The following is a 69,931-nucleotide window of genomic DNA, read 5'->3' as shown; positions in this document are numbered from 1 at the left end:
CAACAAATTATCAGCAGTTAGCACAGCTGCAACACATGACAACACCAATGCCAGCCACTTAACCACAGCCCCACTCGTTCAGAGCCGCAACTTTGGCTTGCATTCTGGTGCCATTTAAAAGGCCGTTTGTCTTCAAGTTGATATGAAGGTGTCAGGCTCTCGTGCAGCCATCAATTGGGACAGCTGGCAGTCCGTACTCGTACCCAGAGCCATTTTGGCCCAGTAAAAGTTTAGGTAAACCACATGTTACATTTTTCTTTGCCAATCAACAGCCCTGGGCGCATTTTAATAGCACTCATGCGAATGTGCTGCAGCTCGTATCCTTGCAGCCCGCCACTCAGAGCCGCAAATGTACGCAAAAGTGAAAGAAGACGAAAGAACCGAGAACCAAACCCAACCACAACATCAGCAAGTTGTTAAGGAAAACAAAAACAATGCACAAGAATTGCACAAACTGCAGGCAACATCACAAAATAACAAACACACACCCACTCGCACACACACACACGCACACACTCAGAGCCCGCAACAAGCAACAACATGAATCTAGACAATGACATCTTCTCTGCATTGTATATAAGCCGCCGGCTATTTGTCAAACCAGTTTCCAACGTTCCACGCCCCGAATAAACATCAAAATAACAACAACGCAGCGCTGGCCAGACAAACGCTCAGCTCTGGCATTGACTGGGACCACCTGGCGTATGTGCAATGTTTAAGCTCAAGTGGGAAATGAGGTTAAGGCATCACATGCGAGAAGTTGCCTTGAAATAAGGAAAAATGTAAGCACAAAAATTAGGAAAATTCGTTGACGGTTCGCTTAGCTCATCACATTGGTAATTAAGGAAATCGCATTAGGATTGAAATGAGGTAAGCTTCAATGCATCTAAGCTAATGTAGAAAAGGTTGTTAACTAACTAATTTTTCTAAAAGACTGTATTTAGAGTTGGCTTTTGAAGAACATAATCATATTGTTACCTACTCAGACTAAGGACTGCGTTTAGAGTTTGCTTTTGCTGCTCATGTTTTCTTAATATGTAGGTTTTATAAGAAAATAGTTAGAATATGGCAGTATTTTTTTGAACATGAACTAAGCAATTTTAAAAAAATCCAAATAACTTCATTAATTTACTTTATTTTTGTTTAGCAAAACTATTAGCCCAAGCATATGAATACAACGCTGCAACCTGTCAATGGCAGCACGCAAATTGCATTAATTTGCAACATGGCTGCAAACAGAAGTCCGCCTCGTGCCGCTTGCCTAAATGCAAATTGCATTGCTTGGCCCGCAAGGGACAACCAGCTGCGGAATTCAGAATCGGAATCAGAATCAGAATCAGAGGATGGCTATGACGATGACGCATTGCGTATGTCCCATGGTCTATCTCTCTTTCTGTCTGTCATGTGTATGACAGGGGCGCGTTTAAATAAATTTTACAGCCTGCAAACATTTAAGAAATGCATCAGCACCCGCCACCCGTCAGCCGCAGGATGAGGACGACAGCTTGGGCCTGTTCAGGCCAGTAAATGACAGCGTTGATGGACAGTTTTGTGCAATTGCATTGCATATGGTTAGGCGATGTGCCAGTGACAGCCGCAGAGACATCAACAAATGACTACTGAATGACGCACAGATCCATGGACGAAGCATGGCAGATAGCGCGAATGCGCATAAAACTCCCAGCATAATTATATGCAAATGCAGCGCCCCAAAACTTTGCTACAATTAAAAGCTAAATGCACTGGACGATAGCGTCAACTAGCATTTGTCAATTAACCCACTGAGTGCACGCTGGAAAAAAAGCAAAACGGACACGTGAGTACCAAAAAATGCACTCACCTATAACAAATTATATTTAAAATTTATAAAAAAGGAATTAGAGATAAATATATTTATAATCAAAAATATAATTAATCATAAAATAGGCCAAATTCCTTAAAACAAACATTGGGCTAGAACTGGCAACCTTGGCTTTCTCACATACCTATGCTAGGCTAGCTCCGAAAGTGCCGTTCGTATGAAATCAAGCTCTACAGGAAATAAGATTTCTTAGTTATCTTAAGCAAATCACCGACAGATGAAAAAGTTTTAAAAAAATTGTAAAAAGTCATTAAGCTATTAAGGAGCTATACTGAATAACATTAAATATGCGCAGTTTGCTCTTGGTAAAATAATCTAGTTCTTGCAAATGCTCTTAAAAATGTTGAAGACATTTTTAACAAGATTGAAAGCACTAGCTTCCTATTTATTGTAGAATTAAGGATTTTCCTTTTCTATTTAAATTTCATACCTTTGAAAATCAGATGTCTTTGGGTTAATTTGAGAAGCGCTGAGAAACAGCACAGCGGCAAAACCGCGAGATATCTAGCCAATTTAGTGTTATTGCAGTCACATAACTCCAGAGATTGTCCTGGACGCTGTCGTGCTTAAACAAAGGCAATGGCAACGGCAACGGCCGCACAATTAGCACTCGGAAACAGCTCGCCAACTGGGGAGCTGAAAAACTGGGAAACTGTTAGCTAACGGATAGATGGTAACTGGTTGAGGAGCCAACAAATGCGAAATAATATAGTCGACGCACAGGCGAAACGGAAATGTAACTGGGAATTATTTAATTTGCAAACTACAATGCTCCAAACGGCGCAGGCATTGCTCTGGCATTGTTTTATGTCATTGTTTGAAGTGGTTTCTCGAGCGCATTTGGTGGCATTGTCTCTGCTACATAATTGTTATGATAACTACAGCAGTGCAGAGTGGGTTTGAGTCCTCTCTCAGAGGAGACACTTAAGTAAATGTCAGCCATATGCATTTCGACTTGCGGTTCGTCGAGTAGCAGATATCTCAAAGGCCGTAAATTGAACCCACGTCTGCGCTGAATACTCTGGTGTGCCTGTCTACCTAAAGCATTTATCAGATGCAGACAGTCTCACGAATATTGCAAAAAACAATGCCAGATGAACCTTTTGCTTTGTCTGGCCCGAAAAAAAAAACCGATGTCGCGGCCGTTGTCGTCGTGTGACATTTTTGGCAAGCCCAACTGACAAGTTAATGAAAGTCTGCCAGCGCGTTGATACCCGAGCAAAAAATCACTGAAAGCGATGTCACGAAGGTTCGACAAAGCTGCCAATGCAAGAACCTCACCTATTGAATTTAAGAGAAGCCAAAACGGCCTCCCAATGCGTTTTGGCTTGAGGTGGGTATATTAATAGATCAGTTTTTAATTCTATTAAATAGATTCAAAAAGTGTTTCCTTTCATTTTTGCATAAATAGATAAATAATTATTTAGGTTACATAAAGATCTAAGAGTTGGTGCGTCGGATTGACAAGCTTGCTTCCTTCAAATCCAACAAAAATTTTGAATTTTAATATTAGCTTGTCTCACGAATACCTGTGCAGCAATTCTGGAAATTTCACCCGCAACTGTGGAAATGTGTTTGTATAAATGTATGTATGTATGTACGTACATATGTAAACTGCGCTGCTGCGCGATTCTCATGAATTCAAGTAAGTTTCATAGGCTTCACTCACGGTGGCTTCAAGACGGAGGAGACGGCAACTTAAGCGAAGGAGAAGGTGGCAGTTTCAGCAAAGAAATACTATTTGGAATTGGCTTGTAACTCCTAAATGTCCGCCCAGTTGCCCATTCCTAATTAGCACATTATTAAAGGTACGCATCATCAACCTTAAAATGGCCCACTTGCTGCCTGCTTCGAATACGCTTTAACTGTCATTCATTGTGGGCAGCTGCTTTACATAATTATTGGCCTGCCAAATGAAACGCAAGAGCAATGCCAATGCCAGTGACTGGAGGCGAAATTAAAAGCCATTTGCCATAAAACTGACATGCTAATTAATGTTAAAGGAAATTGTAATTGGAAATGCTTGGCAGCAGGCAGGCCGTGCGGAGTGTCCTGCGAAGCACGCACCAACTCCCCACTGGATATGATTATAACTTTTGGCCACAAATTCAACAAAAGTTGCAGACTAAGTCGCACATAAAACAACACATACATATGTATATATATGAATGGATATTTGTGAAATCGTGTTCTCGTATATCGCAAGTACCGTGTGAGGAGGGTTCCCGTGAAATGTTTGCCCCAAAGTTTTGTGCTCAGTAGATAGTTTATAATTTAGAGCTTACAGTGACAGCATCGTTGGCGTTGGCGTCGGCGTCGATGTCGGCGTCGGCGACGGTGGCGCCGCGTTAAGCACACAAATCATTACAGCCATGATTGCGAGAATCGCAGCCCGCGCTTGGCTTTTAAAAAGGGCCCCAAACGAAACAATACATAACAAACGTTGTGCAACGTTTCTGGCGTGTGGAGAGAGGCCACAAAGTCAAATCCTTTTTAGCGCCATAAATTAAGTTCATTTCCGTGCTAGACGCAACACGACAAGGCAGCAAACGTATGCGGTTTCCATAGCTAGAGGAAGCATGCAACAGAATGAAGCAAGCCACAAGGAAAGCTATGTGAGTGTACGCTGCTGATTGAGCTGTGCATATAGACACGAAATGTGTGTGTTGTGCTAAAAGGAGAGACTGAGCTAATTGAATTTGATGCGATAAACGAAAATATTCAACTGCACTTCAATTCATGCTCTGTGGGCATTAAAAAGTCAATTGTACAATTGTAATAACACAAGTGGACATAAAGTATTTTTACTATTGGTCAGCGAAAACGGTTCGAAAACGGTTCTACCTCTGATCACTCAATCGAAATTTTCAATGACATTTTAAAATACGACTCTTGTGTAGCTTCGGCATTTTCAAAATATTTATAATTTCATTTTTAAAACTTATTCGCAAACGTACAAGATAATTATTAAAATTACATAATTAAAGCACAATATCACATTAAGATCAAAGATTTTCTGGTAAAACCTATCATATAAATATTTGCATCTAATCAATACAACTGGAGTTCGTGGGCTCAAATTCAGAAACTTTTAAGCTCATATCTGGCTATTTTATCGTATTTCACATTCTATTTCCGAGCACTTCATCGAATCCTCAAAATATGCTGCAATATGTTGCCACAAAGGCAACTCGTGTGGCAACTTCGACATCTACGAAATCTTCATAATTGAGTACTGAGAAGAATACTTGATATGCTGCAGAGCTGTCAGCTGCTGCACGCCATCGTCATCGTTAGCCCGCATATTCTTTTTGGTCTTCTTTTCTACAAGCCATTTGGCAGCACAGTTTCGCACTGCCAATTCGAGTGGAGGCAACTGAAATTACCTGAAATAGCCAAAACCCAACACCCAAATACACGGCTCTCAATTTATATGCCTACAAAATGAACGTTATCATTGCGACACGTAAACCGTGTGGATATGGATGTGTGTTGAGGAAGTGGGCGTGGCTTTGCTCAGGTATGCCGCCAGCACAAATCTGAAATTGAGCATGGAATTTGCGTATTTTCTAGTGTGCATGCGTGTGCTTCTCGCATTTATAGCATGCAAATATGTGTGAAGGCATTTCCCTCCTGATCTATCTCTCTTTTCTGTCCGTGTGTCTGTTTCTGTTTGTGTACGTTTGTGTTTGCGCATGCTACGTGCTTTTGCCAAATGTGACGGATATGACATGCTAAAAATTGTTATGTGGAAAGCTTCTAAGAAACAGTGACAGCAAAAACATAGCGATACGTTTTTTCGTCACATTGTGCGTATATTGCTTGGCAAATTTCATTTTGTTATAAGTTAATAATACGTTTTTAGTTAAAGGGTGTACATCATACTTAGGTACTTAGTTAATAACTAAAAAAAATCCAAGTTTGTCGGAACTGGCAACACTGCTAATGAGTGCGACATTAACGCAATCAAAATAGTTTTGTTTGTTTTGTTCATAATAGAAACTTTTAAGCTACCACAGGTGCTACCGGAAGACCTCTATTTCTTTACAGTATAATAGTAACTAAAAGCTATAATTAATAATACGAGAATAACATCTATTAAAATAATCAATTACGAACGTTATATTAATTTATAGTTATATCAACTAAGTATGCCTAAGCCCCAATTTTGTTTAAGTAGCAGCAATCACACGTTTCGTTATCTTATACTTAGGATTACAGCATCTTTGTGGAGCTAATGACAAATACGCGCCGCACACTCATCGAGTGATTTATAGAGCCTGCAAGCACATACATAAGTAGATGACTTACTGTTCAAATTTCTAGGTTGTTGTGTCGGCCATATATCATATTGTAGTGCGGCTTGCATATGCCAGCAGCAGCCACGTTTAAGCACAACTTTCTGTGGCGATGTCTGCGCTTGGCATTGCCACATACCATGCCCTGTGCCTAAACAGCTCCACGACTTTCGCATATGTATGTTTGTATCCATAAGATACCGCAAAAGGCAGCATCAACAGCTTGAACTCGTATCTATCACACTTGTGAAAATAAAAAATATAACTGCAAAACTTTGGTTTTAGCAGGAATCATTCTACATTTTCATAAAAGCACAAAAAATACGTCAATTGACTAAGAAATAAAATAACGTGCTGCAAATTTTCAATAAAGTTTTGCAGCTCGCTGTGTGCACAATAAAATCACACGATTCATTTCAGCATAATACAAATAAATTTGCCATCCATGAAGAAACGTCAATCATACGCTCTGTTGGCAACAGAAAGCTTTTTAGACAGTGAAAGCATTTGAGCTTGAGTTTTCCTAAATGACAGCTACAAACATGAATTGTACAGTATATGATTTTCATCACAATATTTTTGTGCTAACTAATGAAAAGAAAGCAAATTTATCAGATTTATCATGCGAAATCAGCAATAAGTAGAGCGAGTATAAGTCCAAGCACATTCTTGCATACACTTAAAATAATTAAAACAAACATTTCGCAAAATGGCAAGCAAGAGTGTCAGACAAGCACACACGATTTAAATATCACAATCAATATATGGTATTGTAATTATAATCAATTTATTTTTGACCAGCGATGCTTTAAAAGTGCAAATTAAATAAAAACAAAACCGTCGAGTAATATATTCATATATGCATGCGAGTGGGCGTGTGCATGCGTGTGTGGGGGTGTAGAAAAGAAAACATTATGGTTGAAATTTTATATTTATGACTGACACAAAACTCTGACCATTCGCTGTGTGTTGAGCAAGGCGCATTTTATGCTTTATATTTTGTATAAGAGTACTTGAAGATATTTTTATGGAGCAGCTTCTGCTCGACACTTTGTTGCCATTTTATGATGCGCCCGCACTCAGTAAGGGCTTTTGGGTGCGGCTTCTAATCAGAGCGAAGCTTAGATGAACTACTTAAAACTATAGAGATTATTGTTATAAAATAAGTTGGATAAATTGTCTAAAAACAATAAGAATAAAAATGTGATTATGCAGAATTCATATGTATTATTTTATACTTAAATAGCATATGAACATTATAGGTGTGTAGTTGCTCAAAGTTCACCTTATTTATAATATTCACCTTATATATAATATATATCTAAGCAGTGTTTGCATTAAAGTGATGTTTAAGGTGTTGCAAACAACCATCTCATTTCGTCCCAGATAACGCAACTGGTTCCTGATGAACCGAGAACATAAAGCGTATAGGGTGCACATGGCACATCGCATCAAAGTTTTAGCACTCGCCTCGCTCACAGAGTCGTTCGGCACATAAAAAAGTGTTTACATTTCATTCATAAAATATCAATTACGTGCATGTGTGGCAGCTAAGCGACACGCACTCACACACACACACTAGCAGAGTACACATACCAACATATGAGTGCGTGGCTTTTGTGAGTCAAATCGATATTACACAAATACGTGAGGACATCAGAGTTCATTGCTTAAGTTTCGCTCGCTGTGACATTTTGGGCCAATATGGCGCGCCACGCACACTGATGGAAATTTAACGAGTTGCACGCCAACAACAACGGGCATAAAACAGCAGGCCAGGACTATACAAGAGCAGCACATTATAATCAGCTGTCAGTCTGCAAGCGAATACGACGGCGAGAAGAAGAATGATCATAAACAACTCGTTGGAAAGTTGACGTGACAGCTCTTCATTTCAAAGGTCGTAAACTATCAAATATTCAAGAATTAAAAGATGCTAATTACAATTGAAGAATTTTTATTTGTTCTTTTGCTGTCTATAAATAATCGCCTCTCATTGTGATTCTCATTAATACTTGTGATGACAGCTTCTGATGTAGTTTTAGTATCTGGTTGATAATTGACTTCAATATATACCCGACCTAAATAATTGATAATTTATTGAATTGACACCAGGAAGAACAGTTGCCAAAGGAAAATCTGATTATGCACATAAAATTAAATTTGAATGGTGGCCCACTTTTAACTTTCTTGTATCAACTAAAAATGTTCTAAATACAATTTGAAATTGGCTTAAAATAGATTTGGGCAAATGTCCCACGCAATCAATTATTTATGTCCACCGAATCTCTCCAGTCCGGCGAGCATAATTAACAAAATTATTATATTTTCAATGTGAGTAGAGGTAGAAATTACTTTAAAATCGTTCCACAGCTGCATAAACTAATTTCCGATTTATTTGCCATAAATGCAATTAGTGGATTTTACCGGTTACATTAGAGATACATTCATAGAAATGCCGGCCATATGTTTTTTAAAGCCCTTTGCATTAGTTAACAAAAATCATCTGTAATACACAAGTGTTAAGCAAAATGCTAAATGCATTCACTAAAATACGCTCAAATGTTAACACATGGCCAAATACAGCACGTTTAATTGACCCTAAAGCGGAAATGCCTCCTAAATGGGCTTTACAGCAAAGCACGCTTCAATTTATTAATGTCTGTGCGCTTATGCAAAACTAATTTGCTCTACGCTATTTAAAAATTTGTTAAGTATTCTGTGCCCAAACAAATTTGTTATATTTTTGACAACAATGACTTCAACAACATCACAGCTGCCGGCTAAAGTTAGTATTAATGTGGGATTTCCTTTCAAGAAAAGCTGCGCATGCAAACTGCTTATGAATAAAGAAATGTTAAAGCGTTACCACACAACGTGTCACACACACACACACACGCACATACATCTACATACACTAAAAACCCCTAAGGCTCGGAAATTTTAGCATACATTTTGCATGACGACCCACACATGGACCCGGAGCACAAAAAAGGAACACCCAAAACTTGTTGGTTGACAGGCAGCCAGCTAAGCCATTTGGCAGCCAATTGTGTGGCCTAAAGGAGGATGCCACAAGTTGTTGTTGCTGCCGTCGTTGTTGTTGTTGCTATTGCTGACACTACGGAAGGAAGAAATTTTCAGCACATCTGAGCAGCAACGCAATCTTTGCCCGAAAGCTCCCTTTTTTTATGATGCCAATAGTCGAGAAAAAAGGTCGCCGCTACCTGGTACTCGGTATTGTTGTGCCACTCCTGCCATTGTCTGGCCTTTATGAAATATTTATTATAGTGAGGACATTGCATTGCTTTTTATAGCATTGTCCTCCCAGCGCTTCTACTAAAATGCTTAAAATTTATTGTAAAAAATTACTTTTGTTAAAATTTAAATGAAAATGCCCTGTTAATGTCTTACTGTCGTTTGTGCACGGCAAGCTTATGCAATTAGAAATGAAATAATGAAATACTTTAAAAAATAAACTCGTTTTAGCTAAAATAATTTTAACTAACTGAAATGCCTCAATATAGTTATAAATGCTAAATAAACTTTAAAAGTAGGTATTCGTAAATGTTATATATATGCCAGCGATGTGCATATATAGCAAGTGTTACCGAAGCTTGTAAGCCAAAGGCAGCGCCAGCTGCAGCCGCATGTGCAACTTATTGCACAACAATGATTTACAATGCATTGTTAATGCGTTTTTAATGAGTACTGCATGTATAAAGAATAAAAAACACACAAAGTTGCCGCGCCTCAGAAACTTGTCGCCAGAGATTTTTCGGGGCCACATACAACGGCAAAGTTGCAATCCCGATCTTGGCGACGACGTCTTGCCGCAAAGCCGCCTTAAGCGTTCCAAACTTTTGCTGCACTCAGTCATTAACATTAAAGACATTCCTTGTCGGCGTTTAGGGTGGCTGTGGCTATGGCTGTGCCCAAAAACTTTCAAAGTGGGAGACTGCACATGTGCAAATGTGCCGGCGGAGTCTGCTGTGAGCTCAACATGCACCCACCCAGCCACACACTCTCGACTGCCTGCACTGCAGGGGCACATAAATAATTGAGTGGCGCCCCAAAGTAGGCAGCAAAGTGTCGGGCTGCAGGTGCTGCTGGCGAATATGAAAAATGGCATGAATAGATACGCCAGCTGGTTAGTTATGTCAATTCTGTGGGCAGCCCTTAAATGTCTTAAGTGAGAGAACTCTTTTTAACAATTTTATTGTCGAATTTGCTGCCATAATGCACACAAAAAAAAAAAAAAGAACACAGGAAACTATATTAAATTTGGCTACAAATGCTTGGCTTCAGGTATTTTTGCAAAAATAGCAATACATTTTTTGGTAATATAAATATTTGAATATACCAATGTATAAAACGAAATTTTACTTAAAAGAAATATTTATAAAATAAATACGTGCAGTAATTATTTAAAATAGGTAAATGCAAAATTTCCGAAAAAAAAATCAACAAACTTGCCGTGAAAATGTAGACAAAATTTATACAAAATTGTACACAAATTATTAAATGCATAGTTTCCTATTAATTGCTTGATAAAACTATACAAAATTGAAGAATCAAAAAAAAAGTGTATACGACATCTTTTTGCTACTTATAAAAAAGGTATCAAAATTTTAATCGGAAAATTGTTGGCAAAAAAATTTAATCATCAACGAATGAAATGCTTTTGATACTTAATTTGATTCTTAATAAAAAAAATGATGACGTAGTTAAAATTAAGTGCAGTTTTTAGCTTACAATTTAATAAAAACTGTCACAAACGCAGAAATGATACACAAGTGACCCACAAAGAGGTTACAAAAGCCAGCAGCAGACATTAACAATAACATTTAAGCGATAAAAATAACAAGAGGCGTCAATTTTGAGCAAAACGCAGTCAGCGCTTATGTTGAAAGCGAGTAATAGCAAAAATAAATATATATATTAGATACTTAATTTTCAGCAGCGTTTAGATTGGCGCCTATAAAGGCGCTCCTTTATGTTATTTTTGTTCTTATTGATGCCACTCAAACTTGCCGCCTGGGAAATTTCATGCGAAACACCATGTTGAGAAATTGAAGTTGAGCGAATGGATCTTGGAATTCTGTGGAAAGCCAATTCGTTTAATTTTATTTTAATTTAAAATATTTTTGTTTTATCAACTTGCTTTCAATTCAATTACAGTTGCCATGGCAAGCATTGCCTTAGCAACCATAGAGTTTGTTGACTGAAAGAGGAGAAAATATTTGGCAGAACAGAAGAAGACACAAATATCAAAATGAATATTAGCTCAACGATTTGGTAAGGCATTGCTATAAATAAAGTATTAACATTAATTAATCAAATTTGTTAACTTAGCTGGTGCAACTCCTACGCAAGCGAGAGCATCACAAATGTCGGCCCCGATGTGCTATGCCTGCGAGAGGGCAATTTGCTCAAGTTCACTCAGGTCTCAACGATGGCCGTCAGCTACTTTCGGGCAGAAACCGTGGCCACTGGACTACACATTAGCGCTTTTGCGGGCCACAATCGCTTTCCGCTGTTTGGCTTTGCCGATAGCATTATGCGTCCGAATATATACATTTACAAGTATCCCGAGTTGACCAGATTCTCTACATTGCCGCGTAAGTATGAGAGCAGACCCCTATTGAAATGTGTAGTTCACTAGGGACTTGACACTTGAAGCTTATATTCTGGTATACCATATGATAAAAATTATTAATGAAAGTTGATTTTATGACTCAATAATATCCATAAAATCGAATTGGAGAGATAAAACATGAAAATTAATGTGAGATCATTTGAAAAATAGTTCACTATTCCGAAAATTAAAAAAAAAAAAAGTGATTAATAAGGTTAAACCTTGCACTTTGGTATTTACACACTTGAAAATTGTATAAAGACCTTAAGCACAGATATTTTAAAAGAATACGGTGTGTACTGGGTATCGGCCACTCTCGACTGTATAACTTTTTATATTTTTAAATTTAATTGAAAGATTTCCAAATAACTATAGAAATAGTTTATATAAATGACCTAATCAATCTCGAAATCTTATCTGTATGCAGCCTCAGCATTGACCTTTACAATGATTCGATTTTCGGAGCTGGATCTGTTAATTGGAATGGGCGGATACCCGAGATATGCGATTTCCGTTTTCAATTTTCGCACCAGCACAAAGATACTCGAGCATTCTACATTTATAGTGACACCTGATTTCTCTATTTCACTGAGCAACAGTAACCTGCCCACCATAGTGCAGTACGACAAGAAGGAAATGCGCATACTATGCTACGAGATGTGCTACATTGAAAAGGATGCGTATTTGCATCAGGTCTCTGAGGTGGAAATGGGCAAGCATTATGTCAAATCTCTCAAACACTTCATGTGCTTTGGCGACGACAATGGACTCTATGTAGTCAACGACTATGGCGAATTCTCCCAGATAGATATTGCCTGCTTCGCCATTAAGCATCGCTGGTCGCCCACTTATATAAGTGAGCAGGGCGAGGATATGCTTACACGGGCGCACGCTCTCATATCGCACCGAATGGGATTCCTGATCTCAAATAGTTCGATGGCATTCTACATTAAGAAGAAGGCTGGCAACTTCACCGTCGAATGGACCATTGATCAGAGTTTGGCCCACATAAGCCGGTTTACCAGCAACCAGAATGGTGAACTTTATGCGTCGGGCGAGCTCGGCAGCATTCATCGGGTGGTGATCGAGGAGAATGAGGGTGTCCTTAAGCAGCTGGTTGTTGGCGGCAAACCTATTCTGGCATTTCGTACGCTGGCCTGCTTCAAGGAGGAATGTGTCGTGGTGTTATATAATGATGGAATTGCCATGATAGACTTACCAAGCGGCAGAACGCTCTCCGAAGTGCCCATTCTAATGTCCTGCGCCATGTGCTCCCATCGTACCAATTCATACGTTATTGTGGGAACCGTCGATGGTTGCCTGGTGCTCATCCATTTTGATAAGCCATCGCTGCCAAACATAGTCAATGAGCTGCAATGTGAAACGGCAGCCGTATTCGCCATGGACTTCCACGACAACTGTGTCGTATTCCAGGATCAGGCCAAAGGGCTGCACATTGTGAACGTGGAATACCGTCCACCCAAGATGACGCACTACTTTACTATCGACGACAATCTGCTGGTCAAACAGGTTTTTGTCCAGAGCTTTCTGCTGGTCGAAGGACCGCGTCTCTTAGTCATGATATCGCGCGACAAGACCCTGAAAAAGCCCGGCCATGCAGATGAGATGTGGATCTACAAATGGACCAAAGACAAACGCCTACATAGACGCGAATTGTCATTGCCCAACAGCTATGTGGCATTCTTCGTACAGCCGCCGATGGGTCGTTGGGTACAGATTGAGATTGTGGCTGTGGTCAAGGACAGCACCATATTCGATCAGCTCATGCTCAACGAGAACAGCGAGCTCCAATGGGCCGCATCGATAAGGTCGACTCACTTCGGCCACATCATAGGCATCGGCATGACAAAGCATCTGCTCACATGGGGCGTTGATGGCATCATGGTCCACTTTCGCCAACACAAACGTGCCAAGAAACCATTCATGATGTCGCGCTTCATATCGCTATTCTTCAGGCCTCATTTTCTGCTGCGTGCCAGAGAGTGCTACAATTCCAAGTAAGTTATAAAATACCCCTAATAAGGTTAGGTCTCTATTGGAACCGGTTTGAATTTGAAATTGGAATTTGTTTTGCAATATGTACTTGCAGATACCTTTTGGTGCTGAGTGCTAACAATGTGATGTGTGTAAGTCGTCTTCCCTCTCTGGCCGACAATGTGCGTGAGAACACCGAATTGGAAGTGCCCGAGAGGTTCATAGTGCAGCAAATTGCGATGGTGTCACGGGTTTTTGTGCCACTTACTGTAAAACTAGAGGTCAAGGAAGAATACGCACATGCGGATCTGTTTAAGCGCGAAAAGCTGCTACAGCTGATCCAAGATTTTTCAGCTAAAGTGACGGCGCTCATCGACTACGACATTTCCGTGACGGGAAAATCGAAGGGAATTTTCAAAAAGTTTTGCTACCATTACAAATGGCTGGACGCCTTGACGGAGGAGGCGCACAAGTTGTGCGAGCTGGAGCGAGAATCGTTGATGCGTGCCATTGAGGATCAGTCGCGGATACGGGATTGGATAATGCAGCTGGTGACGCGTGACGCTGTCAACATTATTTACAAAGTGCGTTCGATATTCGCAGATGCCAATTTTGAGAGCTTCGCACTGGCACGTAAGTCGAGTGTGGGGTTATTCGATAAATATCGATTCTACGATCTGGAGGATCACATCCGACTCTCTGTGATGTCCATGGAGGAGCCCGAAGATGAGCCGGGGCATCCAGATCGATATTCCCATGGCGAGCATGACAAGAAGGCCGTCCATGAGCTGAAACCTTATGTGGTCGAAGGGCCCAGTGTCTATGAGCACATCATGGCACCACAATTTCAATTGCAAAGCAAAAACACCGTCACTTCGAATCAAATATTCAACGATAATTGCAAGTATCGCTTTTATTTGGTGGATCCCATGAAGCAGGAGTTCAACAAGCACTTTCACGAGGCCCAGCAGCTGAAAAAGGAGACCATCGACAATGTGTTCAACACGAATAATGTGCTTCTCAAGATCTATGACAACATGAATTGCATGCTAAGACTTTTGAACATGGAGTCGTTTAAGCTGCCAGAGCTAACTGTGCCGGAACTAGCCAAGGATGAGGTCATCAAGTGCATTCTGGAGGTCGATGATTCGGAAATTAAGGCAATCAATCGACGCAGACGTAAAACAATCGATACGGGCGGCAAAAGGGGACGCCTGCTGCTCTGGTCGGTGGAGTTCTGGGCGCGGGCACTTATTGTCATGATGGACGGCGTCATCGAAAAGCTGTGGGAAGAGGAGATCAAAAAGGATATACCGGTGCCTGAGTTTACGCTGAAGAAGCAGCCGCACGAGTACACTCTGGAGGATCAAAAGATTTATCGCGCATACGAGGAGGCCGTGAACCTGCTCCAGGAAGATCGTCGCAAATATTTGCGCATTTTAAACGAGAACGAAGCCAAAACGCTGCAGCTAAAGACCAAGCAAATCCTCAAGCTAAACCAACGTGTTGCCGAGCTCATGCTACTGAAACTCAAGTACGATTTTGCCCAGAAACAATGCCGCATCCGCATGCTCAATCTCATGACTATCAATCACTCGCGCGAACAGTTGCGCGAGAAGATCGATCGCTACCGGACCGATATTAACAAGCTTAACGAATATATAAAACGCTACAGCAACCTGCTGGACTTCTGGGAGAAAGCACTGCACGAAGTGCGCACGCGCCTCGAGGCCCAGCAGACGCGGGATCGTGCCTTAGAGCGACAATTTCGCGGCAACTTCTTAAACTCGGTGCCACATGCAGCCCATGAAATGACCAAGCTATTCAAGAAGCGGCCAAAATTGTCCAACAAACTGTTTAGCTCATCGCTAATTTGCATTGAGGTCGCACAGAGACTCTCCCCCAAGCAAACGAATCGTGTGAGCTTCCCCATGCCCAAGGAGATTGCGGATTTTTTGTCCTATATCGCCGACAATGATGCGCCCAAGAATAGTCCAGCCTCTGTGGATGCCAAGTCATGGGATATTTTTGTCAAGTTGCGCCGTCAGAAGATCGAAAGCGAGCTGCGTCTTAAGGGCATCAGCCATCAGTTGCTAGACAGCCAAAACTATTTGAATAGCCTCACCAAGGATATAGCCGGTCTGAAGGACACCAAGGCTCAGACTCAAAAGGAAATGGAGGACAGCATACAGCAGTATGTAAGTCGATTAACACATAAGAGTATTTTATAAAATAAGGAAATTTAAATGATCTATGCTATTAATGTTTTCAGTTGGAAGCCATGAGAAATATGCCGCTGCAGTTGACCTTAACACTGGGTCAGGTGGAGGTTATGGTTATGGGCTCGACCAAGTCGCTATCGAACAGCGTTTTGATGCATGTAGACGACATCAATGAAGTGAATCGTATGATAAAGGTAAATACTCTAGCTATGCAAACCATAATTGTTTAACAATTAATTTGAATATAGGATGCCGGCAATAAGAAAATAAAAGCTATGCAGCGCGTTGCCATCTTCAGACGTCAGGTGATCTTTAAGGAATGGGAGCACAAGCTCTATAAGGCTAATATTGCCTATCTCAAGTATATGCTAGATGCGATCGAGAAGTGTAAGGTGACCATCGAGTTTCTCAACATCTTACGCAACTGGGACAAGGTCAAGGCGGAACGTCAAAAATATATAGCAGCCGGTGCTATAGAACGTATTTTGGAGCAAAAAATTGCGGTCTTTCGGAAGCAAATCGATCGCATGTAAGTGCACAACTTCAACACATATCATAAATTGTCTAAGACGGATTTGCTTTAGTAACATCAAAATCGATATGGTGAAGCAGAAAACTCTAGAAATTAAGCGCCAAAATCATTCGATCGATTCGAAAATCGAACGCCTCAAAGTGGATGTTGCCTTTCAGAATTCACTGCGCGATGTTATGATGGAGGAACGACGCGATCGTGAACAGCGCGAGCGGTAAACTATTTAATTACTAAATATTTACATAATATTAATTTAAAATCGGATTTTGGGTAACTCTCTTACAGAATGGAACAGATTAAAACGCATCGATCGCTGTTGAACAATGTACGTAAGCACTATGCTCATGTTTTGGAATTGCAAACTATTTTGGAATTGCTACGACTGCGCACATACCCTACGTTGGGGCCGCCTTTGCCACAATGTCATCCGCCGGTACCAGAGCATATACTCAACTCTGTACCTTAGATCGGCTTCTTTTACAAATGGTTGGGTGAGTATATTGAAAGACCACAAATATGAAGAATGATAAGAAAAGGAAAGTCAGGCCTTGGCAAGTGAAAAAAAAAAAATACAGTTCGTTGTAAAGATCCATCGATTAATAGAAATAAACTTGGTCCTTCCTATTGACTAAGTTCAAGACTGTAAGTTCCTTGCTCGAGTATGGCTCAATGGACCCGACTATTGATGCTGATAGGGAACACGAATATATACTAGACATTTGTATACTTTACACACTTCCAATGAACTCAAGCCCTAAATGCTCAAAAAGTATTTAAACAACTCACGTAAACACTTTTCACTGCCATCTCCACTGAACAAAACCCAATTGATTTTCAACACCTTCGATTTTAATTAGCCGAGCGACGACCACAGACAGTTTTCGCTTTTACTCCGCGCTGAGCGAGAAAATTTCACGACGCCGGCGAAAGTAAATTATTCGCAGTGCGGCAAGTGTGAAATTTATTAGCGGTTTTTAGTTCTCCAAGGGTGCAACTATACATATATACATATATATATATATATATTGTGCATTACATTGACTTGGCATCTGTGTCTATATTTTGGGTTCTTGCACTGACTGCGGTTCTGGCTCTGTCGCCACTTAATTTTATTTGTTTGTGTCTGGGCAAATGACTAGCAAGGCATAAAGTCAACGTCTGTCTGTTAGATTCGCTGCTAATTTCGCTGCTTGTTGCTCTCAAGTGGAAAATAAACTTTTCAGTCCAAATTTTCACAGCTGAACATCAACAGCAACCCAGACACAGCCAGACCCATAGCCAGGGCCAAAGCCAAACCGAGATGAGGCCAATAAGTGAGCATCCGGATGCCACCGCTGCCGCCGCGTAATTTCAGGCCCGCAATTTTACATTAAATTGTTTTAATGGATTGCACTTGAAACTAAGCGTCAAAAAGCAACAAAAACAGATGCTGTCTGGACAGGCTTTTGATGGCCTATGAAGTGCTATTTTCCTATACATACTACTTGCATACTTGAATATTTCTGCATATTAATGGTATTCTCGTACCCGTGCCATGTGCTTTAATTTCTGGCTTTTCTATATGGTAATGCTAGGCTGGTCGCACACAAAGCTTATTCTATCATTGATTCGCCTATGTATATATATTCAGACCTATTTAATTACAATCAAACAAAAAAAAAAATTAAGTATATATTTATTTTTAATATATATAATACAAATATTGTATATATTAATAATAGATATATACGAGATTTGACTATATATAATATTAATTTTATTCTTATTTACGAGACTCGTAAATATACACATAACACAAATAGTAAATCTTGCTTTATAAATCCTATACCCAGATCACTACAATCAATATGAATATGAAAACAAAACAAATTCTCTTACTATATTTTTAACTGCCAGACACATAAATAACAATATTATTCGCGCAAATAGCTTAAAAGGCCGATATTACAATAAACAATTATTGTGTTTACTTAATGCAAACAATATGCAGACAGTTGTCGATGTGGCAAAAATGCATTGCATTAAGATCGGGGCAACTGTTTGCAGTCCGCCAACTGAAAATGTCATTTAAATATTTACAAAATGTAAAATACGCATGCTGTTAAGTGCAGAGTCAGACAGCGATGTCAGCTTTGATGATGCCCATGTCATGTAATCGCCGCTTATCAATATTTATTTATATAAGTATTTGTTGAAATAAAGTAAGTGTAAATGCCAGCTCAAAGTGCCAAACTGTACTTTTTGTGTGTCAATTTGAAATGCTAATCGCGAAAAGATTAGGTTTAACAACACGCTCAAAGTGACGAAGACCTAATACCCTGTCAAGCACATCAATCAAATTGATCCCATATCCGCTATATCGTATAAATTGTTAAACAAATGTTCTGATTTATAGCTAGTTATATCAGCACGTAGTACCTATTAAGAAGTAAAATAGTCTGTGTCACAAATCCACCAACATCCGCAACTTGTTTTGCGACAAAACCAGACTAGCCTTGGTTAGGGTGTGGCAACCTTGCCCCCGGTAGCTAACCTAAGCAATGATTAGGCAAGAACTAATCTTTGTAGGAATGAATCTTCTGAATTTGAATTTCTTAAACAAGCAGCTTGCTCTACTTGAATGCCCTTTATAATATCTTTTTGATGGGCGAATAAATGTTTATGATAACTAAAATGATTTTGCATATAATATTCAATATTGAATGCAAAAGCGAAATGATAATTATGGCGTGTAGGATTTTGTTGCTCCCTTTTATAATTTCTTTACTCTCAACATTTTAAAGTGTATTAATAATATACTTTAATGAGCCCAAATATTAAATAGAAGGAAATTCACAAAGTTGCAAAATGTAGTTGCCTCACGTGTTTAAATAATTAAAATTTCTAATGAGAATACATAATAATTGTATTATTGCATTAAGTTTATTATTCACTATGCATATTAAAAAATATAGAGCACCTTATCAGAAACATAAATAAGTCAATTAAGAACTCCTATGCTACACGTGTCGTTCGTTGACGTAGCCTTGCCTAAGCAAAGCTCATATTGCCGACTGCTTAATACTCTGTTTTCAATTAAATAACAGCTTAAGTCGAGAATTCAAGAATTACTTTAAGAATACATTTGCAAAATGTTGGTATAAATATTCACAGAGGTGTCCTTATGTTAAACTTTCTATTAATAATTCATGACCGCTTTTACATGTTTACAGCCTGAATTAGACTTAACCTATAGTTGACATTATTAAAATATAAATAATGCGAACAATTTGCAATTGAAAAATATGCAAGCTGAGCTACAGCTTTCTTGATAATTGCAATCGCCGCTGATCGTTGCACATTTAAAAGCATCGCAGCCGCTGCAGAACGCTCAGTTCTTGACAGCCAGTGCATTCATATAGATCTACTGAAAACATCCTTTTGAAATGGGCAAATTTGTGTTGATTTTCCTGCTGTGCGCATTTGTTGCAGTAAGTTCGGAAAGTATGTCCATCAATTGTGAATAAATTTTGGATTTTGTAACTGAACTTATAGCTGTGCATGGCCGAAGAGGTCAAGAAGGAATCATCTGCACTGGACGAGCTTCAGGCCACCATTGAGGCCCGTCTAAAGGAAGTCAAGGAGTACATTGACGCACGCGTCGATGAGGACAAGCTTAAGGAGTTCGTCGAAAGGTTTGCCGAGAATGGCAAAAAATTCCTAGCTGATACGCAAACGAGCATTCAGAATTTGAATGAAAAGAAGGAATAAAAATTGCACTTAAATAAAATAATTTGCTAAAAAATATATACACTATATTTTTTGTGAGTCAATTTCTGTACAGTTGAACAGCATAGCTCAAAGTAGGACTTCAACGAAAAAAAAATTAAATAAAATAAGCACTGGAAACAAAAAATTGAAACTCAGCATGCAGCTAAAACTGATTATGACTATTTATATATACATTCATGCATTTCGAATTTGATAGTGAATTGAAAGTTTGTATATAGACGGCAAGTATATGGACGGGACATATTTATACAGTCAGCAGACTATCTTAGGAGCAAAGTGGATTATATTTTGACTGATTGATTGATAAATATGAAGGTAATAATAAAATCTAAGACAGACAAAATGTTACCACACTTTTATGAAAAAACAAGAATAAACCCCACTATTTACACATTTAATGCTGTCGTCATGAACATATTTGACCCTGAGCCTTAAGAGCTGATAAAAGATTGTGCCGCTCGGCGCGAGAAAAAAATCATTGAGCTAGGCATAATTTTGGATTGCTGGAGAGCGGTTTAATCAGTACTAAGTTTGGTGTTTAACTGCTTAGAGCTACATTTAGCCTATTAATCAGCAAAGAAACAATAAATAAAATGGCAAAGATCACTGTGTTGTTTCTGCTGTTCGCACTTTTTGTCGTAAGTTGATTTTAAAAAAGCTTAGTAAGCCAAACAGTAAGATGCATTATTCTCTGGTATCAATAAATAGTTCTGCTGCGCCGAAGAGGTTCAGAATCAAGACAATCCACTGGAGCCCCTAGCCGCCCAACTTAAGAAAATTATGACTGATGTCAACGCTTTTCTGGAACAACATGTGGATAAAGACAAGTTGAAGCAGTTTGCCGATTCAGCCTTAAAGAATGGCCAACAGTTTGTGGGGGACATCACAGCAGACCTGAAGAAGCCTGTCGAAAAATAGGCATATGTATTTGATAAAAAAAAAGTTGTTTCTTAATGTATATATTTATGTTTGGAAAAAACACAAAAATAAATAAATTATATTAAAAAAATAATGCTAAGCTCCACTCAATAGATTGTTAAGCATATGCACATATCTTTGATACGTTATAGTACATACGAAATGGGAAGTACTACTTACGATACATACAGTCACGGGCAGTCAAATATGTACAAAACATAATTAATATATGGCCTTCGTTTCTTACTGGCAGCACATATATTAACGTATGGATAGAGGTACGATATTAAGATCTGCAAAATGGCAGTCAAATATTTAAGTAATTAATTAAGTATTTTGCATATGCGCACGACTACCCACAGATCAAAATCACATCTTCTCGAGTCTCAAAGAGAACGTATTTCTATATACGAAGAGAGTTGGTAGCGAATATATTGGTTGAACCCATTAAGACCAATCTATTAAAATTTCTTAAACTTACAAGCTGTAAGTCGGGAAAATTTCGCACTTATTTTTATTCTTAATATGATTCTAAATTTGAAACATTTAGAATGGAAATAGAATCGATTTTTTTTTTTTACTTTATGAAAATATAATTTTACCATGTGCCATGAGCTAAAGGTCTGGTCCAACGAACAGCCTTGGCCAATCAAATCACAAGCTGGGTATCTCCAATTGTGTGACCCCGACTGTACTGTATGTAGCCCAGCCCCATGGCACATGGCCAGACGCTGCTGATAAGCTTGCGCTGCTGCTGTCCAAAAAAAAAATACCAAAAGACGCAAAACGAGGTATCTTTGCGAGTTAGTCGCGAGCGTTTCAGTCAGTACTCAACTCCGTGTTCAACTGTGCAGAGCTGCTAATCCTTATAAAAAAAATAATAATGGCCAAAATCGCTGTGCTGTTCCTTCTTGTTGCGCTGGTTGCCGTAAGTCCAATTGTGGTCATGTGTGTGATATATACATTTGTGATATGGTGTTTATGCCCAATGTAGGTCTGCAACGGAGCAGTTCGTGTGGCGCGTGATGCGCCCGAAGCTCCAACCGCTCTGCCAGAAGCTCTGCAGCCTTTGGTCAAAAAAGTGCAGGAGGCCTTCAGCAAGGAAAATCTTGATGTAAGTAATGTCAGCTTGTGGATTGTTGGTTGTAATCATATTTCGTAATAACGCCACAATGCTGCCGTTTCGCCAACAGAAATTGAACCAGCAGGTGGACGAGTTCAAGAAGGAAACTGAACAGTTCGGCGATAAGGTGTCCGCTGTAGCCACTGAATGGCTGAAGAATTTGGTCGAAATTGCGGAGAAGCAGCAGAAGGCGGCACCAAAATAGGCACACAGTGCACAAAATAAACAAAGAACGATGCTAATAAATGTTTAAGATCTTGCAAAACAATCCAACCACTCATTTCCAATTAGTTCAACATCATCCAGAGGCGCAGTTTGATACGTGGCATGGCCAGCAAACGATAGGTGGCTATTTGGCAGCTCATGGGCAGCAGCTTGAACTCTGAGCTCTGGCCGGCAAGATTGAAAAACGACTCGTTTAGCTGAGGCTCCACATCCATTAGCTGCTTGGCACGCACGTGTATGGCTGGCAATGTGGCAAAGTATTTCACCAGCAATACCTCCTGCGGGGATGACAATATCTTCAGACTGTAGCTAAGGCGGCGCTCTGTGCCAGTGCCGAGTACGAGCTTCACGCGCAGGCGCCATGATTCCTCGAATACAAAGATTGTGGGGGACTGAAAGCGAAGCTCGCCGTTCGGACGCGAACTGTGCTGCGGCCATCGCAAATCCAAGTCCTCGTAGGAAATCCTTGTGGCACTCAGTTGTCGATGGCACTGCCGCAGTGGCTGGGCGGCCATCTGCTCCAGTCGATCGATTGTGGCCAGCTCGTGTATAATCTCATCGCTAGACATTTGTAGATTGCGGCAGCTGGACTCATGCTGGCTACTATCCTCCTGGCAGCCCTGCCAGGTGCAGCCCAGGCAGCGGTACTGGCAATGCACCAAGCGCTTGGCACACTCCGTTTTCAGATGCTTGGCCATGCACTTGTATTCCATTTGTTGTTCACAGTCGGAACAGCTCTTCGGCAGCTCCCAGAGAGTTTGTCCCACGGCCAGATTCTTGGTTAGCTCCTGCCAGCTGATGTGTGTGCGGCAGTGTGGGCATTGCGCCTCACGGTTGTTAAGCGCGGCTTCAGCCAGGAGACGTGTGACGCAATCCTCGCAAACGATGTGTCCCAAGCTGCACTGGTAGCTATCATCCGGATGCGGCAATTCCAGACAAACGGTGCACAGCATTACCTTGCGCAGACGCTCACTCAGCTCCGGTTCGGTGCGCGCTGCATCCGTACCCGAACCACTTGGCTGTTCTGGGTCCGCCGAACCACCCGGCTCTGGATCGACGTCTAGTCGCTGGCGCTTGCAGGGCCTTGGCACCTCGTCTTCAATGTTAGGCATGTTAGCAATAAATTTGGGTGTGCGTGATGTTTCGATTCAATTGGAATTTTCTGTTCCTTTAAAAGTTACCTGCTGCAGTTTAGCTTATTCTAATTTGGCTATTCTCATGCCTGTTTGTATCAAGTGTTATTTTACTTTTGTCGGCCTTGAGGGGCTCTCAATTGCCTTGTTTTAATGCCAAAAGCACAAAGCCACCCTAGATCGTTGCTCTGTACAAATAAGACATTTTTAACAAACAATTATTTGGCGATTATGTTGTCAGGTGACAATAAACTTAGCATTTAGGGCCGAAACAGTCTTTAGGCTTTAGCTAAATGTTTATATAAAGGATTATTGAATCCAGTTTTAGTTAACAAGAAGTTAAAAAGTGGTTTGTAAAGAGTAAGCTTAAGTTGGATGGGCATGCATTTCGAATAGTCTTATCAAAACACAGGTTCTGAGTTTAGTGTAATATTATAAATTGTTGTAAATTTTACATGACTGTCTCAGTCGCAGGCCCCAATAGTTTATAAGCTTTACCCGAAGTCTACCAATATAACCTGAGCATTAAGATATAAAGGAAAAATACAGTGAAAACTCTAAGGGACAATCGCTGCGAAAAAAAAAAACTGCTTCGATTAAAATTGGCCCGACACTCGTTATCCGCCCAAGCGAGTTTTCACTGTATTAATAACTTTATTACACTTAAGACTTTGTACAGCTTTATGTTGGATTGACTCAAATTAATTTAGGTCTGTTCCTTTTGACATTTTTGATAACCCTAGGCAGAACCCAATAGAAATCCAACGGCTTTTCGGCCTGTGATAAGCTGCAGTCAAAATTTGGATTCTTATTTAAATAGACCAAAAATGTGTGTTATATAATCGCATGTTGTTGAGGCTGTTGATAAGAATAAAACTCGTCATCGAATGTGAGGCAATTTAATGTGTAGATTGTTGATGTAATGTCAAAGTCGAACAATAATTGTAGAAGGCTGCAATCAAGCTTGAAAAAATACTTTAAATGCCAAACATTTTTAAGAAACTCACCTGCTCTCTCTCTCTCTCTCTATTTGTCTCCTACTCCATCTCTCCGTGATTTGCCAAAAGCAAACAAATAAATACAAAATTACATGCACAAAAAGGTGACAGCTGTAAAATATTTGCCAGTTATTTTGCACACCTGTCTGCACAGCGAGCAAAGTACAAGCCATGGCCAAAACATGAATAATGTACGCGTTCCTGTATCTCTGTGTCTGCCTGTGTGTGTGTGTTTGTGTGTACGCAAAGTTCATCTCATCCATTCGCCTCAGCCACGCACGATTGCATAACATCAAAGTGGATTTTTGCTTCCCATTCGAGCGTATCGCCGAAATAAGAAATGTGCCCAATAAAAATATAAAAGCTGCAGACTCTTAATACCAAATACGTATTGTATTTTAGACACCATTTTTGCTCATTGCCAATTTGTGTTCAATTTCTTTGGAATTGTAGTGCGAAATTTATAAATGTCTGTGCGCCTGAAATGTTTATCAGCTGCCAATACCGTGACAAAGTGTCTTAAAATTTGTCACAATATTTTGTACGCACTTTAGAGACTAACTTTTATCATACATCGCATTTGGACACAGAGTATACACATTTTTGATCAGTTAATTATATATATCGTATTGTATTCTATATTTTAAAGTATGATTATGCGGCTTTAATATTTAAATAATTTCAATTAATAATCTGATTTAAATACATCAGACAAGGTATTCATTCATATGCATATAGGTGTTTTTAACTATAACTATTTTTGTCCGCATTAAATTTAATTCCTAAAGTAGTCACGTGCTACCTTTAAGAGACTACTTCGAAGGCAGCTGCTCTATCCAAAACAATTCAAGTCGGTACAATTCAGATTATTTTCTTGTTACTCAGTTACTCGTTGCTACTTTAGGCAATTTACCATACTCTAGCTAAGCTAAAGGAATAATTAGCTGGTTAAATAAAAAACACTTCTTTGTTCAGCTGCTGCAAATGAAAAGATATTCATGAAAAATTAAAAAAAAAATTCCTTTAGCTCTTAGGATTTGCATTGTGTCATTTAGCTTGCACTTTTTGTTATCTATTGCAGTTCAGTTGAATATTTAAAATTTGTTTGTGTAAAGCGCAGCACAAAGCAAAGCAAGTAGTATAAATAAAAGCGAGCTCAAAATAAATCACACATACGCCATGTGTATGCATCAGAGAGTCAGTTCAGATGCCTGTTTGTCAATCGACTGAACGACAACTCGTATTTAATTAAAAATTTAATAAATGTTGCGACAAATGTACACAAATTGGGAAAATGAAGAGAGAGAGTAACCTACTTTGTTGTTGGCTTTAAAAATTAAAAAAAAAAAAAAGACAAAGTAAAACAAAAACAGCTGCAGCTTTCTTTCCAAAACAATATGGCAGACATGCGTTCCCTGCGCATGAATTTGTGTGTGAATGCATTGTAATGCTAATTTAAATAACGATAAGCCCAACAACAATAGCAACAGCTTCAACAACAACACCAGCGAAAACACCAACACACATGATGGCAGCGACAACAATGGCAACAATAATAGGAAAACAATTTGACATGCTGTGATTTTGCCATCGTCGCTGCTGTTTATACTCTCTCTGTGCCAAGGAGTCCAATCAATTGTTCATTGTCTTGGTAGGATTAGGTAGGCAAGCTTTGAGCGGTCGAATAGAAATGCAACTTATTGTTTCTCTCTCTCTCTCTCTCTCTCTCTTACTCTTACCATCGACCTATATTTCTCTGTTTCTCTCTCTCGCTCTTGACATCTGTGACTCTCTCTCTATATCCATTAATCTTGCCTTATTCTACTGTTACTATAAATACCTTACTCTTTTTTTTCTTTCAGTTATGTCGGTATTTCAATTTTATTCTGTGTATGTGAAAAGGAAATATAAATGTTTGGGGTAAGTGAAAATATACATTGATATTTTTATATGAATAAGAATTTTTGCTAAGCAAATTCAGACCTTGGCACAGAATATCTAATAACAGTGCATATACGAATATTATATTTTAACTTTAAGAATCAAGAATTTTGAAAGCAAGAAATACATTCTCAATTAAATGCTAGTTTTGCAAAATCAGAAACTTAAGCTGGTAGATAGATAGTTTATTAATTTTATAAAATAGGGAATATTACTTAATTCATTTTCTATCCCATACGTAATTAAAAATAAAGCCTTGTAAGAGTATTAAAGCTACGGCTAAGCACTCTGAACTTCTTCTCCAGCTAGACAAAATGTCAGCGTCGATATAGCGACATACTCACACACCCACACTCACACGGACACACGCTGGCATATTAGCGATGTGTGCAAAAACAAATAATAAAGCCACTTGTGCATAGGGAAAAAAATAGTTTTGCATGCTGTTGTGCGTCGCTTCATTTTTGTTCTTGCTGCAGTTGTTGCTATTGTTGTTGTTGTTGTTGATGCTGATGTTGTTGTTGTTGCGTGAGCGTGTGTCGTCCCCGGCATAGAGCGGGCATTATCCTTTCTATCACATGCCACATTTTCGCATAATGCGGCGTAAAATAGCATCATTGTTGTATTTGTTGTTGCTGCAGTTGCGAACAATGAATACATTTGTAATGTTAATGGAATGCAACGACAACGGCAGCGGCAGCGACAACGCCAACGCCAACGAAGCAACAACATCGGCAACTATTTTACAGATGTTGTTGTTTGCGTTGCGTTGCGTGTTTATCTTTCAGTTGCTTTGTCATAAAAATGAGCCCAACCCAAAACAAAACATAAGCAACAGAACGACGCCCTCTAGCGTCAAGTAGATATAACAACAGACCAAGTCAATTTGTCTTTCAGAAATTCTTTATAAAATCTAAAGTTTGTACAGTTACATTTATATAAAGCACCTTTCCATCTCAAGATTCGGTTCTATAGTCTATATTATCCATCTATGTATCTTCTGTCTTATGTCTATATGTATGCAAAAGTGTGCCTAGTGTTGCGCATCGATGCATAAAATGATGTAAAATTTTTATTAGAAATATAAACAGCAAAAAACAAATGCATGCTCCACACATACTCACGCACACACCCACAAACGCACTATAGAAGCCGCAATAAAGAAATAAAAAGCTATTCGAAAGCAACAACAACGATGAGAAGCACAAGCTTATGCTGATGCATTTTTTGTTGTTGTCGTCGTTGTCGTTGACAACGACATCAAGAAAAAGCACAAAAGCATTTGCATTGCAAATGCAACATAATGCAAAATAACAGGAACAACAACATGCAACACACACGCACTTATACCAAAGAGAGGAGGAGACACATTTGCTCGCACTTCCGAGTGCTTCCTGACAACAATAACAACAATAATAACAACAAGCTCTGCTACAAAGTATTTGCTATGCCAAGTATTTAAGTTTTCTGTTTCTACATGATTTTTTTGCTTTATAATAGATTTTAAATGCAAGCACTACGAATATATATTTAATATATTCTGTGCATTAACACACGAAATACACAAGAGGAACTTTATTGATAAATAATTGTCACGTATATATATATATATGTATATATATATATGTATCTAGTTGGAAAGTTGTCATCTGCCAATTATAATTGCTACACAAATTGATTGACAAATTTTGCTTATATAGAACACTCGTTCAATAAAAAGTTTATTTCTTCTTTTTGGACGAAATCTTATTGTTGTCGCCAGTACAAGTTACACACTATTTAAGGATTGTTGAAAAACAATATAATAATTATTGATAGAATTATTATACTAAAATAGTTTATAAAACATTATGCACCAGTACACTACTTTTAACTGCAAACTTATTAAAAAGCTTCGCTGTTGTTTAAATGTAGTTTTAAAAATTCAGCGCTTTCTTAATTTACGCAGATAATTATTTACATCCTGTTTAAAGCTCATTAAGTGCATTACTGCGTGCTGAAAAGGTCAGACCTGAAAGGCTGCAGTGAACTTTTGATTTGAACCAAGTGCAACGCTTTGTGGCTGCCCTCGAACAGCTTTAATGATGTTGCCCTAAAGGGTTAAAACAGGGGGATAGCGAGCTGCATTCGCGATAACTAAAACACAGCGCTGCCTTTTGTGTGTACCAAAAAAAAAAAAAAAAAAAACAGAAAAAATACAGCCATATGAATTAGTGTAGTGTGTGTGTGTGTTCTGTAGTGTTATGTTGGGGCTTTGAAAGTGCATGAATTAATGCAACATCACGGAGGCAAGGATCCAGCGAATGACGACCCACAGAAATGGTAACATCAAAAGCAACGTCGCCATCACCAACGTCGTCGAGTGTTCCAATTAAACTCAACACGTCAAACAACAGCAGCAAAGTCGTCGACGTCGGCCATCGGACATCGGACATCGTACGTTGAACGTCAGACGTCAAGTATACGCCATGCTGGCTGCCATTGCCATCGGTTTAGTTTGCTGTGCTGTTCACATGTTGTGATGTTTGTGATGTGGCGTTTGGAGTGTGGAGTGGAGTGCCATGGAGTGGAGTGGAGTGGTCTAGTCGATTCTAACGATAGACTCGTTAGTCACGCGGTTAAATTTGATATGGCAACGCACAGAAAACGCTGCACATCTTTTAGTTTTAAAGCTACTCCAGCTACACCACCAGCTCCACCTCCAGCATCAGCTTCTGTTTTGCACTAGTATTTTTTTTATCTCTACTTTATACCACAAGCGTCTGGCATGTTTTGATGGCTTGCAACTGCTCATGCATATTCATGGAAAACGGCTGCAGAGCTGCAAAAGAACCGCGCAGTGGCTGCCACTGGCATTGGCATGCGCATCGGCATTGGCATTGGCATTGGATGCGCTTTTCGCCAACAACTGCAAATCAACGCGTACTCAAAGACACTTCTGGGCTCCAAGTTGCGCGCTCTCTGGGTTCCCATCAACCCGGATTTGGCCATGTTTGCATACAATGCAGCTAAAGCAGGACGTTAACTAACTCACTTGATGAGTCACAAGCTGCAGATCGAAACTTGTGGCTTCCATTTCTTAACCTAAAATAGGGTATTTTCCATAAACAAAGAAAGGAAGATTGTGGTCTTAGAAGGATAGCCGGGCTAAGGTATTAAAGGAATAAATAAATACAATACTATCCATTCAAACTGTAGCAGACAAATATGCAACACTCATCCTGACAGGAATATTCATTTATAAATTGTGAAGACAGAAGATTTCGATTACATTCTTAAAAACATTGTAATATACTCTGCAGAGGTAAAATTAGATTATATAACTGGAATATATATATTTATATATATATATATATATATATATAGGACGCAAAGTGGACTCTCTACACTGCAGTTCCATACAAAATAATCGTCAATGTACGATTTCAACTTCCTTAACACTTTATTCAATAGCTAATATTTTAGAAAAGTGGCTCACAAATGTATATACTTACGATTCAGTTCATTTATCTGTGTGCAACACTTGGGGCACAACTTTCTTCTGTGTCGGCTGCATGCAGCATATGTGATTATTATATTGAGCTTACAAGGCGACATTCTTGTGTTCAGCTTTTAGTTTTTGCCATGTCAGCCCAAAAACTATGCAATATTGTTTTACAACTTTCTCTCCCAGCCAACGCCCGCCGCTAACAGTACAGAAGAAAGCAGGGCGAGTGAAAGCTTCAATTTTTGCAGGGTAGCAATTGCTTACCAGCAGACACCCCAAAAAGTGCAACCAACTGCGCTGTCATATCGCAATCGACGCCCAAAACTATGCAATGCCCATTTGCCAAAGTTTGTGAGCCCTGAGTCCCTGCAGGGATGGGCAGTGTGGAGCAGGAGGGAAGGAGGGCAGATAAAGCTTCTATCGTTGCACGCTCAATGCTTGACTTTTACAAATTTAATTCAGCAAGTTATGACAAAGTTTTGTTAAAGTTTTCACGCTCCCGCATGTGCAACTGTCAACTAACTGTCTCTCGCTCTCACTCTCAGTATCAAGCTCTGCCACTCTATCTCTCTCCCTCTCCCCCTTTCTCTCCCTTTCTCGCCTGCTTGCTGTCAACGCTGAGCCGTTTGTGATACGCTGCTTAGCTCTTGAGGATTTGCCAAGCCGATTTCATGTTTGAATATTTGCAAATGCGTTTGCTTTTCATGTGCAGATTTCAGAGTGCGGCACAAAAAAAAAAGAAATGAATGCCTTTTTGTTGTAATGTAAATGCTGTAGACACACACACACGCACACTCCCATTCCCCACCCCGCGCACACACACACACAGGAGGAAGAGCGCCGCTCACATTTCAAATCGCTGCGGCAGGGGCACAAAATGTCTTAAAAGCTTCCGCCTTGCTTTACATGCCGGCTTAGACGTTGCCCCCAAACACCGCCCGCCTGCCGGCTTGCACACATGATACCAGACAATCAATAACCATTGACAAGCCACAAACAACAACAGGCGCATTAGTTGCGCAAATCCGCCAGCCCTAAAAGTATGCAAAGACTTTTTATAGCTTTTTCAAACTGCAAATCGACGTCGGCGTTGAAGTCAACGTCAACGTCAACGTCAACGTGAACATTGTCAATGGCATCGACTCCTCGTCGATTTGGAATTCGTCTCCGATTTGGCCTTTTCATATGATTTGATTACGTTTTGGCTTTCGCCCGTTGCACTGTTCAATTGTCAATTGAAATACAATATTTCTGCAAGCAAATATATTTATTTTGCGGATCCCAGACAGAAAGACAGACTGGACCATGGCCCAGTCAAGTATTTTTATCATAATAATATGAGCATTTCTGACGGCGTCTTAGATGGCCATAATGTTGTTGTTTAAGAAAATCTAGGCCATCTCTTTTAATAATTTTATATAGCCATACATGAAGAGCGTAAATTAGGAGAGGGAGTGGGAGAAAGAGAGAAATAAAAGTGTATTTCGACTTAAAGCTAATATTTTTTTACACTCCATACTAATATTATTTATAATATGCAATCCTAAATATTTTATTTGTGTATTTCTTGTATGGTCTCTTTTGCGTTAATCTGCTCAGCCAAATAACGCAATATACCCAATCTTTAAACTTCGCATATTAAAGTAAAAAAAAAAACCCCTTTGTTGGGGTTTGTCTGGCGGCTAACACGTTCACAATGCTTGAATGGCTCGAATGCCTGCAACCCGCATGTCAATCACTGAGATTGGAGTCCAGAATTCTGCCGCAGCCGTTTGATATAGCGGCGCCGTCTATTGATAATGGGGCAAATGACGCGGGCCGCTGTTTGGTTGGAGGTGGATGCTAAGCAGCTGCACGTGACTGCCAAAGTGATTGCCGGCAATCCGAAACCCATGCTCTTCTCTACCCCACATAAAATCCTCAAATTCTTATCAACCCCCCAACTTAAGCCACAAACTTGTGTCTCTGTGGGCGTTTTGTCTGCATTCAGCGTGTGTTTTATCTTTATGGCTCAAATCACACACGATACAGAGCCAGCGTATTGCCCACCCCCAGGTAAAACTTTAGCACACTTAAAGTTGGCTCATTAGAGTTGAAGTGTTATTGTGTTTAGATTTGTTCCAGCTTTGTATCTATAGTTGGCATGCAATGTATCTCCATCCGCAGCTGGCCAATGTGCGTGCCAATCGCTTTTTATGAGCCCAAAAGGTGTCGAAAATTAGCTGAGTTTAATGAACTATAAGAGGGTGGGTAGACCCCATTTCCAGACGGCTTCGCTCCCACTCTCAGGCTATAGCTCGCATTGTCTGCACTTGAGCTTTGTATCTAATGCGTTAAGTAGCTGCTAACCCAACTCACAATACGAAGTCCTTTTTGCTTGACTTTTAAGTGGATAATGCATTTCCTGCACCCAGCCAGCAGCACACACACAACGCACAGTAAGCGACTGGCAGATAAACTTACCGTGACTCAAACACTCTTATATGCGCAGGCGACAAAGTATTACAGTTTACTAAGTCGATGCTGCTTTATAATAAATAATACTGTTTGAAACTAAACAAAGATTTATTCTCGTTTATTTTAGAAGACTTTTTTGGGCAAAATTCAAAACCACTTTATGTAGTAAAAAGTTGATAAAGATGTGTGAATATGTGAATACATATCGATTCATCTTAATTTGTTTATAAATGGTTTTGGTATAAGTTACAGTTGTTTTTATTTTATTATTACAGCATATTATTTGATTTTCCTCCCAATTAATGTTAACATATTTCAACCTAAATTAGGAATCATCCAAATTAAAATTAATTTGTTTTATTTATATTTAAAAAGAATACTGACTACTTCTGTCGCCTGTCTCTAAAATTGCCTCGTTGCACATGCATATAACAACAACAACAAAAAACAACGGGCAACAACACTTCATTCGCTGTCATCAGAGAGCATCGGAGCGCATCTCCCACCCACACACACACACCCACACACGCTTTCTCTCGCTATCCCTCTCTCTCGTCCGAGAGTATCAGCCTTTAGTTTTGCTCTATAAAATTGTACTTAAAATGCCACAGGACGCCAAAGCCACGCACGCCCACTCTCATGTGCCACACCCATTCTCGCACAATGAAACATTTTGCAATCAGTTACTAGTTTTATTTTTATCTTTATATTTTTTCTCTGGCTGCCTAAGTCAGAGTCAGCCCCGAAATTGCTGTAGTCCTTCAGTTTTGGCTTCAGTTTCTGTTTGTTCTGCTTTTCACTTGACTTATAAGCTGCCATTTATTGTTGAGAGCTGAAGGATTGAGGAGAGGCTCTTGCATCGGGACTGTCACGCCCACAATACGTTTGCAATTTCGCACGTACGTGAGGTAATTTTAAATTGTTTTAGGCAACTTTTTGTATGCCATTTGCGAGGCGCACTCAAAGCTCAGGCACGCCCACCGCAGCTAGCCAGCCAGGCTGTGTCTTCAACTGTGTAGAGAGCTTTTACTTTTCCAGTTTGTCTTTTGACTTTGACGATGCGCCCTCTCTCCAAAAATATATAGGCGAGAGCCCGACTGTGAGATACCCTGCACATGACTAGTTATATAAGTTAATAGTCATATAAGTTGCGTGTCCAAAATATTTTCCGCTTGATCTTTAAATGAGATCGTTCGTCTATAGCTCTAGCAATGGAAGTGCAGATGAATATGTCCACACAAATTGACAATTTAGTTCACTAATCCAAGAGACCCCAGCTCCCTTTGGGCATAAAGTATCAAAAGGTATGCAATGCGCTTTGTTATTTCTTTCCTTTACGCGTTGGCGAGCAATGCGCTCAAATTAAGCACAGCTGACGGCACGCATACACACACAGAAACACATAGACACACACACACAGACAGACGAAGCAGTGGTAAAGCAACGCGGCGAAATAGAGATGCACACAGCACACGTGCACATGGACAGACTGACGGACAGAGTGAGACAAAGAGACAGCTGTTGATGGCTGCTGCAGTCTACTCTGCGCTATCCTCGCTGCCCGCTCCTCTCACTGTCTCTCTCTCTCTCTCTCTCACTTCTACTTTTCCTACTCGTTATTGTCGTTGGCAGCGTCTTCGCTGCTGTTACATCAGCTCGAAAATTAGTTGCTACTTATATGCTTCACTTAGTTTTTCTTAAGTAGCACGGATCAAGTAATATGTGTGTGTGCGAGCGAATGCGTATGTCCTTATCAGGTGTGTACGTACATGTGTGTATGTGTGTGTGTATGTGTGCTACTTAAAACTTGCACTGCCTGTGCGATTATTTGCTCTTCTTTAGCTGCACATTTTCTACTTAAAAGAGTCTGTCAACGTGATTGCATGTTAGCAGTATCTAAGCTGTCTATCTCTCTCCCTCTGATGCTCTCGCGACCTTGCTGTCCTGCTCTTGGCATTTGCGGCTACACGCAGTCAAGATGACAGTAAGCAACTGATTTAGTTAGTATGTGCAATTTTAAAAGGTAAGAAAGCATATTAAAGAAACTTCGCTAACGCATTAATGGTGACATTATCGACTTCATAAATATTTCCGATCAGAATGGGTGGATTGGGCCATGTACAGGCGAGCATGTCGAAATCGGAAGAATTGAAATGCTTTAAGATATGTACCTTAACACATTATTTTATCAGCAGCAGACTAGTTCAAGGCATTATATTATATCTGAACACAACGCTTGTTCACAAACTTTCATTTTAGTTTTTAAATTTGTTCACCTAATCTTATTAAAAAAGATTTGCATATCCAATTTATCTGCTCGTATCCAGTACGCTTTGCCGGGATAATAGTATTAGTCAAATTATTCGACATGCAATACAATCCAAACAAATCAAAAACAAACCAAAGCAAACAAACGTGACAAATGCAACAGCCGCCCAATCAGACAACCTTCGCCCCTCCGCCTGCCACCTTGCTCCGTTGCCAAGTGTCTTCCCGTGTGTGTCGCACTTTGACTTCATTAGTTCTGTGGCACGTCGCATTTTATGCAGCTTATTGAATTATATGGAAAACAAACGAACGAACTATGTCACTATCAGTCTCTGCCCCAGGTTTATTACGTATACGCCCATTGTAGCGCGCCAGGCTTTTGAATGTAATTAAACTCGCGGTAAGATGACGCGTTTCCCATTCTGCCTTTGTTTCGCATTATTTCAATTGCACAATGACTTTGATTATTTGCATTTTATAATGCTACATGGTTCTCTTTATGGCCACAACATGTCTGTTTCACGTTAATTTAATTATAAGCGTGCGTGGGAATAGTATGCATCAGTAATTACATTGGCTAATGAATTGAAATAGTATTTGTTTTATATTTATTTTCATTATTGTTTTTGCCAGGATATGGCATCCACCTTATTACATTCCAAATGTTTGGCTTTTATTGTTATGCAAGTCCGTAGCTAATGTTAAACGCACCAAATATTTTTCAACTACAGCAAAGTATTTCTCTCTAAGCATTTAATTAACTTATTTAGGCTATTTTGTGGCATTTCAATCAAACTCATTTCTGGTTTGCCACTGATCGATATCGATGTGTGTGTGCAAATTGTATCTAATTTTAGTGATTTGTGTTTGGTCAAATCACATCTGGATAATAACGCAAACCATTTGTGAAATTCATTTCATTAAATTCTTGTCGGCCAACAAAAATCAAATTAAAGTTTTAGTTCGTGCGCCTGGCTTTGGCGTATCTATGAGCCCAGGTATTGTTTAGACTCTTAGTTCATCCCAGTTTTTCCGTATGAATGAATGAATATTTATGATCGCGTGGAACTTATTCAAATAAAACGGTTAATTATATAGGTAGTTATACCTTTAGATCCGTTACTAACGGGCGTGGCCCGTGACAGGTGATTATCTAATTTATTAGACTAACGACATAACATGAGGAAAACAAAGCACGTCAAATTGATTATCTTCTCGGTCCTTATAAAAGACCCACAGAAGGAACGGCCTGAGCAGTTTTACCAGAATGGCAAAGTTCTATTGTAAATTCCCAGTGTTTGTGCTGCTCGTTTTTAGTGTATTTGGATCTAGTTTTGCGGAGAATGTAACCACGACTCTTATTGGAAACGTATTGCAGCAGAGTAAAGAAGATAATGTTATTGTTTCGCCCTTCTTGCTGTTCGATGGCCTTATGCAGCTCTATTTGGGCTCTGAGGGTAAAGCATCTGAGGAAATCGCTAAATTTCTGCAACTGACTGGCCTCAGAAAATCCGAGGCAGTCAAAAGGTATAAAGAGTGGCATACTCTTAACAGTAAACCTAACAGTGTAACACTAGATATTGCAAGTCGCATCTACGCAGCACGTGACATTAACATTTTGACTACATTTAAAAAAACCACAGCGGATATCTTCAATTCTGAAATTGAAGCTGTCGACTTTGCAAACGCCTCAGAAACGGTATCTATTGTTAACAAATGGATAGCCGAGAGAACTAACAACAAGATAACCGAACTGATTGAGACAACTGATCCCTTGACAAAAATATTGCTTCTCAGTGCCATTTACTTTAAAGGAACATGGCAAACGAAATTCGAAAAACTAAACACGAAAAAGAAAGTATTCTTTACGCCTCGAGGCGATGGCAAAATGCGGAAATCAAAGGTTTATACAATGACCCAGGTAAACAACTATAAATACAAGTTCGTCAAAAAATTAGAAGCACACGCCTTAGAGCTACCGTACGCCACTTCGAATGTTTCCATGCTTATTCTTCTGCCAAATTCTGTAAATGGTATTGGCAAAATAGAACAAAACTTATATAATTTAGACTTCGAGGAAATTATACCACGCAACTTTAGGACAATGGAACTCGCCCTGCCAAAGTTTAAGTTTGACTATAAGCAGAAATTCAACGATATTGTCAAGGGTCTGGGTATCCGCGAAATTTTCGAAAATGGTAATTTTACATTCATGTCTGACCAACCAAACTTATATGTCAGCGAAATCCTACAGAAATCGGTAATTGAAGTGGATGAAAATGGGACTACAGCTGCAGCTGTTCAAGGTTTGCGTCTCAGCTTAATTTATTTTAAAATCTATTGTTCATTCCAATTCTGCATTTTTACAGTGTTCAATGTGAATCATAAATCTGCTGTGTCACGTTTCGAAGTAAATCGGCCATTTGTATTTTTAATAAAAGACAATGATAATGTCTACTTTGCCGGACGGATGAGCAGCTTTAGCTAAAAGTCGGCTTACTACCCGATGCTGCCAAGAAATAAACGCAAATATTATAAATTGGGATTTTCGTTTTTAAATAAAAATATATACATGCAGTAACAAGGAGATCTCTACCGCAATGCAATAAATGTTTATTGGTATTACGTATAAGCACAGAACATGCAAACAGATTCAGTTGCACTTTAAGCACTTAATAACTCAATTAAGTTTCCCATTGACGATCACTTTACAATGTCATAGCAAACCGCACACACACTCACACACACACACACACACACATTTATTGCAACTTAAAGACCACTCAATTCTGATTCAGGTCAAGAGAAGCATTCAGCACTCCGCATCCTCAGCCATTCATGTAATGACATTGGTCAACAACTCATCAAGGATATGTCCGCGCTGTTAGCTCGTGTCACTCACTTCTCTCCTGTCTCTCTCTCTCCCTCGTATTCCCTCGCTTCGACTTATAGCTCCGCGGCTGCGGTCGAGGCTCAGCGGGCATTCAAAAGCACTTAACTTGTTAGCGGTTAACGCTTTATTGGTAAGCCAACAGATACGCGCACAATAATTAAACAACAGACGACTTACATGACTTGTCAACACAGAAGGCCAGGCCAGCCAAGAGGCACAGGTGTCCTTGCCACAGGCAACAGCGTGTGCAGCGTGATTTGCCATTGATTGATTGAGAATGATGGCTGCCACAAATCGTAGCCAAGGCGACCTCAAGAGCACACCGATTGCCCAGCCATTTGTTACAATTCTGCAAGCTCGTAGTTTCAATTAAGCGTAACTAATGCGATTAACTAATTCGCACAGCAATACCACTTTTCCATTGTTGTCTACTGGCACTTGATTAACGGATCACACAAGCTAAAGGCTAAATATAAGTTATTTGAAAAACACTGATTATTTGTATTTGTCAAACTCTCTACTTGTATATACCCTGTAAATGATTCTAGATTTAATGCCTTAGTGTATACCAAGCGCAGGGTTTGCCAAATCTAGTAACTCATCTTTTTATCGCTACACTTCTGTGTTGAATGAGTTAAGCGCTTTCAGCTAATAAACTGCGGCTGCTGGCTAATGGGATATTAAGCGGGGGCTCGAGGGTTTTTCTCCACTTGCCAGCCAAAAGCTCACATGACTCAACACAAGAAAAAAATTTGGGCCAGCCGAGCAAGCCAGGCAGGTCAGGCAGGCCAGGCCAGAGGCGGGAACGACGACGTCACTGGCGATGCCGAAATAAAAATAACAAATATCCCTAGTTAATTGAAATTCCTTAACTTTCGCAATTAAACTTTCCTGCAATGCTTTCAACTTGGGCTCGCAGTTGCCGGTTTCAGTCGCCAGTCGCAGCTGAAAAGGAAAAAAAACGCACTCGCCAAGTTTCGCTCAATCTATATCTATCTCTATCTCTATCCTTTCTCTTGCTCATTCCGCTGCGTCCGACGCGGCGTATGAGCAATGGCTACAAAAGCCGCCGTTGAACGTGGCCAACCTGTGGGCGTTTTCCGTCGCAAGTTTATGAACTTTACAACAGCGGCAGCTTCTATAAGACTATGTGAAGTATGTGCAGCGAGCAACAAAAACAACAACGACAACAACAAAACCGTCTGTAGCCGCCGTTTTCGCATTAGTTGTAGTCTGCTTAGCAGCAAAAAAGAAGAGCCCCGCAAATGTTTCCCCAACTTTTTTATACCTGCACTTATTTACAGTTTAAGAGTACATTTACTTTACATAGATTGTGCGGTTAACCCTCAGTCAGTGCGTCAATTAGTCAGTTAGATCAATACAGGCTTACCAAAGCAAGTTTTCCAAAAATATCTATCATTATAAAAGGTTCCAATATGCGGATATGCGATCTTTCGCCTCTCGCCTTAACCCAAGCTTAACCTGATCGTGGACATAGCAAAAATCAAAACCAGACCTATTAGACTTAGTAGAAATCCACCGTATCACAGATTTATATTTTGATCCTGATTTATTACACCAAATTTTTAATTATAGACTTCAATTTTCCACATTTTTCCCGCGCTCTCTTATATATTAAGAATACACCCCATATTAGCTCAAGTGACAGTATTCAAGAAGAAGAGAACTTGCAACAAACTCTGCGCTCATCGTCTGAGTCGCGTTCGTTTATAAAAAATGCACAAAGCTGCCGTGTTAAGAACTCGCTGGCTGCTAAAAGTGGCTGCCTTACGACGTCTATGGCTCATTCTTATCAACTTTTGCCGTGCTTATAACTTCGCCTGCACTCAGCATTGTGTGTGTGTGTGTGTGTCTGTGTGTGTGAGTGTTAGCCCAAAAGGACTTTGTTGGCTGCACGCGACAAGCAACACCATCCAGCCATTCAGGCAACTTCTGCTAACAACAATAATTGTTAATAATGTTTATGAAAAGTTGCCCCTTCGCATCGTCATCGTCCTGGACTGCCTTCGGCTTCGCCTTCGCCCTCGACCTCGCTCTCGCCGTGGCTGTGTCCTGGCACATCTTTTCGTTTTGTTTAGTTGACTGTCTTATTTCCCTTTTGCCTGTTACCGGTAGCAATTGCTGTTGTTTTTGTTGTTTGTTTGTTTGTTGTGTGTTTTTGTTACTAGTTGGGCAATTGCCTTGAATGGCAAGCATTTTATATTTGTTATGGGATCGTAGCAGATACCAGATGCAGATCTTTGTCCAGAACCAGAAGCAGTGACAGCAACAATGCAGAATACAGTTGTTTATGGGTTGTGATATGCGCAAGTTCTTGTCAAGATTTGCTCCTTTCTTTTAAAGTAATATATTTACAGAATTTTGAGATGTAAATTAGTAAAAGTGCGGAAAATTCCAACAAAGACCAATATATTTATATTCTTTTCATATTACTTGGCGGTTGTACCAAACGGAAAAAGAAAAGTTAAGAAACAGATCCTATTATTAGTTTTATTTATCAGAAGCATATCTTATGAATCCGATATTCAATCCACTATTCACTGCCACTACGATCTCTGAAGTATTGCTTTCAATGTTATATAATAAGGGGAAATGAAAGACTCCTTTTAATTTAAAGAATAAGCCAGCTCAGTTCTACACAACTCCAAGTGGCATTGCTCAGCAGAGCCGTCACCTTTGTCGCCTCATTCGACATGGAGGCACATCATCTGTTGCCGCTTTTGCCACGCTACCCCGCGCCCCGCCTCACCCCGCCTGGCCCTATGGCTCATGCTTGACATCCGGCGGAAATGCTCGCACAATGGCCGCCAGCTGGGACGAGCTTCCGTCGAATAAGCAGGAACCATTTGAGCCAAAGAAGGTTGCTTAAGTTGTGCGCCAAGTGTTCAATATATCAATCAAAGGTGTTGAAAATAAATGAAAAATGTGTCGAAAGTTTATCATTGCTGCCACGGTGCCCAACAACAGCAACGACACCAACACCAGCACCAACACCCAGCGCCAACGACAACGACAACGGATTTTCCTTTGCAATTTTCCGAAAGCGCTTCCAAACAAATGGGGCGTAAAAATAAAATAGCATGGAAAGGTGGAGAACGACATGAAACTTTTTTCAAAATCGATTAAGCTGTGACAACCTGCACAACGACGCAGCGCTCTTCACAAAGTGTTTAAGGTTACCGTTTGAAAAGTGAAAAGAATTTTCACCAAATTCGCCCCCCAAGGCCAACCGCAAGTGTTGTACGCGAAGGCTGAGTCGAAGTCTGGGGAGCCGAGAATAAGTCCCGAGCTGCATTTTACCTATGCAGCGAAAACTATTTTCAAAATCTGTCGAAAATTGTGCACTGGAAATAAGCCCCAGCACACGAATAAATGCAACCATGCGGTGCGGGGCCATTTGGCAGTCAAGTTTCTGGACTAAACTTCAACAAGCAACCGGAAAAAAGCACAACTAAAAACATGTCGATGCATAGCTACTCTTTGAAACGCATTCTCGGCATTTTCAAATCAAACAAACAAAATTTAAACTTAACTTTTTAGGTAAAACTTTTTCGAGAGAATATTTTAATTTTTTTTCTATGTTTATTTTCTAAATTTATATGGATTTCATTAGCTGTTCACCTTAAGTCTCCTACAGTGCTTCTAGCAGACTACCTGCTGCTTCTTAACATTATTGCTTAACACCATACTTAACATAATTCTGCACTGTAATAAGCAAGAGTAATAATAAATTGTGATGACAATCAAAATCCGTAGTATAAAATCAAGGGAGACCGATATTAAAAAAGATGTAAAGGATTGAAATCTGCAAAAAATGACATGGAAATGAGGAGGGATAGAACAAGATATAGCGAAGAATTGAGAAGAGAAATAGATCAACTAACTAAGAGATAATTCTTTTTCGGCCTGTCTCTCACTGTCGTTGTCTCTTCGTAAATGTTAAGCGAGTGTGAGAGAGAAAGGGGATGAAAAAAAGGAGATTCTTAAAAAAAGCATATAATAGAAAAATTAAGAGAGAGAGAGAGAGAGAGAGAGAGACGTATTTTCTACACTTTACTAAAATGTTGACTTTATGTGTGCCTTAGCACATATTAATGTAACATGTTTGTTTAACAGAGCCTGCAACACTTTTGAGCAAGTGTATCAATAAAATGTAACGTTAAGCAACGGCAAGCTATTGGCGAAAGTGTAGCACAAAATTTTGCTGACTGCTGCCAGGGGCAGAAGAGTCTCAAAGCCAAAATCGAAGCCCGTGCCTCCCCCGAAAATAACCAGCCACCCGTTCAATGCCTTTGGCTTAAGCGCCGCACTTCACTTAACTTTTTTTTGGGGCGAAGGCAGGAGGGTTACATAGTCTCCAGTGTTTTGCTATTGGTCAAGTATGATTGGAATTTTATATGGCGCTGGTTCGAAGGACCTCGACGACGACGACGTCAAATGGCCAACACGTAGCAGCAGGCAGCAGGCAGGAGGCAGGAAGCGAGTCAGCTCAAGTGTTTGACTTTTAGTTGGTTGGGTTTTTCGATTCGAGGGCTGCTTAAAAGCATTTCGCAGAGTATAGCAAATTGTTACTTGGTCTTTGCTCGTATTATTATTAATTTATGTTTGGCGTACTAGTTCGATCGAATCAATAAACTAGTCACGTTTGCCAAAAAACAGCATCGAGCATCTAACAGGAAACAATGCCAGAACCGGAAACGCATCTACTTTGCTACAAACAAAAGACCATTCGCAATTTGTTGGCCCAGCGAGAAGAAGGCGAAAAGAATGCTTAATTTATGTGCGCTTATCAAAATGGCGCTAATTGAAAATTAGCCTGTTATCATGCAATTATCTATAGACTCTCCCATCTCTCAGCCCATGTGGGCCGCTGCGGCGAAATTCAATTTCCACATCAGATAGATAAGCGGCCAAATGAAGCCCGCTATTCACTGGCGGAAGCACGAGCTTGGCTCCAGCAACTTTATATAGGATATAAACGAGTATTTTGATTTGTGTGCCATCAGATCCATAGATAAACCTCACAGAAATTAAGACAAAGAGGGTGGGACCCCACAGACTGCTTGACTCATGCATGAGATGGGAATGGCGCGTAAAGTTAATAGACCATGGTACGTTAAATTTATGGCCAAATAACCGCAGTCTTTAGCTAAATCCTGTGCACGGATAAGCAATGCGTGAATAGGTTGACAATGCGAGCATGTAAATGCAAAAGGGGTGGATTTTGCATATCTAAAATGCGATTGGGATAGAATTTTTTTATTCATGGAAAATTGAAAAACAAAAATGGGGTAGAAACTCGAGCTTCGCATAGCATGCAACTCATTTTCTTTGATTAAAATGTCTAAAGTAGAGAAATATTTCAAAATTTCTTAACTAGTTATACGTGCACATCAAACAACAATGGGGAAAATTATGCTTTATGTTGATTGTCAGAAACCTATGGAATTCAACTGCAATGCAGTCGGTTCCTGATGAAATATCCTCGTAAGCGTCAAAATTGTCATGCAATAAAAACTAATCAAATAAATAAATAAATAAAGGAATAAAAACAATGCACAAATAGAGTGAGAAAAATGAACAGCAATTCCGAAATAAATGCCACAAACAATTGACAATAAACTACATGACGTACATACATATACATGTATATATAAACATGCTCACACACATTTGTACACACATACACACACACACACACAAATTGAGCACAGTGGCCTGCATGCGCCAGAGATATAAACAAAATTAAGAGAAACAAGAGCAAAAAAGGAAGATGGACAGAAAAGAAAAAACATCAGAGCAAATAATAAATAAACTACAGTTCATGTCATGTCAGCAAGAAGAGGACCAACAAACTGCCAAAATAGGAATTGGAGAGAGAGCATATAAAAACAAAAGAAAGAACAACAAAAGAAATGAAACAAGACAAAACGAAATGAATAAAAATAATATATATATATCACAAGTGAAACTACACCGAGTTATACAGATGCGTGTAGTTAAATTAATGAGTTCTTTAAGTCGGGTAATTTATACGGGCTGGAAAAAATTGAAATAGGCTATATTTCTAACATTCAGCCGGCACAAGAGAATGCCTTAATGCGAGAGAGATGCAATTTTAGTATTGTTGGACAACTGTTTACCTTTCGTTTTATAACTTTACAACACTGGCTACATCTGGTAAATTTGCAACACGCAACTGCTATGCCCAACAAGGAGACATTTTTCTAGCGTATTGGTGCTGCAAAACTGTTGGCATTGTATTTTCATAACTACTCCGTTTTCCCCTACCTGGCTGGGCAACACTTTTAGCACTACTTTGACTCCAATAATCCGTATGGAGCTGCGGGCCGCTTTCATCAAACTCAAAAATGTCCGACAATCGCCAGGAGATGGGCTTTGGCTGCCGTTTGATTTTGAATTGCTTTGGCACGTGCAGCAGAAATGCGCATTGCGAGAAAGGCTCGTTCCCATCGCACATACGACTCGCCCATATGTATTTCCCTTTTATATGGAGCCAGTGTTGTGTTATTGCAATATTGGTAAAAGCCGTCGATGATGATGACACGACTTCAACGAGCGAGCAGCTTCAACTCAATTATCAAACTTTAGATGCCAATTCCAGTTAGTTCAGACGTCGGTCGTCGGTCGTCAGTCGTCAGTTCAGCTATTCACTCATCCGGCCTCCGGTACTCACACGTGCTGGCATATTTTTCGAATAAACAAGCACCGTGCCGCGAGTACTCAGAGGCGGGAGTCTGATGTTGCGAGTCTGGAGTCGGGAGACGGGAGTTGGGAGTTGGGAGTCCTCACAAGCGGCAAACGGAAATGGATTTTTGATTGAGTGCACAATAAAATGTGAAATGCATTTTACAGCTGAAAAACAGGCAACAAAAACGCACACAAATATTGCGCAGCAACGACCGAGACCGGAGTTTAGCCATATATACGAGTACTCCCAATACTTATCCAAATATATATATCGACAATATATATATACATATGTGCATACGCGTATTTATTTTATATCTTTCTTTTTGCCTCTGTCCGAAATTGTTGCAATTGAAATGAAACTGGATGTGCGGCATTATTGCAAATTGAGCGGCGAACCAAAGCGTTTGCCCTTTTATTTTCCCCAGCCGAACCGCACCGTCCGCACCCGCCGTACCGCTCCAAACCATTTTAATTTGCGCTCAAAGTTTGGATTTATTTGCTTTGGCTTCCATATTGATACCGCCTTCATGAAAGTCAATTTATTTCATTATAAAGTGCATAGGTTTTTTGGATCGTATCTCTCGTTTTTTATTTTGCCCCTCTTTTTTTATGGTGCATTTTTGAACAAATTTATTGGCCTCATGGCTAACAAATTGCGAACACAATGTCGAAAAATTATTGCCCCGACGTCGTCGTCAACGTCATCATGAATGCAATAAAAGCAAGTGAGTATATTTACTCAAACTGCCGAAGTTAATACCCTTATATTGGCATTCATCAAAAAAATCCAACATCATGAACTTGATAATCGAGCGGATCTTCATCGACACAAGCTAATGAAAGCCAGCATATTAACTTGGTTAAATCACAATATTTCAGGCCAGTGAATTAACGTTTCATTTACTGTAAAATATTCCCACTATAGAGCGGTTGGATTTGTCTTTCTTTTGCTTAGTTTACTTGCTAGACATATTGTAGGAAAATGATAATACCCTCTATTAGAGTATATTTTGTGCATTTCTAATGGAATATCTATAAAGCGCAAAACGGAGGCTGTAAACTGTGAAGTAAAAGGTCGAATAAAAGGGCAGTCAAGTTCGCTTCAATTTGGATTATTGAACTAAAAATAAATTGATGAATGTGCTGAATCGAATACTTATTAAAAAAAAATCAATTTCAATAAAAAAGATTTACAAATGCATTACTTGCTCGAGAGCTCATTAAAAGCTATAAGTGTCAGATAACTTGTTGTCATGATTAGAAAATCAAAGGTTATCAATCGACACTTAATTAGAGAAATGAGAAAAACTTAATAAATTATTCTTAATCTGAGACTAGCACAATTTTGTTGCCAGTTTTTTTAATGGATTTAATAATGAAATTTTCAAAATATCCTTCTTTAAGAAGCAGCTTCTGAAAGTCTGTGACTGTGAATATATTTGAGCCAAGCTCAGCTAAACATCTCAAGAATAAGCAACAGTAGGGTATCCAGGCAAACGTTCTTGCTGGCTAAATATTGGTCCTGCTTAACATAAAAGTAAGTCAACAGCAGACAGACGAGAAGCGAATAAGAGTCAATGCTTTTGGCATTCAGTCAGTCACATGCACAAACGTTGCCAATTTCAATATACGTATGTATTTGCCTATGGCCAAATTGTGTTGCCAACTGGTTCGGCAAGCACTCACAGGACATGCGTCTGGCTGAGCTATCAATGACCGGGACTGGCTTCCAAAATTCGGTCTAGACGTTGTCTAATGACAAACGCAAACCACAAAAGACGATGACTGAAGATGTTATGCAAGTCAGTCAGAGCCAAGTCAAATGGAAATGCCCTGCCCGAGTCCTGGCCCGTATTGGCCTCCGTTTTGGCCTCTGTGCTCTGTGCTGACAGCCAATGCAAAATAAATAAGCTCAACTTTAAATAAAACTCATCGATGGCTGTGGCTGTCTCTCTGCACTGGCTCCGGCTAATTCCTATTGACAAAGGCATCGAGAACATTTTCCAGCTGCGCATTCAGGCACAGCCATTGAATGGCCAAGCACAAGAGATGATTCCAAATTCATAAAATGCAAGCAAAATGAACAAATAAAATGCCTGAAAAGCAACAAGAAGAAAAAAGATTTGGCGCATCATCATTATTTATGCGGCCGGGTCATCAGAGTCCCCAAATAATAAAAAACACAATCAATGACGACGCTGTTTAACTTTTAAAGCGAAATTTGCATGCCAGAGAAAAGACCATCATTACGATTTAGAAATTAATATGCGAATGAGCCAGAAAAAGAGAACTTCAACAATATATATTCCCATCCAGTGAAATTTTTTCTCCGCAAACTCTTTTCGCTATAAAATAGAAATCTTTGCCCGAAAGCAGTTTTAGTATTATTTTTGAAACGAGCATGAAGCGGTCGCTTAATTTTCTCTGTGGAGGTGCGTTTAATAAAGTTTTAAGGCATAGAGAACTATGATTATTTGTATAAAAAACCTTAATTAGACTTAATAAGTCCATATATGTGTATGTGAGTGGTTTAATGAAGGAAAAGAAGCGAACAAACAAAATATTTTTATGCAACAATTTACACTAAATATTTGTTGAAAAGTTACAACTATTGAGCAATTCTTTCATTTTATTAACTATACTAATTATATTGGGACAAGGGACTTATACAATTTTAAATAGAAGAATAGGTCATCAAAATCTGTACCCGCTTTGGGATCTGGGATCTTGTGATTTGAAGCTCGACGCTAACGAGCTTTTTTGTAGGGTTAGGAAAACCAAGCTTAAGGAGACACTCTCACAAAAAGTACAAAGAAACAAACCCTAGAACTTTCGAAAGAAGGTAGCTCTAATAAATCAAGACAGACATAAATCCATATAATACTGAGAAGGACTTTGGGCATGCAGGAAAATGTCCAAAAATGGGGACAAGGCCAGCATTAGCGGGCTGTAGCCGCGACTTTCCATAAATGTGTTTACCAGAACCATCCACAAATTCCACGAAAAATGTCCCAGAGTGTTTTCGCGAAATCCCAAAACCGAACAGGAACGCCACAGAACCCAACGTCGCGACGTGAGCAAGATTTGAGCCGCGTTCAAATACTCGGCGCTAAGTTAAGGTAGCCGTAATTGAGGCTTAAGACTGGACACAGCCGGCGATGTGTTGGGAATAGTTGTGGGTACGGCAGCGGCAACGGCAGTATCCCATGTCCCATGTTCCAGTCATAAAGCCATAAATAAACCGTGGAAATACCCAGACAGCCGTTGCGGAAAATATTCCGAATGAAAAGCCTGGATACGCTGTTTATGACCAACACGCGCCCGGGCACATGCGCTAATGAGATGAACTACCTGGTGGAATATTGCAAATTCAAATGGGTGGCTACCTGCTTGCCATATAAGGAGGTCCTGTACAGGTCCTGGCATTAAACGCGCACGAAACGTTAAAGCGTGAACAGTTCAATATGAGCAGCCGCAACCTGGAAAAGAAATCGGAAAAGCAGCGTTTGAAGCAGCTTAAGAAACTCACCAAAGCCAAGCAGCAGCAGGATAAAGTCAAGAAGCATACGAAAAAGCTTCTCAAGATGAAAACGCGTAACATTAGCTTCGACTATCAGCTGTTCCTATACCGCCAAGAGCTGCGGCGAGCCAATACGGACTTTTCCTATCTGCGTCTGTCCCGTGCGAAGATCATGCTGACAGCCGAGCTAATAGCCAAGAACATTGGCAGCTATAACAAAATGTGCAGCGTGGATGATCTCAAGATGCTCAGTCGCGAGGTGCAGTTCAAGAAGCGACTCTGCAACCAGGTGGAACGTCTAGAACAATTCCAGGAACTCGGGCTAACCGATGTGGTGCTCAATGGCAAAAAGACGGCTCTCTAGAGCGCTTCCGTTGGTCATGTGGTTTAGGCTAGGGCTGGGCATTAGCTTAAGTTGCTTTTATAGTTTAGTTTGTAATATTTTATCAAATAAAATATGGCATTAACATAGATTTTCCTTGCGTCTTCTTGACCACTTTCAACTTATCAGCTGTGCTGCTCTGCAACACGCTCTGTGCGGCCGAAAAGTTGGCGCAGAACAATGTGAATCCAAGTGATAGCGAAGAGGCGCATAAATTGGAGGTCCTGCTGGAGTCCACACGTACTAGCACAACCCCAAAACCCATCAGCAGCTCCACAACCAAAACAAGCACCTATGAGACCCATATAGAGGACCATGAATATAATTTTAAAAACGATCGCCTGCCTGCGCTTACAGAGGATGAGTTCAACAGCTTGAGCCATGACGCCAATCCGCTGCATTTCCTCAAGCAGCTGACAGAACCGCCGGCGGACACAACAGAGCCGCAGGTAGACCCAACTAAACCTCCTCCAGATCCAACTAAATCTCAGACAGAATCAACCCAGCCGCAGGTAGCTAAAACTTATGCTCTCTTCACTTCCCACTTCAAGCATCTTTAGTTGTTTATCTGTCTATTGTCATCGTTCTACTACTATATCATTCCACTACTAAAAAGTAAAACACCTTTCCCTTAACTCGATATATACATCTTTCGTATCACAACTTATTTAGCTAATACTGTGCAGCTCTCACTTTATGCAAATTGATTTTCTGATTTAAGATAAGTTAAATAATGGTTGCAATTTGTCAATTCCTAAGCTTTCTCTTTAAGAATCACATACTTGTCACTTCACCCATATACTCAATGCACACACATCCATATCTAAGTACATCGAATAATTAATTTAATAAATTAAAGCTCTTTATATATAAAAGTATCCGTCTGACTGACTGAATGGTGAACAACGCACAGCCTAAGCCGCATAATGCTGAAAATTCATTTCACTTTTCGAAAAAGCCACTCATTTTGAAAGGTAATGGGACTTTATCCTACAAGACTTAAATAGACGTGTATTGAAATAATTAAATACCTATATCTCTACACGTGGAGTTCAAGAAATTACGGATCAGATTTTTATTTTCTATGGACATCCGGCCCCTGACGGGAAAATGTGTGTCGTAAATTTGAAGCAAGAATCTTTGGACAAAAAAAAGACAAATATCCACTCTTTCTGTACATAAGAATCATCATTCATCATATTAATATATTAATTCTGATCCGTCTCTAAGCGAGATTACAACAAATTTTCGTTCTGTTTAGAATACTAAAGCCGACCCGATTCCTGGCACACCAATCTACATAACCATACCGATCTATATCAATACCTCTGGCAAAATGCCGATCAGCTTGACCATTGGCGATAAGGAACTGCCGCTGCAAAGACGCAGCTCTGCGGAGAAGAAGAACCACTCCACCAAGTCGCCCAACTCATATTTCAATCGTTTGCTGGAGAAAATTGAGCCACCCAAAAGGCGCACAACCAATCGACATCGCAGCCAGAGCCGCAGCAAGATTCAAGCTCTAAAGGAGCGCAATGCCTCACAGCTCTATAAGAAGCTAAGCGCAGCTGAGAGTGAGGAGCAAAAGGAGTTTTAGTTCAAGGAATTTCGTGTATTTGCACATTTTTACAGCTAACAATAAATAGTAAAAATAAATAGTTTGAGGTATTTGCTGGGAATTCCTAGACTGCATTGCTAGCAATTGCCGGCTCCGCGGGCTGGGCCGTATTTTCGACAGGAGCTGCAGTTACAGCTGCAGCCAACTCGGATTGCTTTTCGGGCTGCGTCTCTGGCATCTCGGGGTGCTTGTCCTTCTCCTCCTCCGTGACAGTTGCGACGGTGGTAGCAGTTGCTGCTGGCTCCTCCTCATCGTCATCAGCAGCATCAATGACCTGCTCGATGGTTTGCTGTATAAAGTGCTCGAACAGCTGGAAATACTGTAGGGCATTGTTGGCCACCTGCTCCGTGGGCAACTCCGCGGTGACCTTTTTGAGTGCATCACGTATTAGGACGAGCACCGGCTTACGGGTGGTTGTTACTGAGCTGGTGGTGGGAATGGTTGTGACGCTCTCAGCGATTTGCTCAACAGCAGCGGGGACTGCGGGTGCTGCGGGCTCTGCGGATGCTGCAGGAGCAGCCTCAGCTACGGCTTCAGCTGTTTCCTTGGCAGGTTCCTCGACAGCCTCGCGGCGTCTTCGGATAAACGAGGCATCATCATCGTCTGAATCTTCATCATCGTCTTCCTGCTTTTGCCCTACCTCATCCTCATCGTCGTCATCGTCCTCAGCATCGCTGTCCGCGCTGGAGCTGTGTGCCTCTTCGGCTTTTCTCAGAGCTGAAAAATCACCGTCCTGGACCAGTTCATACTCCACTTTGGCGGGGGCGGCGCTCACAGCAATGGCCAAGCAGAGCAATGCAGCTGTGTGGGATTAACAAAAATTATTTGAAACGCTCGGGACTCTACTAAGTAGATGGAACTTACCCAACGTCAGGTAAATGTGCTTAACCATATTTGTTGCTTATTTTGGATAATCCTTATGGCTCGGTACGGAAACGGGGCACAGTTGACTTTTGCAGTTTTGCGGTCTTTATGAGCGAATCCAGCGCTTTGCTTTCGCTTTTTATAGCCATGCGACGGCTGCGGTTTTGTCTAAAATGAAAGTATATAAGGCCTGGCCTGGCCTGGCCTGGCCAGGCAGGCACTGAGCGAGCTCTTTCAGTATTGGGGGGTCTGGTCTCTGGAGCAGACCAACATCCAAGCTGCCGCTTTTACTGCAACAAGCTCTCGGCGCTCTTTCTTTTTGCTTTATTTTTACTTTTTTTTGTTTTTGTTTACCCCGTTTTTCTCTTCTTTTTTTTTGTTGTTGTCTGCTTAACAAAAGAAACCGAAATCATTTATTCAAAACTCGGTTTCTGGTCACTTCTTTCATAAATTTGTTTATTTATGCTCAAACTTTTGGCCATCTCGCGTCTGTTTGGCTAACGCATTAACAGCCATTTGCCAGTTGCGGGCGTTACGGAGCGAACTCTTCTCGCCGTTGTTGTTGTTGTTATATGCAAATATGTTTAGGTGCCACAAATATTATAATTCAAAAGAGATTTATTTTTGTTTTTTTTTTTTTCCTTTTTGTACAACAGCATGATACACCTAATTAACTGATTTAATTTTCTTCGGCTATCAGTCATTGCTCTGCTCTGTCTAATTATGTAATTATTAGAGCCTATTTGATTGTTTAGATCCGACCACAGCGTGTGTTGTTGTCATTGTATTTATTTCATTTCGACGTCTTGAACTTTCTAATGCATTTTGAAAATTTGAAAACTTTTCCATAAAGCATAATTTGAAAATCAAACGCATCTGATTACAATAAAAGCAATACCTGATAACGAAGGGAATGAATCATACAGATGCGTTGCGGAGAAAGCAATTGATCAGCATAATCTGGTCTGGAAGTTTTTTAATCTGAAGCTAATTATAAAGCTGCTTGTACGCGGTTGTCTCTCCAAGAAAACAATCTTTTTGGCTCCAATCACAAAAATAAATAAACTATAATTAATAGTTAAAATATGGCTCACATATGTACTTATACTTATATTTCTAAAGGAGCTCTTAAATAGAGATCGTAGAGGCTAGGTCAACGTCGATTTCCTCTTCTTCTTTTAGTAGAAAATGTTATAAATTTGGAGTATACCAAATTGTTTCATTTTAAAATTCGTTCGGTAATATTCTTAATAATGCAGATATAGGCTAGTAAAGAAAGTTAAACAAAGTGGCGTTTGCAGCTCAACTTTTGCCACAAAACGGCCTGTAATTGGAACACATTTAACAATGGTTCATCTTATTCCCTTATCTATGAAGTACCACAAATTGGATGCTTAGCTGCACTGCGCTCGAATTGTGCCAACAATAAAATTTTCTAGATGTTGATAACAAGCCGCTTGATTGGATGATAATTTCAAATAAACAGACACACGGCGAGCTCCTGAGGCGAAAAGAATTATGTGCGGCTGTAAAACGAGATCAGAAAACCTTTCGGATTGACCCAATTTTGAACCGGCTTTCGACACAAGCTACCAGCTTCGATCGGGTGGGCGGGGACCAGCAAAGGTGAGTAAGGTGATAAACAGACAACCAGTTCGAGACCAACATTCTAGATGCTTAAAAGGGTATACAGGCACGTAGCATGCACAGATATATGAAGACCACATGAGTTTGCATAAAAAATTTCACCAAAAACTAAAAAAAAACAACTTTGCGTACTTTCGATGCAGACAAACAGAAACAGAAGAAAAGAGCATTGGAAGATTACCAAGAAAACCGGTAAAGGAAAAAAGAATACCCCGCCCAGCAAAGCGCAACCCAAAGCTAAGATACTTAAGAGGCCACACACCAGAAGATGCGATCAGTTATTGTCGGAGCGAGCCACTGTTAAGATCGTTCCAGTTGTACAGCAAACAGAATCAAAGATGAGACCATACCAAGCAGCATGCATCGTAGGTAAGTTGGGCGAACCCATTGGCAGGTAGCGCCCAGTCAAATTTAAACCTGCATTTCTCTGTTGCCAACTGTTGCAGTGGCCGCTCTGCTGCTGCTAGAACCTGCCAGCATTGAGGCCAAGCGCCGCAAGCATAAGGGCGACGATCACGGCGATTCGCACAAAACCAAGACAAAGACAAAGTGGTCCAGCTCAACGGATTTGGGTGGTGGTGCCAATGCCCAAGTTTCCACCGAGGAGCATGGCTACTATGTGAAACGCACGTACACGCCCCTAACAGGCGCCGATGGCAAGCGCAAGAGTCCGCCCTATCTGGGCATACCTATTGCCTGGTTCAGTAGTGACGCAAACAAGAACAAGGACTGTCAGCAGATCAGCAATTCGGGCGCCATCAACAGTGCTGCCCACGCGCTCAGCGAGGGCTACCTGTGTGACGATGACTGCGAGGACGCCTATGAGCCCATCTGTGGCCAAACAACCAACGAGGTGGCCGTTTTCTACAACAAGTGCAAGCTGAATGTGGCCAAGTGTCGCACGCATGGACTGTGGACGGAGCTGCCCTATCAGCAGTGCCAACAAACGTATCCCAGGGAAACGGCCTATACCGACAAGAAGTTCAAATGTTCGCCCTTTTTCCGAGCCAATTCCACAGCTGCCACGCCCGCAGTATTTGCTGAGCCCGAAAACGACAAGGAGAGCAAGGAAAGCAATGAAAGCAGCGAGGAGCAAAAGGATCATGACAAAAAAGAGAACCAGGCCAAGCCTGTTAAAGAGGAGACCATTTCGATGCCCCTGCAAGTGCTTGGAAAACCCGTGCAAAGCGTAGTGCCAGTGCCAGAGCCTGTTGAAAGCATCGCCATGCCCCCGTTGCCAGTCAAAGCAGCTGTAACACAAGCTTTCCCAGCCGAAGAACCACTAACAGTTGGAGTCGCTCAAATTACAGGTTCTTTGCCCGAAGCCTTAGCTTCGACTGTGGTCCGGGGTGAGAAAACCTCGGAGCAGGCCGAACCTAAGTCTGATAAGGATAAACTTAAATATGTGGTATCTTAATCAACTAGTATCTTAACTTATTTTAGTAGTAAATAAAAACAACAAAAACCCTTTTGTTAAAAAAATTAAAGATAATTCTAGGCCATTTGTTTGATATTTGAAATCTGATCTTGTCTCTAAAGGAATTTTTGGTTTTATCAATCAACTGTTCTCTAGCAGCTTTATATATATTTAATTTCACTTTATTACCAATCAGCTGCAAAAATAATAAATATATATTGGTGCTACAAGCGACCAATTTTTTCCAGATCTAACTATAGGCGTATAGCTTAAGTCACTTTCGATATTTTTTTAGAGGAATACTATATACAAATTTCTCTAAAAGTCAAAGTATTTAATTACTTGAACTGTATTTGCTTCATTCAAAGCTTTAGACTTGTGTATAATTCTTTCCCGGCAGATCTGAAGCACTCGTGGATTTTCATGTTATTACGATCTCATTATATATATATCTCAAAATATTCACCTTTCAATAGATACTTCGTTTGGAAAATATTTTAAAAAATATCTTTTGGATCTTATAGATATATCAGATATATCAATCAAATTTAAAAACTATCTGAATTGGTTTTTATTAAGCCCCAAACATTGTAAAAATGGAAGGAAGTATCTCCGACCTCATAAAATATGCAAATTCTTGGTCAGCATCAATAGTTGAGTCATGTCCATCTGTCTTCCCGTAACAAATTTTCCAGAATAATATCAAGTATATATCTTTTTATGGCAATATCCATTCATGTGTGTATATTTTAAACTCTATAAATAGAATTTCATTTGCGATAGTAGATATATTTTAGTATATTAAAGGTAGTTCGAGCATGGCAAGGGATTTTTTTTTTAATGTATTTTTGTTAGTTCTTGTCCCTTCACTGCATTTGATGTTAGTAGAAAAGGGCACCTCTACTAGAGCCCCATTACTTACTTTTTGTCTTGTTAATTTAAAATATTCTGAAAACGCTAAGGAATTTCTTAAAGAAAACTTTTATCATGTATTTAATGATGAAACGTGGGCGGGCTTAGTAGTCCCTGGGGGAAAGAAAGACCACAAAATGCATTGGGTTTGCCCATCTTAAAAAGATGTAAATACGTCATCTGCATATATATGTGCAGTTCATTGAACTGTGAAACAAGTTCTATGGTAGTTTTATGGACTGATTGACATAAACAGATACCAACAATTCAAAAGATCACAAAACAACAAAATCCCAAAACTAAACATCGTTGATTGAGCGTGAGATGCAGCCGTTCATCCCACTGGCGACCTATAAAAGATGCGGCAAATGCACCCAATGCGAACAGAAGTCAAGCGACTGCAATGACAAACGGAACCCGCACGCTTGTTGCCTCCTGGTGGCTGCTGCTGCTGCTAGGCGGAAGTGAGTTAAGCTAACCCAACCAAAGGATCCATAACTGAAGAGATGTCTCTCTTAGCGTTCCTCAGTATTCAAGCGGCGCCCACTGATTCAGAAATTGCTGCAACATCTGAAGAGCCGCTTGCCGAATCACGTTCCCAGAAACAGGATCAGGACATCTCGGATGTCGATGATGACTTAGATGGGCGCAGTGCATATGTCAATAATCAGTTTGTGCCCAGTGAACCCGTCGAGCTAGTGGATGATGAACAGAATACGCCCCTCTATGAAATACTACAAAAGCAAATGGAGCAAGTGCTTGCAGCCACTGGCCCTGATGTGCCCATCTATGAGGATGAGAAATCAAAGCGGCAGCGCGTGCAGCATCCGCCCAACAAGCCACTTTTCACTAACAACGCAGCAGACGCGGATGACGACTATGTGGACGAGGCTGCGCAAGAGCCGGAGCAGGGCTATGGAGAGGCAGATAAGCCAGACGCAGTCACTGGAGAGGAGTTGCCCGATGCAGGCTATCAGGTTCCACCACTGAGTGCCAGCAGCGCCAAGCCAACGAATAGCATAACTACACAGCCTCCGAGCAGCAGCAGCACCACCACCATACGAAATCGTCCCCAGCGTAGGCGAACCACCACGTTGCTACCAAGAACCACTCGAGCCAGAGCCAGCACACAATCAAAAACAACAGTCACAACGCAAAGCTCAGTCAATCGCACAGAGCTGACAACTAGCACCACCACCACGGCAGCCCCTCCGGCAGCGAGCCAGAAGCCCCGACCACACACCAAGCCCATTCCCAGTAGCATTCAGCCACACGATCCGCAAATCTACCAGCACAAGCGTCGCATTATTTTCAAAACCATCTCGACAGGCTCACAGTTCGTCAACTCTCCCATAGGTGATCTTATGATTAAATTCTCTATAGGTTTTGCCAAGCCTGCCCCAGGCGTGGTCACGCCATCCAACGAGGCAATACGCGCTCTATCCCAAAACTTGCTGCGTAGCATAGAATTACAAAAGCTGAAAAGAATTAATAAAATACAGAGGGATTAATAAATTTAGCTATATTACTATAACATTATTTTAACCTGCAATCGAAAATCTTAAAAAAACTAACAGAGTCAGAGGGCTATTTTAAAGCTTAAAGGGTAGATAAAAAACAAAACATTTGAAAGCATTTACTCATTCGAAATATACTACCAACAAAGTTGCAAAAGATAAAAGTGAAATAAAACATGTACTTAGTATCCAATTGCCACTATGATTACACGTTTAGTTAACACATTTTTTGTAGCTGCCTGATATGTATTAGATGAAGGTAAGGCTGGCTTTAATTATCAACTTGCAACTCAATATGAGATAAAGATATCAAACTCTTCGGTATAAACTCAGCCTTGCCTTTTACAAACAATAATATTCTGGGATGTAACAATTGTACACGAATGTGGTTGTTCTTAAGCTAAGAGTAGGATTACCAGTGCAATTGCCCTTATCGCTTTGTTTGAGTCTATCGTTTGCATTACATACATTAAAGTCAGTTTGTTTGCTTTGAGCTTGAAGCATTACAAAAATAGGCGCTCTTATGTATACAAGGAAACATTTCAGAGTGTCCAATATTTAGGCAGAGACGCTCTTAGCGCACCGGCCAAAACTTGAGAGCCAGCAGCGGCATGGTGACACCAATGACAATGGTTGAGATAAGATTGACGCTGTGGTTGTCCAGGATGCGCAGTCCACTAACATGACGCACACCTTTGCCGGGCGCATCCACAATCTTACCATGTGCATTAATGCCGGAGAACTGCAACAATCCGCCCAGTACTGAGTCGAGCAGCGAGCCAAAGAGTCCCGCTAAGCCGCCAAAAAAGATGATAGGCCACTGCGGGGGACTGACGAGCAGCATTTTGGCCTCAACCGTATAGCGGACGGTGGCAAAATAGGCAAATCCAACGAGCAAGCCGCCCAGGAGGCTTACCACGATGCCAATGAGCGAAACTCCACCATTCGTGCCACGTGGCACCCGTCGCCAGCTGATGATAGAGATGGGATCACTTGAGGAAAGCACACTACCCAGCTCACTGCTCCACGTGTCACCATTGCAACAGGCAAACGCGCTCATCACGGCAATGCCCAGCCAACTTGAGCGATACTCCTTGGCGAAGTCAATGGAACGCTCTCCACTGCCGCAGTCAATCAGGTAGAGCAATGCCAGCTGAGTGGCCATGCCTCCATTGCACAGCACTTGCACCCAATTGCGTTGTCCTTCGCCTTCCTTGAAGTCGTGCTCGAATTTGCGTTTCAATTGCGCACGAAACTTGGTCGCCCGAGATGAGCTAAAGAAGAAAACTACCAGACTGGCAAAGAACGGATGACTCGCTATGGACAGCGTGAACGCAACGACCACGCCCAAAGCGGCACCCGATTTGCTTACCGAGCGGCGACGGAGCGCCACAGTCATCAACGCCAGCGGCGCCAATGTAGAAAATAACCAACGAGTCGGCGCTATGACCAAAGGCTCTGTCAAGAAATCCAAATGTATTCGGCTTATCAGGAAATGGAATCAATTTTTACCTTCAAAGTCGTAGCTCCAGAATTTAGAGAATGCCACGTTGCCCAACCACATGAATATGGAGATAGGTATGGAAAGGCCACAGAATAACAAAGGCATCCAGTCGCCGTTGGCCATTGTGTTTGTTAAATTATATTTTTTTTAGGGAAAATGAATTTTTATTCAAACGTAAACAAAAAAGTGACCACTTTTCGACCAGTGTGCCCAAGCTTTGGTATTTAACCAATTGAGTAAAAAATACTAAAGAAAAGTATGGCAAGCTGGTATTATAAATGCGTACATTACAGGGTGTATCGAGTACAATTTTAAATATTTTGCGCAAATAAACACAACCGTCGCCTATTACTTTCTAAGCTTTAAAAGCAATGCTTGCCAAGGGCAAATCTGTACAAAAATGTATACACATTTTTCTTTTTTTTATTATTAATGCACATTTTTTATATTTCAACGAATTCCCGAGATATTAACATAACTAAGCCTAGGGTCATAATAACATTTTATTACTGTCACTTTTAACTTACAAAGCTGAACAAATAAAAATCCATTTTCATTCATTGATGCTCCAAATAGATATTTTTGGATGCATGCAAATTTATTTCAATAGGCCTAGGCAATTAGTTATTAATGAAAAGTTTGCTTCTTGTTGATCTTATCAAACTAGGTTGCTTCGGCTCTCTGAGTGCGTTTTAATTAAGAATATTGCTACCCTTGAAACAAACTTAAAAAACGCGCAAGCCTTAAAATCGATTTCTGTACTAACGGGCACTTCCCGGCTTTGCCCGGGACAAGATTTTTTATTCAAATTTTATGCATAACTTTACCAATTTGCACTTCCATTCCCAGACTTAAATCCAAAGGTATGAATTGGGCTTAAATTATTTCTGATAAAAAGTAAAACGTCGAAATTAATTGTTTTTCGCCTATTAATCGCCCGCTCAACTCCGAAATTATTGAATGAAATATCGTAAAAATCGATAATAATAGAATAATTTGGATTCGTAAGACATTTAAAATGCCGTTTATGGAATGATATATCTCTCGTGTACCGTATGAGCGTATACCATACCAAAATCAACTCAATCTTTTGTCAAAAATGTTCTTTCCATTTTTGGCTAAGGTTTACAGTTTGCTTTTGGAATGTCAGTTTATAGTTGTAGTCCGTGAGAATCCAAATTAGTGTGCTCACTGCAAAAACAAAATGAAGTTTCTGTACAATGTCAGCATGCCTCCACTTGCCGAAGAGGACAAACTCTATTCGAATTATAATATATATATGTGTATATGTACGGTTCAATACTCGAATACAAATAAACAAATATTAAACAATTTTGGTGACAGATAAGGAAAACTCGAGCTTAACATTGGAATGCTTAGCGATACTAGTAAGCTCTATTTATAGATATGACAATGCTGCTAAGGAAACACAGAGGTTATCAAGCGCAAAATGCTTCCGCTAAAGATCATTAAAAAGAATCCAAAACAAAACATAGCCGCGGATCTGAGAGTCTACCCAACGCAAGGGACGGACAATTGCAACATACAGACCACGAAGCCACATGCATATTTAATGAGCCGGCCGGGGGGACACACTTGAAAATGGAAGAGTATGAACAAGAAGAAGAAGTAGAAAAAGACGAAGCGGAAAAAGTGTAAGTATACAAGATATACACAATTGAGTATCTTTATATGCTAATAAATGGCCACGCATTTCCCTAAAATGGGTCAAAAGTCTCTTCCCCATCTGCGACGATGTTGTAACACAGACGCATTCAATGGGGCGCCCCAAACCAAGTGATCGATTGACACGATCAAAGTGTTGATATGTAATGGAATAGACATAGACTCAAACGAATAGCACTGACGTCGCGGCCCAGCCTTAAGTGGTTCGTCTCTGTGCTCTGAGTGTGTGTGTGTAGCTGTACACGCGATAAGGCAGAGTCAGAGCCAGAGCCAGAGCCAGAGCCAGGCGTAGAAGTGCTGTCAGTGTCTGGGTGTTAATCCTAAATAAATATTCATTCTGCTACATGCAAATGTATTGAAATTGCTTGCTTTCAATGAATTTAGCTCCAGCTTGAGAACTTTACGTCTCCATGCTCTGGCGTCGTTACGTTATTCGCAATCCAGCAGTTGTCGCGTTCGGCTGCAGATCGGAACTTAAATTTGGATCCTACACGCAAAGGCGAAGAAGTATGTGTAATAGCCTACTGTGGAATACTTAAAAAACTTTAAAAAAAGGATATGTGAATACTAGTTATAATCTCTCTGAGATATCGGATTACGAATTTGCGACTAAGACAAGTGAATGAAATTATAATAAATTATCACTGCATTAACTGTGTCAAGGATAAGTCCAAGCTGATAAAACCCACTTTCCAAACGAATAAAAGATTATTTCATATATATATATATATATATATGAATTACTAAAATTGTAGAAGGATATAAGACTTTCATCCTTTAAGCTAAACACTCGGTATTTAAATGCAAATATTTAAGCGAATTCGCAAATAATGTTAAGGTTAATAAAAGGTGAAAGTGTGCACTATTCGAACTTTATAAAAGTGGAACTTCTGTAAAACGATTTCGATCCAGATTTTTCAAGAAACCAAAAATGATGAAAACAATTCATAAAAAAAAAAATAAGACATTTTTTTTATTTGAATGACTCTTTGGACAATTGTGCTTTTCTATTTGATTCGGAATCAGAGAATATGTATCGTTTGAAATTCATAAAGTCTATACGCGCATTCATAAGAATATTTTCAAAAGAATATTTGCCAGCACATAACATTACGTCATTTGTAGTTTATATTTGATTTTATTTTTATTTTTTTTGGCATTTGCGTACTCATTTTAACAAAGTGTCTTTGGTGATAACCCCTTGTGGCAGATACCGAGAGGAGCAACGATCTACGCCTGAAGGAGAAAACGACAACTATTAAAAAATTACTTATAAAGAAATAAAACGTGTATATATGTACACATATTAATCAAGAAACTGTGCTGATAATACGATTCAATTTCAATTTACAGTTTGCTGGGTCTATTCTCTTCGAGCACGCGTTTCCATTGGATTCAAATTAGATTTATTGAAATGTTGCCCTTTCGATGGGGCCTGCTGCTTGGCATGGTGCTGCTCATAGCATACACAAATGGAGCGGCCATAGTAAGTGTCAAAATTGTTAATGAAACTTGATGAATTAAATTAAGTGTATGATAGAGGGAGAGAGAGAGAACATTTAATTGAAATTATTCGTGAATGTAACAGTTCAATGCACATGAACTCGGCCCAAATAAAGTGAGATAAGAACCAAACGTTGGTAGACTTGTGACCAAGGTCAGTTTTAGAAACTGAATTAGCTCAAACACCAACTGAATGATTGAGATTAGACTGACATTAGCATTGAACTTAATTATTCAAATTGATTATCAACAACAGGATCAATCATCTATGGATGATGATGCCGAGCTGACTCCCCTGACTGAATTAGAGCGAACCAAAAGAAGCGGCAGAGGCTAGTAAGAAGCCAAATAATGTAACACTCAATAAGAGATCTGTACAAATAATATATATCACTTGCAGTGTCCGTGGACAAACACAGTCTCAGTACTTAAACTTTGGCAAGCCCGAACAGGATGGCAAGGCTGAGGCGGAGGCTAATGAGAGTGGTTCGCGTTCAACTGTTTGTAAGACAGATATAGTATATATATTGCTTATCCGCATATATCTCTAACCCGATAAATTCTGCAGCTGGTAGCCATGGCATGGGACAAGCCCAGAGTCAATTCTCCGGTGGAGATTGTAGTGGATGCTCCGGATATCATGCGGAATACCCAGGTTCTGGTGGCGCAGCTTTGTATCCAAGTGGTCCCAGCGTCGATGGTGCCGCTTCTCTTGTTCCAGATCGCATCGGCAGACCTGATGCTATAATTAGTCTACCAGGCTCTGGTGAGTTTTTTGGAAAATACAAATAAAAGGCATTAATGGAATTGTCGTATAAGGCGGAGCTGGTGCTACGGCTGGAGGACAGCCAGGATCTGTTGCTGGTCAGCCTGGCTATGGAACACAGCCAGGAGGATATAATCAGTTTGGCATTGGTGGCGGTCAGCCGGGTTACGGAATAGATGGGCAACCTGGATCTGGAACGGGACGGCCAGGTGCTCAGCCTGGAGCTACCGGACAGCCCGGTATTCAACCTGGAGCAGGAGGCCAACCTGGCGCTCAACCTGGAATAGGAGGCACTCAACCCGGCTATGGAGGTGACGGCCAGCCCGCAATCGCAGGACGTGGTCACCCTGGGTCTCGTGGTTCGCAGCCCGGATATGGAATTGGAGGGCAACCCGGATCTGGTATTGGTAAGCCCACCGATGGAGTCAGAAGACAACCTGGTGTTCAGTCTGAATCCGATGGCATTCAGCCTGGTTATGGAACCGGAGCACAGCCTGGAAGCGGCGGTAGCCAGCCTGGCTACGGAACTCAAACTGGATCAAGAGGACAGCCAGGAATAGGTCAGCTTGGCTATGGAACCCAACCAGGAATAGGTGGAGATGGGGCAGGAGGACAACCCGGATCTGACGCTAGTCAGGCCGGCTATGGTACCCAATCAGGAACTAGTGGACAGCCGGGAATCGGTGGCATTCAACCTGGATACGGTACTCAGCCTGGACTGCCTGGCATTGGCGGTGGTCAGCCTGGATACGGTACTCAGCCTGGAGTAGGAGTCCAGCCTGGAATTGGTGGCGGGCAGCCTGGAACTAGCAGTGGTCAACCAGGTTATGGAACTCAACCTGGAGCAGGGGGACATCCTGGAATCGGAGGTGTTCAGCCAGGATACGGCACTCAACCTGGAGTAGGAACTTACCCTGGACTAGTCGGTGGACAGATTGGAACTGGCGGCGGTCAACCTGGGTACGGTGTGCAGCCTGGAGTAGGAGGCCAGCCAGGAATCGGAGGTGGTCAGCCTGGATACGGACCCCAACCTGGAGCAGGAGGACAGCCAGGAATTGGAGGTGGTCTGCCTGTATACGGGCCTCAACCTGGGGCAGGAGGACAGCCAGGGATCGGAGGTGGTCAGCCTGGATACGGACCACAACCTGGAGCAGGAGGACAGCCAGGTATCGGAGGTGGTCAGCCTGGATACGGAACTCAGCCTGGAACAGGAGGACAGCCAGGGATCGGAGGTGGTCAGCCTGGATACGGACCCCAACCTGGAGCAGGAGGACAGCCAGGTATCGGAGGTGGTCAGCCTGGATACGGAACTCAGCCTGGAACAGGAGGACAGCCAGGGATCGGAGGTGGTCAGCCTGGATACGGGCCTCAACCTGGAGCAGGAGGACAGCCAGGGATCGGAGGTGGTCAGCCTGGATACGGACCCCAACCTGGAGCTGGAGGACAGCCAGGAATCGGAGGTGGTCAGCCTGGATACGGAACTCAGCCTGGAGCAGGAAGACAGCCTAGCGGTGGTCAGCCTGGGTACGGTACTCAGCCTGGAGCTGGATCACAACCTGGAATAGGGGGGGGACAGCCTGGTTACAGTACTCAGCCTGGAGCTGGGTCACAACAGCCTGGCTTTGGCGGTATTCAGCCTGCATACGGTACTCAGCCTGGAATTGGCATAGGGCAGCCTGGAATTAGCGTTGGTCAGCCTGGCTATGGTGCCCAACCTGGAGCAGGGGGACAGCCAGGAATCGGAGGTGGTCAACCTGGATACGGGCCCCAGCCTGGAGCAGGAGGACGGCCAGGGATCGGAGGTGTTCAGCCTGGATACGGGCCTCAGCCTGGAGCAGGAGGACAGCCAGGAATCGGAGGTGGTCAGCCTGGATACGGAACTCAACTTGTACCAGGAAGACAGCCTGGAATTGGCGGGGATCAGCTTGGATATGGATCTTTGCCAGGAGCACGGCAATCAGGAATTGCAGGTGGTCAGCCTGGATACGGATCTCAGCCAACAATCGGCAGTGGTCAATCTGGATATGGAACTCAGCCTGGTGTTGGAGGACAAACCGGAACTAGCGGACAGCCTGGCTACGGTGAACAACTGGGAGTTGGACAGCCTGGAATTGGCGGTGGATACGGAACGCAACCTGGTGCAGGAGGACAGCCCGGTATTGCAGATAGCCAGTCCCGCTATGTAGCCCAACCAGGAATTAGAGGACAACCTGGAACTGGCGGTGTATATGGAACACAACCTGGTGCAGGAGGACAAGCAGCTATTGGAGGTATTCAGCCTGGCTTTGGTATCCAACCAGAAGTTGGGGGTGATCTACCTAGATACGGGAGTCAACCTGGAGCAGGTAGTCAACTAGGAGTTGGTGGTAGTCAGCCTGGTTACGGAACTCAATCAGGAGCAGTGGTACCGCCTGGAACGGGCGGTAGACAACCTGGATATGGTAGCCAATCAGGAGTTGGAGGGCAACCTGTAATTGGCGGTGGTCAGCCTGCATACGGAACACAGGTGGGAGCAAGAGAACAGCCCGGAATAGGCATTGTTCAGCCTGGAATAGGCGGTGGATACGGAACACAACCTGGTGCAGGAGGACAGCCCGGTATTGGAGGTAGTCTGCCGGGCTATGGTACGCAATCAGGACTTGCGGGACAGCCTGGAATTGCCGGGGGATACGGAACTCAGCCGGGAGCAGGAGGACAGCCCGGTATTGGAGGTAGTCAGCCGGGCTATGGTACGCAACCAGGAGTTGGGGGGCAGCCTGGAATTGCCGGTGGATACGGAACGCAACCTGGTGCAGGAGGACAGCCCGGTGTTGGAGGTAGTCAGCCGGGCTATGGAGTTGGGGGGCAGCCTGGAATTGCCCGTGGATACGGAACTCAGCCGGGAGCAGGAGGACAGCCCGGTATTGGAGGTAGTCAGCCGGGCTATGGTACGCAACCAGGAGTTGGGGGGCAGCCTGGAATTGCCGCTGGATACGGAACGCAACCTGGTGCAGGAGGACAACCCGGTATTGGTGGTAGTCAGCCGAACTATGGTACGCAACCAGGAATTGGGGGACAGCCTGGTATTGCCGGTGTATACGGAACTCAGCCGGGAGCAGGAGGACAGACAGGTGGTCAGCTTGGTTATGGAACCCAGCCTGGAACTGCTGGAACGCAAATTAGCTACGGAACTCAGCCAGCTATAAGCGGACAGCCTGGAATAAGCGGAGGTCAGATTGGAATTGGCAGTCAAAATGGTGGTCTGCCAGGAACAGTTAGTACTCCGTCTGGAGTTGGTGGTGGACAATTCGGCTACGGAACTCAACCTGGTATTGGAGGACCATCTGGAGTTGGTGGAGGCCAAATTGGTGCTCCTGGACGGTATACAGATGCCGGAACTGGCTTAGGAGCAGTCATTGTACCTGGGGCTGCTGGCACTGGCGGTGTTGACGATGCCTTCTCGCAAGCTGAGTCCGCTATTGGCGACGGCCAAGCATCGGCTAGCGCCCAGGGCAAGAAGAATGGAGGTACTGCTAAGACGCAAGTGTCTGGCGCCTACAGCAAGGGCAGCTCGTTCAGCGCCAGCGCAATGACCTCTGACGCAGATCGTACTGCGAGCGCACAAGTGACTGGCAATGAAGATGGTGCAATGAGTCAGTCTCAGGGCTCTGGCGGTCCTTCTCAATCCCAAGCTCAAGTCCAACTTAATGGTAAGGATGGCGGCACTAAGGCCTCCTCACAGAGCGGCGGTATCATACACCAGAGCCAGAGCGAAGTGCAGGCCAATGATAAAGGCGGCCTGGCTGATGCACAATCCAGCGGACCAGGTCAGACTTCATCGCAAGCACAAATCGGCTTCCGTCCTGGTCAGGATACTAGCTCATCAGCTGCATCAGGCGGTGGGCAAGCGTCGGCACAGTCGGGCAGTCACTCAGGCCAGAGTCAGTCCCAGATACACGGCACATCCAGGTTAGCCCAATCGAGTTGCGCATTTGTTTAACTAAATTCATATATATCGCCGTACAGCTTTGGCGTCTCGTATCATGGTGCCGCACAATCTGCATCGGGAACGAAGGAACAAGTGGCCACGTATCGCGAACAGAACAGGGAGCTATTCAATACAATTAGTCAGTTCGGCAACACTGGAAACGCGTAAGTATTATAACTTTCTATCATGCGAAGAAATAGCAAGGCAGGTCAAATATTTATTTCCAGTGTTACCGATCGGGTGGACGCCGTTTTTAGCGGCCCAGCAATTGCTTCCGAATCTGATATACCAGAGATTCAGCTGAAGTCGTCAAAGACGAGCAAAGAGCTCAGTGACAAAGGTGAAAGCAATAAGCTGGGTCAACCACAGCCCACAATTACCGACGATGAGGAAGCAGAGGATGACGAGGAACCGTATGATGAATATGACGAGGACGATTACTACAACGAAAAGCCAGTGAAACTCGAAGAAAGTCCCCCAACTACTAGCCAGATCAAAAACCAGGAGCCTGGCGCAGCACCAGCACCTGTGGCTGAACCCATCACCTATAGGCAATCATCTCCCACTCAAAATCAGCAGGCGGTGGTAGCCAACCCGAACGCTGGCCAGTATAGAGTAGTGCAGAATCAAAACGGACGTGTTAATACATATCCCGTCCGCACCACCACCGAATCTGTGCCCAGTGGCTTCCGCGGCACTGTGAATGTGGAAAAGAAGTTTCACACAAAAGCACTAGAACTGCACAACACCGAAAAGAAGGTGGACATCAGTGCCGAGGAAGGCGATGCTAAGGTAGCTGACGAGGGCGCCCACAAGCCACGTGCACCAGACAGCTATGTGACAGTCACCAAGTCAGTGACTGGCAGCATGGACAATTCAAAGAACCCGCCACAGGAGAACAAAAACTTCCAGTCCACATACTATACGAAGTCGTCGACGTGCGGCTACTTTACCTTCTCCTGCAATATTGTCTACGGTGCGAATGGACGCAGTAAAATCTGTCGTCCCAAGGCGCCGTCTAACGGCAAGTGCTAAGGATGCCATCAGCAGTTCAATGGGGCTCAAATTGTAATCATCTATAGCTAACCACTAACCTGTTTGTATTTGACGCACTTAAGCATTTAAGTTTTTGCTACTAATTTAAGAGTCTTACTGCCATTTTATACTTCGTACATCAATTGAAATTGTAATTAATATTTAATAATAACCAAGACACACTGCCGTGAAATGTTTGTCGAAAGACAAAAAAGTGTACTAAATATATTAAGATTTCATTTTAGGGAGAAATAAGTCGTAGTGTTAATAGTCATTTGTCTATAATACTTAAATATCTGATACGATTGTTTCTGCAATTTTAAGTATTAATATTTGCTTCTCATGAGCTTAAATATTTAAATTAAGTTTGGCGGGATTATCATTTTGACGCAGTCCCACCGCAAGGAAATATCGATATAATCAATGCGACAGAAATATCGACACTAAGCATACGTACAAACAGTTATGGTTAGTGGTATGACTGTTTTTTGCTTCTTAAAAAGTATCGTTTTGAAATTAAGCGGATATCGAACTATCGTGACGAACATTTTATGCGAAAGAAATATCGATACTTAAACACATGTGTGGCCTATCGGGCCGGCTTTTTGTTTTATGTTGCCGAGCAACAAAATATTACAAATTCATTCAATTTGTTGAATCCTTCTAAACAAATCTTGGCGAGAAATCTAAAATAACTAATTTGCCTTAGCAAGTGAATTTTAAAATCATAAATCATGGGAGAAACTGAGAAAATTGAGGTGCGCGACATAACGCGCATCGAGCGCATTGGCGCCCATTCCCATATCCGCGGCCTTGGGCTAGATGATGTTCTGGAGGCACGTGCTGTATCCCAGGGTATGGTGGGTCAGAAGGATGCACGACGTGCCGCCGGAGTTGTAGTTCAAATGGTGCGCGAGGGAAAAATCGCCGGACGTTGTATTTTACTTGCAGGCGAGCCCAGCACTGGTAAGACAGCTATTGCAGTGGGCATGGCTCAGGCATTGGGCACTGAAACACCATTTACAAGCATGTCTGGATCGGAGATTTACTCGCTGGAGATGAGCAAAACGGAGGCGCTATCCCAAGCGCTACGCAAGAGCATCGGTGTCCGTATCAAGGAAGAGACTGAGATTATAGAGGGCGAAGTTGTCGAAATTCAAATTGAACGCCCCGCAACAGGCACCGGGCAAAAGGTGGGCAAAGTCACACTTAAAACCACCGAAATGGAAACCAACTACGACCTGGGCAACAAAATCATCGAATGTTTCATGAAAGAGAAGATTCAGGCCGGCGACGTCATAACCATAGACAAAGCCTCCGGCAAAGTGAACAAGCTGGGTCGCAGCTTTACACGCGCTCGCGACTACGATGCCACTGGAGCACAGACACGTTTTGTGCAGTGTCCCGAGGGGGAGCTGCAGAAGCGCAAGGAAGTGGTGCACACAGTTACGCTCCACGAGATCGATGTGATCAACAGTCGCACTCATGGCTTTTTGGCCCTGTTCTCGGGGGATACTGGCGAAATCAAACAGGAGGTGCGCGATCAGATTAATAACAAGGTACTGGAGTGGCGTGAGGAGGGCAAAGCCGAGATAAATCCAGGCGTCCTGTTTATTGACGAAGTGCACATGCTAGACATAGAGTGCTTCTCATATCTCAATCGGGCCCTAGAGTCGGATATGGCACCAGTCGTAGTTATGGCCACCAATCGCGGAATAACTCGAATTCGCGGCACCAATTACCGCAGTCCACATGGCATACCCATCGATCTGCTGGATCGCATGATCATCATACGCACCGTTCCATACACTGAAAAGGAGGTCAAGGAGATACTCAAGATACGCTGCGAAGAGGAGGACTGCATCATGCATCCCGACGCTCTGACCATTCTAACACGCATCGCCACCGATACAAGTCTGCGCTATGCCATACAATTGATAACCACGGCCAATTTAGTTTGTCGTCGTCGCAAGGCAACCGAAGTGAACACGGAGGACGTGAAAAAGGTTTACTCTCTATTTCTGGATGAGAATCGCTCGAGTAAAATACTAAAGGAGTACCAGGATGATTACATGTTTAGCGAGATCAGTGAGCATGAGGAGGAAGCCGCAGCTGTTGCTGGTGGAGGGGCCAAGCGCCGTTTAGACACCGGAGACGGCGATGCGCAGGCCATGGAGCATTAGTTTGTAATCGCCAAAAACTCGCACATTCTCTCATCATTTACAGAATAACAGAAATAAATATGTAAACAAAATGCACTGTATCTAAAACGTGGAATGTTACTTTTTATTATGATTTACTTTTGGTTTATAGAGCCCCATTATATATTACATATGTTGATGAAATTAAATAAATAAAGAAGCGCAGTTCAGACGGCGCAAGACGACCCGAATATATTGAGCAGAACAACGAACAGAACGTTCTCTCTTATTAAGGCGTGTCCCAGCCATATCCTAAAGGACTTGGCCGAGTTATGACCAACAAAAAAATGTTTGACCCCTTTTTTGGGAAAAAATTGTAATGAAATCGCTTGCCATTTGTCAAATATAATTTTTTTAATGCCAATCAATAGAGTTGATCCGCACAAGTTCAAAATGGTTAATGTATCCAAATTTAATCAGACACGTCTGCCTATATGTGTACTTTACTATCTAGCGGTTTCTGCATCGACATACATTTTTAAATCCAAGCCTTATGTCTTGTCTACATATTTATTCAAACAAATTCCTAAGACTAAGGCAACTATTAGCATAAATAAGCTAAATAATATATACATAACGGCCGCTCCTAAAATATATACTCGGGTCAGGAGCTCCTTATAAAAAAATGTTAATATAGACTGCTGATAAAATAACAGAGTGTTACATTGCGAGTGACTCAAGCGGACGAAAAAACCGGCTCACAGAAAATTAGCAAGCGATCAAAATTCTAGTGAGAACTATGCGACGCGTTGACCAGCATACACACACACACAAACACGTGTATGTGCAGAGATGCTCTGGAGCCAGAGATAAGCAGTGACCTGTTTGTGTGGGTGTTCGCTGTCATTTATCCACTTACGCTCATGCACACACCACTTTTTTGGGGCTGATCGCTGA

At 41.4% G+C, this 69,931-nt stretch overlaps 11 protein-coding genes across 11 annotated transcripts; 8 read left to right on the top strand and 3 right to left on the bottom strand.

Moving 5' to 3' along the window:
* The first annotated feature begins 11,367 nt into the window (after positions 1-11,367).
* Positions 11,368-17,176, top strand: LOC115769731. Its single transcript, XM_030714667.1, has 8 exons — positions 11,368-11,457; positions 11,515-11,780; positions 12,225-13,815; positions 13,908-15,990; positions 16,065-16,208; positions 16,263-16,543; positions 16,599-16,760; positions 16,832-17,176. Exons 1-8 carry the CDS (start codon positions 11,435-11,437, stop codon positions 17,010-17,012), a joined length of 4,731 nt encoding a protein of 1,576 aa, XP_030570527.1. The 5' UTR covers positions 11,368-11,434; the 3' UTR covers positions 17,013-17,176.
* A 5,449-nt stretch (positions 17,177-22,625) lies between these two features.
* Positions 22,626-23,853, bottom strand: LOC115769821 (cysteine and histidine-rich protein 1-B-like). Its single transcript, XM_030714792.1, has 2 exons — positions 23,765-23,853; positions 22,626-23,679 (listed from the first exon to the last, which is right to left on the bottom strand). Exon 2 carries the CDS (start codon positions 23,534-23,536, stop codon positions 22,646-22,648), a length of 891 nt encoding a protein of 296 aa, XP_030570652.1. The 5' UTR covers positions 23,537-23,679; positions 23,765-23,853; the 3' UTR covers positions 22,626-22,645.
* Positions 23,854-36,119: 12,266 nt separating this feature from the next.
* Positions 36,120-37,454, top strand: LOC115769462 (serpin B11-like). Its single transcript, XM_030714275.1, has 2 exons — positions 36,120-37,173; positions 37,237-37,454. The coding sequence occupies exons 1-2, from the start codon at positions 36,135-36,137 to the stop codon at positions 37,353-37,355; spliced, it is 1,158 nt and encodes a 385-aa protein (XP_030570135.1). The 5' UTR covers positions 36,120-36,134; the 3' UTR covers positions 37,356-37,454.
* A 10,505-nt stretch (positions 37,455-47,959) lies between these two features.
* On the top strand, positions 47,960-48,379 carry LOC115769440. The gene has a single exon (XM_030714251.1). The coding sequence runs from the start codon at positions 47,960-47,962 to the stop codon at positions 48,377-48,379; it is 420 nt and encodes a 139-aa protein (XP_030570111.1).
* Positions 48,380-48,395: 16 nt separating this feature from the next.
* On the top strand, positions 48,396-49,994 carry LOC115769438. The gene is made up of 3 exons (XM_030714245.1): positions 48,396-48,429; positions 48,527-48,909; positions 49,659-49,994. The coding sequence occupies exons 1-3, from the start codon at positions 48,396-48,398 to the stop codon at positions 49,992-49,994; spliced, it is 753 nt and encodes a 250-aa protein (XP_030570105.1).
* An 85-nt stretch (positions 49,995-50,079) lies between these two features.
* LOC115769437 lies at positions 50,080-50,631 on the bottom strand (the record flags this gene model as incomplete). The annotated part of the gene is made up of 2 exons (XM_030714244.1): positions 50,080-50,478; positions 50,548-50,631. Coding segments are annotated over 2 exons (483 nt in total), but the record flags the coding sequence as incomplete, so codon positions are not given.
* Positions 50,632-52,864: 2,233 nt separating this feature from the next.
* On the top strand, positions 52,865-53,943 carry LOC115769435. The gene is made up of 2 exons (XM_030714243.1): positions 52,865-52,895; positions 52,973-53,943. Exons 1-2 carry the CDS (start codon positions 52,865-52,867, stop codon positions 53,941-53,943), a joined length of 1,002 nt encoding a protein of 333 aa, XP_030570103.1.
* A 1,418-nt stretch (positions 53,944-55,361) lies between these two features.
* On the top strand, positions 55,362-56,366 carry LOC115769434. The gene has a single exon (XM_030714242.1). It carries the CDS (start codon positions 55,362-55,364, stop codon positions 56,364-56,366), a length of 1,005 nt encoding a protein of 334 aa, XP_030570102.1.
* A 40-nt stretch (positions 56,367-56,406) lies between these two features.
* On the bottom strand, positions 56,407-58,155 carry LOC115769540 (transmembrane protein 19). Its single transcript, XM_030714381.1, has 2 exons — positions 57,885-58,155; positions 56,407-57,830 (listed from the first exon to the last, which is right to left on the bottom strand). Exons 1-2 carry the CDS (start codon positions 57,997-57,999, stop codon positions 56,947-56,949), a joined length of 999 nt encoding a protein of 332 aa, XP_030570241.1. The 5' UTR covers positions 58,000-58,155; the 3' UTR covers positions 56,407-56,946.
* A 2,821-nt stretch (positions 58,156-60,976) lies between these two features.
* On the top strand, positions 60,977-67,004 carry LOC115769433 (collagen alpha-2(IV) chain). Its single transcript, XM_030714241.1, has 8 exons — positions 60,977-61,054; positions 61,322-61,401; positions 61,466-61,569; positions 61,634-61,831; positions 61,885-64,337; positions 64,377-65,779; positions 65,837-65,962; positions 66,026-67,004. Exons 1-8 carry the CDS (start codon positions 60,977-60,979, stop codon positions 66,831-66,833), a joined length of 5,250 nt encoding a protein of 1,749 aa, XP_030570101.1. The 3' UTR covers positions 66,834-67,004.
* Positions 67,005-67,427: 423 nt separating this feature from the next.
* Positions 67,428-69,217, top strand: LOC115769808 (ruvB-like helicase 2). The gene has a single exon (XM_030714776.1). It carries the CDS (start codon positions 67,568-67,570, stop codon positions 69,014-69,016), a length of 1,449 nt encoding a protein of 482 aa, XP_030570636.1. The 5' UTR covers positions 67,428-67,567; the 3' UTR covers positions 69,017-69,217.
* The last annotated feature ends 714 nt before the right edge of the window (positions 69,218-69,931 follow it).

The sequence above is a fragment of the Drosophila novamexicana genome, unplaced genomic scaffold (assembly GCF_003285875.2).
Source record: "Drosophila novamexicana strain 15010-1031.04,08,12 unplaced genomic scaffold, DnovRS2.1 tig00004554-arrow-pilon, whole genome shotgun sequence".
Classification (NCBI taxonomy): domain Eukaryota; kingdom Metazoa; phylum Arthropoda; class Insecta; order Diptera; family Drosophilidae; genus Drosophila; species Drosophila novamexicana.
This window is presented reverse-complemented; position numbering and strand designations above follow the sequence as displayed.

What these genes read in the sequence shown, in the direction of transcription:
- LOC115769808 (XM_030714776.1), top strand. Translation starts at nt 67,568, where the DNA reads ATGGGAGAAACTGAGAAAATTGAGGTGCGCGACATAACGCGCATCGAG.
- LOC115769731 (XM_030714667.1), top strand. Translation starts at nt 11,435, where the DNA reads ATGAATATTAGCTCAACGATTTG. An exon ending in AATATTAGCTCAACGATTTG is followed by an intron (nt 11,458 to 11,514) that starts GTAAGGCATTGC and finishes TTGTTAACTTAG; the next exon opens with CTGGTGCAACTCCTACGCAA. An exon ending in AGGACAGCATACAGCAGTAT is followed by an intron (nt 15,991 to 16,064) that starts GTAAGTCGATTA and finishes TAATGTTTTCAG; the next exon opens with TTGGAAGCCATGAGAAATAT.
- LOC115769435 (XM_030714243.1), top strand. Translation starts at nt 52,865, where the DNA reads ATGAGACCATACCAAGCAGCATGCATCGTAG. An exon ending in CCAAGCAGCATGCATCGTAG is followed by an intron (nt 52,896 to 52,972) that starts GTAAGTTGGGCG and finishes CAACTGTTGCAG; the next exon opens with TGGCCGCTCTGCTGCTGCTA.
- LOC115769433 (XM_030714241.1), top strand. Translation starts at nt 60,977, where the DNA reads ATGTTGCCCTTTCGATGGGGCCTGCTGCTTGGCATGGTGCTGCTCATA. An exon ending in AAAAGAAGCGGCAGAGGCTA is followed by an intron (nt 61,402 to 61,465) that starts GTAAGAAGCCAA and finishes TATCACTTGCAG; the next exon opens with TGTCCGTGGACAAACACAGT. An exon ending in TTCGGCAACACTGGAAACGC is followed by an intron (nt 65,963 to 66,025) that starts GTAAGTATTATA and finishes ATTTATTTCCAG; the next exon opens with TGTTACCGATCGGGTGGACG.
- LOC115769434 (XM_030714242.1), top strand. Translation starts at nt 55,362, where the DNA reads ATGTCTCTCTTAGCGTTCCTCAGTATTCAAGCGGCGCCCACTGATTCA.
- LOC115769440 (XM_030714251.1), top strand. Translation starts at nt 47,960, where the DNA reads ATGAGCAGCCGCAACCTGGAAAAGAAATCGGAAAAGCAGCGTTTGAAG.
- LOC115769462 (XM_030714275.1), top strand. Translation starts at nt 36,135, where the DNA reads ATGGCAAAGTTCTATTGTAAATTCCCAGTGTTTGTGCTGCTCGTTTTT. An exon ending in TACAGCTGCAGCTGTTCAAG is followed by an intron (nt 37,174 to 37,236) that starts GTTTGCGTCTCA and finishes GCATTTTTACAG; the next exon opens with TGTTCAATGTGAATCATAAA.
- LOC115769821 (XM_030714792.1), bottom strand. Translation starts at nt 23,536, where the DNA reads ATGCTGTGCACCGTTTGTCTGGAATTGCCGCATCCGGATGATAGCTAC.
- LOC115769438 (XM_030714245.1), top strand. Translation starts at nt 48,396, where the DNA reads ATGTGGTTTAGGCTAGGGCTGGGCATTAGCTTAA. An exon ending in AGGGCTGGGCATTAGCTTAA is followed by an intron (nt 48,430 to 48,526) that starts GTTGCTTTTATA and finishes TCAACTTATCAG; the next exon opens with CTGTGCTGCTCTGCAACACG. An exon ending in CAGAATCAACCCAGCCGCAG is followed by an intron (nt 48,910 to 49,658) that starts GTAGCTAAAACT and finishes CGTTCTGTTTAG; the next exon opens with AATACTAAAGCCGACCCGAT.
- LOC115769540 (XM_030714381.1), bottom strand. Translation starts at nt 57,999, where the DNA reads ATGGCCAACGGCGACTGGATGCCTTTGTTATTCTGTGGCCTTTCCATA. An exon ending in CTGGAGCTACGACTTTGAAG is followed by an intron (nt 57,831 to 57,884) that starts GTAAAAATTGAT and finishes ATTTCTTGACAG; the next exon opens with AGCCTTTGGTCATAGCGCCG.